This window comes from Triticum urartu, chromosome 7A (assembly GCF_056163025.1).
Source record: "Triticum urartu cultivar PI428250 chromosome 7A, HENAU_Tu73, whole genome shotgun sequence".
Taxonomy (NCBI): domain Eukaryota; kingdom Viridiplantae; phylum Streptophyta; class Magnoliopsida; order Poales; family Poaceae; genus Triticum; species Triticum urartu.
Genome location: NC_141879.1, coordinates 421,219,599 through 421,291,687, shown reverse-complemented (window position 1 = coordinate 421,291,687; position 72,089 = coordinate 421,219,599). Strand labels below are relative to the sequence as shown.

General features: G+C 44.8%; 1 protein-coding gene across 1 annotated transcript; it reads left to right on the top strand.

The window, feature by feature from the left end:
* The first annotated feature begins 43,333 nt into the window (after nucleotides 1-43,333).
* Nucleotides 43,334-53,767, top strand: LOC147959809 (uncharacterized). Its single transcript, XM_087532926.1, has 9 exons — nucleotides 43,334-43,417; nucleotides 50,987-51,184; nucleotides 51,386-51,403; nucleotides 51,500-51,649; nucleotides 51,711-51,746; nucleotides 51,870-52,105; nucleotides 52,179-52,629; nucleotides 52,986-53,262; nucleotides 53,346-53,767. Exons 1-9 carry the CDS (start codon nucleotides 43,334-43,336, stop codon nucleotides 53,765-53,767), a joined length of 1,872 nt encoding a protein of 623 aa, XP_087389052.1.
* Nucleotides 53,768-72,089: the final 18,322 nt, after the last annotated feature.

The window sequence follows — 72,089 nt, the reverse complement described above, 5'->3', positions numbered from 1 at the left end:
TGGTGAATGGGTATCCGGCTCCGACTCCGACAGCCACTCCGAGAGAAGTTATTACTCCGGCTCCGAAGATACTCAAGATGAAGGTGTTGCCGGTCTAGCACTTGTGTCAACCAACTCCTACGACATATTTGACTCACCAAATGAAGGTATTGGAAGATGCTTCATGGCCAAAGGTCCTAAGGTAACACACCCCGAGTATGTTGATTTCAATAGTGATGAAGATGACTTGTTAGGTGATGATTTGCTTGGTGACAACTCTAGTGATGAATATTATGATGAAAGACCAATTAATCATGCTAATCAAGATAAAACGAATGACAATGATAAGGAGAAAATTGAGGCCCTAACTAAAGAACTAAACACTCTTAAGTTAGCTCATGAAACCATCTTCGAAGATCATCGAGAACTTTTAAGAGCTCATGAGAAATTACGCTTTGAAAAGCTCAATCTTGAGCAAGAGCATGAGTTCTTAAAGGCAATCAATGATGATCTCTGCAAGAAAAGTTCTTCTTACATTGCCAAGCGTTTACTCTTATCCACTTACATGCCTCAAGTCAAGTCTAGTAACAAGAAAGATTCTTCCTCTAGTAGTAACAATGATCATGCTAAATCCAATATTGTTGCTTCTAGTAGTTCTCTTGATTCCACTAATGATTCTCTTAGCCAAGTTACACTTGAGCAAGAAAATAGCTTATTGAAGGGAATTATAGAGAAAGGAGTGTACAAAAGCCTTGCCGGGAGTAAGAAATTCGAGGAAATTGTGCGCAAGCAAGGAATGCACCGGAAGAATCAAGGTGTTGGTTTTGAACGAAAGTTCAATGCCAATGGAGTTGAGTGGGAAGAAGATCAATACCCCAAGACAAAGTTTGTTCCTCAACAAGAGAAGTACACTTCTTTCAAGGGGACACAAGCTCAAGATGATCTTCCACCACAAGACTACAAGCAAAAAGGCAAGGACAAGCTTCAAGAGGAAATTGATGCATTTGAAGAAGCTCCAAAGACCTTAGTCAAGTGGATTCCCAAGACTACTTCAAGTTCCACTTCATCAAGTACGACTACAACTCCAAGGATTCCCATCAAGATGATGTGGATCCAAAAGAAGAAGAACTAGAGAGTTCTTGAGGGTGACTCCGCCAATGTACTTCACTCTTATCATTTTGGCAAGAACAAGTGCAATCAACTTCCACATCTTGCACTAGTTCAAGGAGTCACAAACCCTCTTGTTGGTAAGACAAGGGACAAGGTAACCTAAAAGTTTTCATGGACATCATCTTTGTGTGCATCACTCTATGTCTATGGATATCCTTGCTTGTTCCTTGTGGGACTAACCCATGTAGGTATTGAAAGTGCAATTCACTCAAATGGATAGCTCCAAGAGATCTACATCAACATTGAGCATGCACATCTCCAATATCTACATGAAGTCATCATCGACAAAACCCAAGGTTAGTTCATCCCTCTTAGGGGGGGATATCACATCTAGGGGGAGATTTACTCTAAGACTTGAGCTAAAGCAACTCTAAAGATGTGAACAAATCAATGCTTTATGTAAAAGTGGTAACCCCACTTGAGCTTAAACGATGAGTATGACCTATGATCAAGAGTTCTCACTTGACTCCTAAGTCAATATACTCATATATAGATGACCTAGTCATCGCAAATTGCTTGATAGATGCTAGAATTGGTTGTGCATGCCTTGTCACATATTTCATTTGCCATCTTATTGTGTGAGCATGTTGGTTGCATATTTTACTCATTCGAGGACATCCACTTGTTGTTTTGATTGTTTGGTTTTATCTTCTTTTGCCAAGTAGATGGACAAGAATGCCTAAGAACCTCCTCTAGCTATCTATGCTGTTCTCGTCTCAAACTCTATTCATGCTGCATCACAAAATTTGATCAAGTCAGATTCGAACCACTCTGTGTGAGGAGCGCTCGGAGTCCCCGATTCGTCATAGACTTAAACTTCCAAAACCTCTTTATGATTCTCGGTCTGACCGATACTCCACCTTCGGTCCTACCGAGATCATTAAGTTGATCCAGGTTTTCGATCTCGGTGCAACCGATTTGAACATTTCGGTCACACCGAGTTTCAGTAACTGCTTGCAGTTATGAATCTCGGTGCCACCGAGTTATTCCACTCGGTCACACCGACAGGGTCGGGCTATATATAGTCACGGGCAAAATTTTGGAAATTTCTCCGAACCCCTTCGCCCGCGCGATAGCCTGCTCTGCCCTCGTGGTCTCCGGATCGTCTTCTCGCCGCCAGTAGCCTCCAGTAGCTGGTCTCCGTCGCCGTCAACGGGAATTCTGCCCCATCGTTGTCGCCGTAGCAAGTCCCCGCCGAACTAGGGTATGGACTTGATCTTTGTGCTATTCCCCAATCTGATTCCTAGCACATTGTGATCATATTGATTCTAGCCACGATTGAAACACTCCTATCCAGTCAAAACTCTCATAGATTAGGTTTGATTCGAAAATTCTAGGTTTAGGTTTCCGCCGAAACTATCTCGGACCCACCGAGTTGAAAAACTCGGTCCCACCGATTTGGCTTATGCCATTGCACAAGTGAGACTCGGTCTGACCGAGAATTACTTATCGGTGTGACCGATTTTTGGACTCAGTGAAACCCTAGCAGTCTCGGTGCCACCGAACTGTGACTCGGTCCTACCGAGTTCACTAGTTTAGGTTCCAAAATTGCTTCGGTGTCACCGAGTTTGAAAATCGGTAGATCCGAGATGATTTCAGTGGGAAACTAAAACTAAGTTTTTGGATCATTCTTTTGCAAAAATATCTGCATTTTGTGATGCTCATCCACTCTATCTCTTCTATAATCTATTCATAGGGTCAGCAGTCAGTTTGCAGCATGTCTGATCAAAGTGATAGCCAAAATATGTCAGAGCAGCAAGTGGTGATGAGTGAGGGCACTAGTCCCTCAAGTTCTTCTGATGAAGGCAGTAGGAGCACTCCTAGCAATTTGCCAAAGGCTGCCACGAGACAAAGGAAGAAGAGGACTTCAGATTCCGAAGATGAGGACTATGTGGCAGAGGAAGAGGCCACTTCCAAGAGAATTGAGCCAGCTCAAGGCACTAAGCCAGGCCTGAAAATCAAAAGGCCAGCAGGCAGGCAGCCAATGTCAAAGGCCAGGATGTCAACTGAGAAGCCCATAGAGCCAGTTGCAGCTGAGGGCAAGAAAAGAAAGGAAAGGGTGAAGAAGACTGTGGCTAGAGTGCTTGGCAAAGCTTCCATCATGGAAGAGGAGGAAGAAGAAGAGGCAGCTGCACCAGCGCCCAAGGCACCCAAGCTAATGGGAGATGCCATAAAATCAGGGGGAGCTGCTTCCAAGGCCAAGTCAGCTCCAAAGCCAAAGCCTAAGAGAAATACAAGGAGCATTCCTGCAGCTGAGAAGAACAAGGCCCCAGTGCCTGAGACTGTTGCTGAAGAAGAGGAAGAGAATGTCCTGAGAAAGCTAATGCCCAAGATCCCAGACCACAACGATGCTCATCCTGTGGCTGAGGATATGAAGCTCAGGAGAGATTCAGGGCTGAGGAAGTGGAGAGAAGCAGACCCATATGCTTCAAGGAGAAGGACTGCCGTGGACTACAGGTTTCACACCATGGAGCAGCAGGATTTTTATGAGACTGTTTTGCTAGATAAGAAGCCAATCGTCTGTGACATGAGATGGGTTGACTGGACCTACATGAGGGAGAAGGAGGAACACTACCCAGGAGTATATGACAACTTTAATGCTTGTGGAGTAGCTGACTTTGTTGGGCAGAAGCTCACAAAGTGGAACGAGGAACTGATCATGCAATTCTACTCCACGGCACACTTTTATCCAGATGGGAGGATCACATGGATGTCTGAGGGTACAAGGTACCAATCCACAGTTGCTGAGTGGGCACAGATCATTAATGCCCGAGAGGAGCAAGATGATGACTTGGATATCTATGCCAAGAAGAAGATGGACCATAAGTCCATGTCCAATATGTACAAGAAAATTCCCAATGAAGCTCTTGACACCTTCAAATTTGGGTCTGTGCATTACCTTCTGTCAGGACTGCCTACGATCAATTGGATAATAAGGCACACCTTATTGCCCAAGTCTGGAGATCACAAGATGATCAGAGGCCATGCTATCAACTTGCTACATGTGTTTGATGTGCCTCAGAAGTTCAAGGTGATGAGCCTCATAGTGGAAACAATCAAGAGGACTGCAGCAGATCAGAAGAGGAGCTGCGGATATGCCCCTCAAATTCAGGAGCTCATCAACTCCAAGATGGGCATGGGCATATATCTATTGGACAAGGAACACCTGCCCATCCATCCAGATTTCGAGGACAATCAAGTTGTCATGACTGAGAACGAGCCATCATCTGCCCAAGCATTTGCAAAGAAGGAGAAGGCGGGGAAGGAGAAAGCTGCCAAGATGCCAACTCAAGAGGAGGCATCTGAGTATTTCTTGAAGACCAAACAAGAGTAGCTTGGTTACTTGATTGCATCCACGCTGGGGATTGAGCAAAGTCTGGACACCCTCACTCAGAATCAGCAGAGCCTAGAGAGAATCATGGAATAGAAGTTCTATGACTTGGATGTCAAAGTAACGGAAGTTCAGTCTGCAGTGGAGCAGCTCCAGGAGGACATGCAGGAGAGGAGAGGCAGGACTACCACTCATGCCTTTTCCAGAGTGCCACGAGGCCCGAGGTCATTTGCCGTGCAAGTTGCTGACACCAGAGCCACCACTTCAGCACCAGCTACAGCCTCAGCTCCAGCGTCTACTTCAGCTCCAACTCCAGCGTCTACTTCAGCATCTACCGAAGCCTTCGTCCTTGGAGTGATTCGGACTCCACCACCACCAGAAGATCAAGCCTGAGCGTCGATTTAGCACTATGCATTTTCTAGGAACTTTTTGGTAACTTGTTGCCAAAGGGGAGAAGATGTATAGATCATAGGCTTCGAGAGAGAGAGTGTTGTTTTTCTCTCTTGCTTTATTTGGTGGTTTTTCAAACTTGTTTGCTTTTGAGTGCCTGAGATACTACGTCATTATTTGTGAGACATTGATGATCATGTGTTTGATCATAAGCTACACTTAATGCTTGCTTATTGCTATTATCCTATCTATCTTGTGTGATCATTCACTTTTCTTGGTGATGAGTGCATGTATTTCATTCTTATCATTTTGAGCGCTCCACCAAGATGTATGTGACATGGAGGAGTAACCCATGACTCTAACTCTTTGTGCATTTGCAGTCCAAAGCAAATTTTAAATATGCACAAATTTAGGGGGAGCTCTTACTTATCACATACTTCTCAAAGCGACGATATATTTCATGCTTATTATCATTTGTCGAAGCTTTGATCTATATGTTGTCATCAATTACCAAAAAAGGGGAGATTGAAAGTGCAACTTTCCCTAGGTGGTTTTGGTAATTCATAGCAACATATAGCTCATTGAGCTAATGCTATTCCAAGATGATTATTTCAGGAAAGCTCAATGATTGGCATGGCATGGATGTGAAAGTGGAACCCTCAAAATGCTAAGGACAAAGGATTGGCTCAAGCTCAAAAGCTCAAGACTCTTCATTTTATATTTTAGTGATCCAAGATCACATTGAGTCTTTAGGAAAAGCCAATACTATCAAGGAGGGATGAGGTGTTGCTTAATGAGCCTCTTGCTTCATGTGCTTAGTGATATGCTCCAAAACCCTCAACTACTTTCCCATATCCACATATGACCTAAACCCTAAGCCAAACTCGGTCCTACCGATTCTTCCTATCCGGCGCCACCGAGTTTCACTTGTCATTAGCCACTGCCAAACCCTAGCAATTCGGTCCTACCGATAGGGATCTCGGTCTCACCGAGATGGGGTTGCAAACTCTCTGTTTCCCTTTCGTAACTTTTCGGTCTCACCGAAAGAGCGAATCGGTCCCACTGAGATTGCAATGTAAACTCAGTGTTTCCCCATTGTAACTTTTCGGTCTCACCGAGTTCCACTCAGTCTCACCGAAAGAGCAAATCGGTCCCACCGAGTTTGCCTGACCAACTCTCTGGTTAGCTAATTACCAAATTCGGTCTCACCAAGTTTGTGTAATCGGTCTCACCGAGATTACGTTATGCCCAAACCCTAACCATATCGGTCCTACCGAGTTGCATGTCAGTCCCACCGAAAATCTCTAACGGTCACTAGGTTTACATTTTCGGTCCGACCGAGTTTATTGATTCGGTCCCACCGAGATTGGAAAACTGTGTAACGGTTGGATTTTGTGTGGAGGCTATATATACCCCTCCACCTTCTTCTCATTCGATGAGAGAGCCATCAGAACACACACACCATTCCAACTCATATGTTCTGAGAGAGAACCACCTACTGATGTGTTGAGACCAAGACATTCCATTCCTACCATATGAATCTTGATCTCTAGCCTTCCCAAGTTGCTTTCCACTCAAATCTTCTTTCCACCAAATCCAAATCCTATGAGAGAGAGTTGAGTGTTGGGGAGACTATCATTTGAAGCACAAGAGCAAGGAGTTCATTACCTACACACCATTTGTTACTTCTTGGAGAGTGGTGTCTCCTAGATTGGCTAGGTGTCACTTGGGAGCCTCCGACAAGATTGTGGAGTTGAACCAAGGAGTTTGTAAGGGCAAGGAGATCGCATACTTCGTGAAGATCTACCGCTAGTGAGGCAAGTCTTGTGTGGGCGATGGCCATGGTGGGATAGACAAGGTTGCTTCTTCGTGGACCCTTTGTGGGTGGTTGCTTCTTCATGGACCCTTCGTGGGTGGAGCCCTGTGTGGACTCGCGCAACCGTTACCCTTGGGTGGAGCCCTGTGTGGACTCGCGCAACCGTTACCCTTCGTGGGTTGAAGTCTCCATCAACGTGGATGTAGGATAGCACCACCTATCCGAACCACGGGAAAAACATCCGTGTCTCCAATTGCGTTTGAATTCTCCAAACCCTTCCCTTTACATTCTTGCAAGTTGCATGCTTTACTTTCCGCTGCCTATATACTCTTTGCATGCTTGCTTGAATTATGTGATGATTGCTTGACTTGTCCTAAATTAGCTAAAATCTGCCAAGAACTAAAATTGGGAAAAGGTTAAGTTTTTATTTGGTCAAGTAGTCTAATCACCCCCCTCTAGACATACTTTCGATCCTACACATCTACCCCCTTGTCCACCGCACCGGGTGGTCCACCGACAACGTCGGCCGCCGCAACCGACGTGCCTCACAGACACCGAGTTCCACCACATCAGGTGCGCTTCACCGACGCTGTCTCCCAGCTCACCGGGGCTACTCACCGAGCACATCGTCGCACCTCCGCCCCCCGAGGCCGTTGGGGCTTCACCAACGGTCTCGTCCACCGCATCGTAGCACTCCGCTGCCACTCAAGATCTACATCCGTGCGCGGCTAGCCAACACCAGCGCATCACCCTCAACGGCTCTGAAGTGACCCGCACTCTAGCTAGGCGAGCATGCCCAAACGCCGGCCCGAACTAGGTATCCACACATCACTCCCAGGTGCACTGTTCCGACAATGTTTGGATATCCTTTCACTGCTCTCTTAGCTTACACGCCTATGCAACTCTGACCTTAACTCTTATTTCTTCTGGAGATATCATCTGAAACAAGCAAATCCATATTTTAGCGAAGCATGACGGCACTACGGGATCTGGTACACATCCTGCACGCCCGTATAACCTTGTAAGTATCTGTCCTCTGGTACAACATCAAGGTCGATTCCTCTTATTTGATCAACCATTCGTCGTGTCAAAAATGCAGAGGGGGATGCAAGGAGCACAAGGCCTGCACATCCAAGCAAGTGGTAACATGGACTTGTACATGGAACATCCCAAGCGCAAGCAGAGCTCCAGTGAGCCTGTACAACGAGCTAGCGTAAGTCCCTGTATTTCATTTAATTCGTACTGGCATTCGTGTATGATTTGTGTGAAGTGGCTGATCCACGAATTCAAGTTACCAGGGGCGAACATTTAACTTAAAAAATATGAAGGCACTTGCACTTCGGAAATCAACATAACTTGAGAAATGTGAAGCTACATGCACTTTGAAAACCAGCTAATGATCCAAAGTAGTTCAGATTATAAACACTAAATGATGCAAGCACCAAAAAACACAAAATGCAACATGGTGTACAAGGACTACAAACATGGTCTATACCTGCTTGAATTATTCGTTCTCTCGCTGAAAATATCGAAGTGTAATTGCACGTATAACCAGTGCGCAAACTGCATATCAATATATCTATCCTGCACAAGTATGCCAATAGTTTCAAACAACAGATTAGAAAAGTATTTATGCTATGTTGTCATGATATGGGGACTTTCTGGTAGATGGCCTCGACGTTTCCTCAAGCTATGAAAATGCACTATAATTTTCTTGTCATCAATGCCTGCAAATCTCTGTCTCTCTCAACATAGTAGATCATCATTAGACACTAAGTCCTTCAATGAGCTTGCAAAATGCTTGCATTAGATCCCTCATTAGACACTATATGTTCATCACCAGGAGCATGTAAAATGTTTGCATCAAATCCTTCATTAGCAGTCTGTTCATTAGACACTTCAGGCTCAAGAACAACATGAGCTTGTATGTTTGCACCGGAAACTTGATTAGATACATCAGATTCAGTCAGTTCAATATTGATTGGGGGGAGTTATAAAATAAGTAGAAATTGGTTTCATTTTCTCATAGATTCCCTACATACAAGCAGTTTTACAACACCTTCAGGTTTAACTATTGGCCAGAAATTGAAGAGTTGAATTAGATATAATCAGGCATGTGATGTACCTGCTCGTTGCACATGCTACTCTTGCAAGCTGTGACTGTCCGTTTGCGCAAGCTCGATGCCATGCCCGTGCTGCTGCCGCTGCCTCCCACGCAGGCTACACCAAGGGTTGGATCTTCATCTTCTTGTCCTTCCGTTCGCTTGAAGGCCGGCGACCGCCCTCCAATGAGGGCGCGAGGAAGTGCTGTGTCGGTCTGTCCAGCGGCGGCTAGGTTAGGAGCGAACCAGACTGGAGGCTGGAGCGAATGAATTTGGATTTTTCCTGGTGTCGATCGATATGGGAGGCGCTCGTTTGGGCCGCGAGCCTACTATAGGGCCTGCCTTGCACTTATGTTATTGGCCCCTCCAAATTGAAACATTTTTCTTCATTTTTTACATTGCCTGCTCGTGCGTTGGGACGAACAAAACTAGCATGGGCCAACCTGGACGACTCAAACTAGGTGCACACTTTCCAGCCACCTGAGGCGGTCGCCCATACCAGCCCCTATGGTGGCGTCGCCCCTTTTTGCATGTATGATTGGATAGTGAAAAATATTCCAGTGGCGCTTTTGATTTACCCACAGAATGGTTGAATTGCTTGTTTCTATGAACTGAATTCGCCAATAATGTGAAGGATGCCGGTCTTTTCAACCTATTGTAGATTGCTTAGATCTTGATATGCCAAAAGTAATCGCATGAAATATACAGTAAAAGCCAGTGTGATGTGTTTGGCTACAACTAGTCTGACTACACGTCCTCATACAACATATCAAGGATGCACTATCTTACCAGATTAACCATTCGACTTACCCATGCAGTGTGGGAAGAAAGAAGTATTGGGACTGCGTATACAAGAAATTGATGCCATGGACTCCTTCGTACAACCTTGTAAGCGAAAAAGAAGTTGCAGTGTGCCTGTACAAAGAAATAGCGTAAGTTCAGTTACCCGCTTCTCGGAATTTTAGTTAGACACTTATTGCAAAATTGTTCAATTATGTTGCTTGGCTTAATTTAGTTTGCTACTGATTACATAATGGCACATCATGTTAATCATATTGTAGACTGTGCCTATCTATGTGTTTGATACTTACTATTAAGAATTACCTGTTTGCCTTAACTTAAATATCTACTTGTTTGTTTAACTGCTTTGCTGCTGCAACAGCGGGTTACAATGATGTTAATAACTACTTTTTAGCATCCAATTGAAACTCTTTAATTCCTTGTTTGTTTAACTGGTTTGCTGTTATAACTCCCAGTTGAGATGTTTTGCTAACTTCAACTTTTCTGAATCCAATCGGAACTTTAATGGCAAAACAGGTTAGCCCAAGATCAAAGAGCGAGGTCCCCATGGACGTTGCATCATCCCACAGCAGTGGCATCAGCCCAATCGTGCATTATGAATTGCCAACTGCTGATGCTCTAAAGGCTAAACTAGTGGTAGAAAGAGATTCTACTTCTGCACTTAGAGATGAAGTTGACATGTTGATGAAGCAAACAACACAATCACAAGCAGTACTCAAGACAACCATTAAATATTTGGTGGATTTCACAACGAAGCAAGCTGAGACTGACCAGATTGTTAAGGTCCTGAAGGAAAAAAGGAAATTAAATTCCTACTTGGTAAATCATAGGTGAAATGTTCTTTCCATAGTTGAATAACCTTTGTGTTGTCTGTTCATGCAATCAATCAAACCATTTGTTTTAGAGATCATGTAATAATTGTTTTTTGTTTTTTGTTTGTAATTTTATTTGAGCACAAGTCTGTATTAATTGATAAGACTCGGAGACATTTCATTTGGATTGCTGTGCCAGACCTACAAATATGCCAATCAGGCTAAATGTGCATTCAGCAATAGTAGTATAGATGGACCATAAGTGGCACGCATCGGAAAGGGCCAAGATGCTGGCTAAAAAAAGGATGCTATTGTAGCAAAAAAAAGTACAGCGGCCTGGCTTATGTATGTTAGTTGATATTATTGATCCATATACTCTATAAGTGTTTATATGTCTGTTAGTTCCGTACATTCTTGGTTGATTGACTCGGTATTTGAATCTTGATACATCGCTTGTGTACATATCTAAATGGGAGTACACATTATGCTGCGTGTGACATTTGAGTTGGACATGAAGTGTTCCAAATATTCGAATTCACCTTAAACTGGATTCTAGTTTCTGAATTTGAGTATCGGCATTTGTAAACCATATTCATATATGACAGTGGAATACATCTTTGTCGTCCTTTTGAAGATATATAAAAACACATAGAATGATTTATAAAGATTCATATAGGAATACAAAATGGATTTGAATTTAGTTGCCAGGGTAAACGTGGATGCTTATTGTCCCAAAATTCGTAAGAAACAGCAAAATGTCCACTCCCACATCGGCTGTCCGAAGCCAAGTGTTTGGGAGATGGAAATTACTGTCTACCCATTACACGGACAATCCATCGGCCCGATTTCCACTGCTCTAAATAGGGGTAGGTTAGTAACTTCAATTAGACGTGACACGACCGCCTCTGAGCCCATTCCAACGCGGTGGGCATCAAACATGGGCGGCAAAACTCATTTGATTCAAGCTCGTCCGAAAGACCTCTGTTTCTCCCTCCATTCCCCATTCATACACGGTGGGCAGCAAAACACCCTCTCCTTGTCTGAAATAGATGTAGGCTAATATTTTAAATAGAGGCAGATGTGTAACTTCCATTAGACGTGACACAACCGCCCTACCTGTCAGCCCCGTTCATACACCGTGGGCGCCAACCGTGGGCGGCAAAACACCCTCTCCTCGCCCAAAATAGTTACCGGCAAATATTTGGGAGATGCGAGATTACCGTCCTATCCCCAACCGACGAGACGTCCAAATTTGAAACGGGGGATAAGTTCGTAACTTTCCCATATTTCAAACAGGCGCATCCCAAAAACATGGCTCCCCGTACCTCTCCCTCCATTTTCCCATTCATACACCGTCCGCGCTAGAACACCCCATTCCCACACCAGCCTCCGTCCGCCACCCCATCCATCGCCGCTGTCCTCCACCACATCCATCGCCACCGTCCTCCACCATGCCGGAGTGCCTACCAAGACCGCGTCATCCACTGCTAGAGATGGACGTTTCTCATCCACGGCGACGGACCAATAGCCTTGCATCGCGTCCTCTCGCTTCATCGGCGTCATCGTCCTCTTTGCCAGGGCCACTCACACGACCTTCTCTTCCACCGCAACGGGACTTATCCCCCGACGCACCCGTCTACCATCGCAGATCTGCTTCAACGCCACCGACAGCCATCGCACCCCCGATGCCTACACGGCGCCGCAAGAGAGGTGGTACTTCATATCTCCTCAACTTTTTGATCTCAACCAGAAAATAGATCTTAACTTGGTCACTCTACTTTCTTTTCAGCTCTTAGAATTTAGTTCTTAGTTCGAAGTAAACAATGGATGCTAAATATCATTTCTCTGGTTTGCAGCTTCAAATCTGCCATGGCACAACCATAATACGATTTAATTGATCATGCTTAGGGTTTAATTGATCATGTTGGTTCCGTGGTGGTTTCTTTAATAGAAATAAGAGGGGAAACCCTCTTTTGCTAAAAAAACATATGCTTAGAGTTTCCCCCTTTTATGATCACTATACGATCAGAATACATGCTTCGTGTCATAATAGCACTGCTCCACCCATCAAGCTAAACAAGCTTAGTTGTTCAAATACGAATCTGATATTATTAAAACAGAGTTGTTTAATTGGTCAGCTGAATGTTCCTAAATTAGTTTAGAAAATGCATGTTCGCCGCTCGGGTGTGTATCTCTGTGTGTGGTATGGTCACCACGGTTGGGGATGTGAACTTTGCATATGCAGGGGTTTATAGGGAGACACTCTCCGAGTTCAAATCGCAATGCATTCCATAGATAATCTAACTACTTTTTATGTTTTCATGAATCTCGAGATTCTGAACAGCATCATAATGATTATGAGCTTGCGCGCATGAAAAGAATAAAGGAGAACAATGCCATGGCTGTCAAACTTGGCATTAAGGGACTGAAATCAAGTCTGGATGCAATGCAATGCAAACACTCTCCACCTACAGATTCATGCTCAGAATATGATCCTAATAGTGATTCTGAGCTAGAGGGAGACCTAAGTCAATGTAGCTCCCTAGTGGAGGAGTCAGCGGAAGATGCCCTATCTTATTCACCCATCAAGGTACTTGCTCTAACTTTCCAAGGTTACATTGCTCGCACATATCTTGCAACTGATGTTTTGCATTGCTTCTACTTTGTTGAACTGCCATTAGCTTAGTTTACACATCGTGTATGTGAATACGCCCTGCCTATCCATTTTCGGTACATATTCCATCTGTCATCATACCATATTTATCCATTCAAATGTTGTTCTTGTGTATCAGACGTTCAAAAGGAAGAGGGCGATTGCTGATCGTGGAGGAGCACAAGCAAAGTATTTGGAAAAGGTAGTGGCACCTGATAAATCAAATAGCCCATTAGGTGTAGTTGCAATATCACTTGACCCACAAAATACCCCAACTCTAGCAGACTCTAGCCCTACTACACTGGTCATTTCTGATGCCCCAACTCAGCAGACCCCAACTGCAACAAACAGTATGATTATGCCAGTTGACATAGCACCAGTTGTACGACGCAAAACCCCCATTCCAGCAAAGAGTACACCAAATCCAGTTGCCAAATCCATTTTCGAACCAGAGAGAGCCCCAATTGTAGCAAATAGGACCCCTGTTCCATTTCTTCCCAGTTTAGAAGACGAAGCTTATGTTGTTGTCAGGAACTTTGTGCGCATCTTTCCTTCATGGAAAGATTATACCGCAGACACATAACAATTTCCAGTCTTCCTCCGCAACTTACGCGTAAGTAATGTACTAATGTTATTCATGGTCATTACTGCATATGTTCTGCTGACAAAAGACACAAGATTTCATTCTTTTAAATAGGCGAGGCACAAACTGGATTGTGATGACGAGCAAGGGTTGGTTGCGCTTTTCAAGCACTCGTTGATGAAGTATCGTTCCTACCTGAGGCAAGCGCACTTCGATGGCAAGCCTCTGAATGAAATTTCTATAAAGTCTCTGGTGCTACATTTATCCGACGGTGACTGGAATAATCTTGTTACACATTGGTCTCGACTGCAGCGTAAGGTACTGTCTATGATATCACATCACAATTTGAACTACATTTCTGCATTTGCCTTAATGTCTCACTTGTACGAAAACTGTTAGCAGAAGAACATTCGTTCTCAAGGGACCACAGAATCTCGCAACTATACTGCACACTGCATTGCTCTTGTGAGTATCTCTTGCCCTGTATGACCATACTTACTTTCATAGCTGTTTGATTATGTAGCATCACTGCACATATTAGCCTCGTAATCGTCCATTTGGTGGACATTATAAGATCCATATGGACTCTTACATAAATTTAGAATCAACCCAATGCTTTTGAAGAGGTTTAGCTCTGCAGTCCTCTTGTAAGGACTGAACATGGTCTATCATTGTACTTACATTAAAAGCTACTCCCTCCGTCCCATAATATAAGAACGTTTTGTATAGTACACCAGTGTTCAAAACACTTGTATTATGGGAAGAGGGATTGGTTCATTTTGTAGCATTCTGCATCTTATCTCCCTTGCCCACCATTTACTAAAAAAGATCAGATCTATATTTAATCTTACCAACAGGTAGAATACACAGACAATGCCAGTGCAGAAGTGTAGCCCATTGCTCTTGTCAGTACATTTTGTCCTGTAACGCTTGTACTTCCAGGGATTGGTAGTTGATTATGTAGCATCAATCTGCATCTTATCTTCATTATCCTCTATCCCTTCCAGTATTATCATATCTATAATTACTCTCTACAAAATGTAGAGTACAGGCAATGCTTATGAAGAAGATTATGTGCTGAAATTCTTGAGTTATCCTTCCCTTGCCATGGAGAAGGGCATTATAAAGCCGGTGTTAACTGTTAATGTAAGTCAGTCCTTCTAAAGCCTTTATCCTCAACTGTTGTTTAATTTTCTCATACTCCCTATTGTTTACTGCTATTTAGTTTGCTGTTTCTACCAAAATGCATGTTCGTAAGAACCATAAGTTCTAAGTTTTACTTGTAAAAACAAATTCCTTATTCATACCATGCACATTACTTAATACTCCCTATATGTATGCTTGTTTTTGTGGATCTATAATCCAGTGTGTGGTGAAGCAGCCCACGTTTGCACCTTGTCATCTCCTGTTTTATCTTACTGATGTGGCTGATGATATGAACAACATGCCATGCACATTATCCAAAATAGATACAATGATTTTCTTTGCCCTTCATCTATGCTTGTTATGTTGACATGGTAATCCAGTAGTGTGGTGAAGCTCCCTGCATTATGAACAATGCCAAGTTATGCTATTGATATTTTGAATATACTCTTTATTTTCTAATTTGAAATTGGATAGAATTGACAGAACAATTATCATCTTTGTTTATACACGTGCAAAACCTGTCATCTCTCTGCTTTGTTTCAGGGTGATATGCCTGATGGCATGCTCAAGTCTGCTGAAGGCTGTGAGACAAACCCAACATATATTGCAGCAAAGAAGGTAAAACATCTTGAAGATAGCGAGACAACCCCAAAGTCTTGTCTTGATGCAGTGTTCAAGTTACTTGAGACTAACAGTCAGACAAGCTCACAGAATTCGTTGTCTGAATCAGTTCGACTTCTTCAGTCCCAAGTTCTAGCAAAAAGGCATTCTGCAACTCAACTTCAACTTGAAGTCCTATCTCTAAGAAAGATTGCGGAGAACACCAATGGGAACCTCATCGCTAAACAGCTACACCTGGAAGTTATGACCGACATGCTAGGTCGGTCTCACAGCCTTGCTCAGCAGCTTGCGCAGCAGTTCCCCCGCAAGGCTAACCTTTCTTGAACTGTCTTGGAAGTGGTCTTGGTTCAGTATTATTTTGTTACGCTGCAATGGTGCCCAGTTTTTGTAATCTGCTTCTTCGTTGCGCTTTATGATCACCGGTGGCGAACTTTGATGCCTAGTGGATGTAATATACCTTAAATCCTTTATTGTGTAGTGTAGGTTTATTCTTAGTTACTATGCCGTAATTTCTTTATTGTATAGAGTAGGTTTGTTCTTAATTCCTACTAGTTACGCAGCAGCCCGGAATGAACCCCGGCCCATGATTGTGTGAATCAAATCACGGGCTTTTAACAGGCCAAAATTTTCTGGGTCCTTGTTTGGCCCAATCAGATATCGGCTGCAAGCAGGCTGGATGCAAACCGAGCCGTAGTTAGGCCCAACTATATGAGGGGCTTTTAACAGGCCAAAATTAATATAGGGCCGAAATGTTAAACGGGCCCTTAACAGGCCAAAACTAATATCAGGCTGAATTACTAAGTGGGCCTTTAGCAAGTGGGCCCAAAAGCATAGTGTCCTGTTGACGGGCCAAATCTGATATGGGCCATAATTGAGCCCAAATCCTCTTAAAGGGCCGGACTTGATCTGGGCCGTAATTTGGCCCAGAACATGGTAGGCTTTTAACGGGCCGGATCTCATATGGGCCACTATTAGGCCCAGAGCGTGGCAGGCCATTAATGGACCGGATCAAATATGGGCCGGCATTTGGCCCAAAACATGGCAGCCAGTTAATGGGCAGGCCTACTAGGGTCCTCAAAATCTTGTGGGCCTACTGCTGGGCCGGCCCATTAATGTCGGCGAAATCTCATGGGCCTTTAGCTGGGCCGGCCCATTATGACCTGCAAGAATCTTGTGGGCCTTTACCTGGGCCAACCCATTATGGCACACAAAAATCTTGTGGGCCTTTACTTGGGCCGGCCCATTATGGCCCGCAAAATATTGTGGGCCTTTAGCTGGGCCAGCCCATTATGGTCCGCAAAATCTCGTGGGCCTTTAGCTGGGCCGGCCCATTATGGTCCACAAAATCTTGTGGGCCTTTAGTTGGGCTGGCCCATTTAAACTTGTTGGGCCGTGCCACATGTCGACGTATCATAGGCTCCTTCTGTTCAGTGAGTGGATGACATCTATCCCGACGATGAGCCGACACGTGTTTCCTCTAGCCAATGATGATTTTACACATGGAAAATCCCCATTGGTCGGGGCTGTTAACGGGTTATCGGATCCAAAACCCGACCCGATAGCTTAACGGCGTTCCGTTACGGTGGATGCCATGTGTCGGTCACCCTTGACGAAAGCACTTCTATGACGCGCGATTTATCGTCATGGAAGTGGACACTTCCGTGATGATAATTTTGGTAATGTCATGGAACAGTTCTATGACAGCACATGTATGACTATCTTGATTCTGTCATAAATTTGTCATGGATGTACATGCATGACAAAAAAGCGACCTACTGTGACAAACACGTATCATCACGGAAGTGTATTTTTTTGTAGTGCAAGTGCGGAAAGACTGGACGCTATGCCACAGACTGCCCTGAAGCGAAGAATGTAAACGGTAACGGGAGCGCTGGGAAGAATCCTAATCCATTCAACAAAGGACAAGTGAACCACGTTAATGTTGAGGAGGTTGAAGAGCAGTCAGACGCGGTTATTGGTAAGTTTTTGGTTAAGTCTTTTACCGCCCTTGTTCTTTTTGATACTGGTGCATCACATTCATACATATCAAGGGGATTCGTGGATAAGTTTAAACTACCAACCCAAACCCTTAGGACCCCTCTGTTAGTAAGTTCACCTGGAGCAGAGTATATGGCTAGTCAATGGTGCGACCAGGTACCCTTAACCATTGGTAGCCATGTTTTCCCGTCAGACCTAATAATTTTGGAGTCACAAGGATTGGATGTGATATTAGGCATGGACTGGATGTCAAAGTATGGAGGAAGCATTGACTGTGTTAGTAAATCAATTTATCTGACCACCTCGGAGGGAAAAAGGATCAAGTGTGTATCTAGACATGCGCCTTGGAGTAGCCAAGTAAATACCCTCACGGGAGTTGTTCAGGAGGAAGTGCATGTAGTGAAGCATTACCCAGATGTTTTTCCAGAGGAGTTACCAGGCATGGCACCTAGCGCCTGCCGTCCCCGCACCGCCGCCTACCCGCGCCGCCCCGCGCCACCCGCCGCCGCAGCCCGCATCGCTGGAGCTGCCCTGCCTCGCCGGAGGTATAACCCGCCGTTGCCGCCGTTCGATTTTATTTTAAAAACCGGTTTGGTTTTTTTAAGAAAACTCTAGGTTCGTTTTTTAGATCGGTTCACCAATTTTTCTCGGTTTAGTTTATTTAGCGGACGTTCGTCCGTACATTCTTTTTAACGAACGGTGTTCACTCGTTAGCCTATTCGTTCGTTAGCCTGTTCGTCAGTTTTCCTTTTTCTCAGATTTTCCGCGATTATTTTCGATCGTGATTTCTGATCTGATTTTCGTTTTAGTTTATCTTTTCGCTCGTTTATTGGAATCAGGAGATTCAAGCGCCTAGATCTTCGTCTCGAAACCCTCTTTCTATTTAACCAACTTGAACAAGATTTTGGTACTGTAAATTTGACTTTAGTCCAGATTAGTAAACGAATCTTGTTTCTTTCACAGTTTGAGTTTCGTTGCTCTATTTGATTTGATTTTTTTGCAAACTGGAGTTCTTAAGTTGAACTTTCTAGCTAGATATCTTATTTGAGTTTTACCCGTGTTTCTTTGCTTGATTGCTTATGTATGCTATTGTTTGTTTGCGATAGAACACCCGGAGTGCGAAGCGTGCTACTACGAGTCTCTAGGTTTTGCGGATCATCAGCAAGGCAAGTAACACTTTGATCATACCCTTTATCACCCAGTTTTTATGCATTAGTTACAATCCTCAAACATTGCATGGTTAGGACTTGATAACATGTGGGTTGGGAAGTAGTTGATGAGGTAGAACCTATTGCCCTGCTATTATCAAACCTTTGGGAGTTACTTCTACGTACTGCTCATATTGCTATGCTATGCTCGTAGACGTGGATTGGGTTTGAGTGAAACCATGACAGATGTGAGGTTATTAATGAATGGTTCAACTTAAGGTGGCAACTTTAATACACATATAGGTGGATTGCTTGTTGGGCACCTGGAGAACCCAGTGTTGTCCTAGGATATCCCAGAGTACCCATGTGATAATCCTACGGTCCGCCACCCAGGCTCAAAGGGAACTAAGATATTTCATGCTGGAAACTTCCATGTGCAGCCACAAGCTATTATGGGCTCTAGCATATTTGAGTAAGTTGCATGAAGCTCTTGAAGAGATAGACTAGCAGGTAGTGGGTTGTAGGTGGTATAATCTATCCGGAGTAGAGAGTTAATGTTTATGAAAGACTGTGTCTCGGTCATCCGTTTCTCAAACATCATGTAGTGTGAGAAATCCAACGGAGGAGAACGAGTCTTGTGGGGAAAAGTGCGCAAACCTCTGCAGAGTGTATAAACTAATCATGGTTAGCCATGTCCCCGGTTATGGACATCTTGAGTATCTAGTACTTGGATTATCAGATATATCTCATCACTCTAAATTAATATTGTTGGGTTGATAATTACTTCTAATTGGGATTGAGTTCGAGGAACCTTCTCAGTGATGTTTCAACTACAATGTTAGTTATATAAAATCTATTCCTTTGTTATAGGAAAAATTGGCTTTTCGCAAAAACTGTAACCATAGAGCTTTCCACCAGCCAAATATGCATATAGTGATAGCATTATTATGTTCTTGCTCTACTGTGTTACTTTGCCAGCATATTCCATGTGCTGACCCGTTTTCGGGCTACAACGTATTATGTTGCAGACTTTTCAGACGAGGAGTAAGGTTCGTTAGGTTGTTGTCATGCAGCTCAGCTATGCCGTTGGAGTTGATGGACTCACTTTATCTTCCAAGCCTTTTGCTGTTATCTTATTAGATGGCCTTAAGCCATATTTATTATAATAAGCTCTCTTTTGAGACATTCGATGTAATAAGTGTGTGATTGCCACTCTGTTATAAATCCTTCGAGTACTGTGTGTGTCAGCATTACCGATCTAGGGATGACACTGAAGCACAGAGACTTGACCGTTTGAGGTCGGGTCGCTACACACCTGCACACAAATAATAAATACTCTCAACCCGACGTATTAAAGGGGTTGTCAATCCCTTTCGGGTAACGGCACCAGAAATAGGCAAAACAGACGTGAATAAATTGTAGTAGATTGATAGATCAAATGCCAAATAAAATAAATAAGAATAAATTGCAGAAAAGTATTTTTGTATTTTTGGTTTAATAGATCTTAAAATAAAAGGCAAATAAAATAGATCACAAAGGCAAATAATATGAGAAAGAGACCCAGGGGCCGTAGGTTTCACTAGTGGCTTCTCTCGAGAAAAATAGCAAATGGTGGGTGAACAAATTACTATTGGGAAATTGATAGTACTTCAAATAATCATGATGGTATCCAGGCAATGATCATTATATAGGCATCAGGTCCAAGATTAGTAGACCGACTCCTGCCTGCATCTACTACTATTACTCCACACATCAACCGCTATCCAGCATGCATCTAGTGTATTAAGTTCATGGAGAAACGGAGTAACGCAATAAGAACAATGACATGATGTAGACAAGATCTATTTATGTAGAAATAGACCCCAGCGTTTTATTCTTAGTAGCAATGATACATATGTGTCGGTTCGCCTTCTGTCACTGGGATCAAGCACCGTAAGATCGAACCCACTATAAAGCACCTCTTCCCATTGCAAGATAAATAGATCAAGTTGGCCAGACAAAATCCAAATATCGGAGAAGAAATACGAGGCTGTAAGAAATCATGCATATATGATATCAAAGAAACTCAAATAAATTTCATGGATAAAAAGATAGATCTAATCTTAGACTAAAAGTTCATCCAATCCCAACAAACACACAGCAAAAAAGAGTTACATCATATAGATCTCCAAGAGACCATTGTATTGAGAATCAAATGAGAGAGAGGAAGCCATCTAGCTACTAACTATGGACCCAAAGGTCTACAAAGAACTACACACGCATCATCGGAGAGGCACCAATGGAAGCGGTGAACCCCTCCGTGATGGTGTCTAGATTGGATCTGGTGGTTCTAGACTATGCGGTGGCTGGAATTGATTTTCGTCGACTCCCCTAGGGTTTCCGGAATATTGGGGTATTTATAGAGTAAAGAGGCGGTCCGGGGGGCACCCAAGGTGGGCACAACCCACCAGGGCGCGCTTGGGCCTCCAGGTGCGCCCTAGTGCGTTGTGCTCCCCTCGGAGCAGCCTGATACATCTCCAACGTATCTATAATTTATGAAGTATTCATATTGTTTTATTATCATTCTTGGATGTTTTACAATCATTTTACAGCAACTTTATATCATTTTTTGGGACTAACCTATTAACCCAGTGCCCATTGCCAGTTGTTATTTTTTGCTTGTTTTTTTACATCATAGGAAATCAATATCAAATGGAGTCCAAACACCATGAAACTTTTTGTGGATTTTTTATGGACCAGAAGACCACCAATGGGCCAGAGCATCACTTGGGGGGTGCCCCGAGGGGGCACAACCCACCAAGGCGCACCTGGGAAACCCTCGGGGTTAGCCTAGATCAGAAGTTCCGCCGCCGCAATGCTCTGTAGCCACCGAAAACCAATCTAGACCCTGTTCTAGCACCCTGCCAGAGGATGGAATCATCTCCAGTGGCCATCTTCATCATCCGGGCGGCCACCACGATGAGGAGGGAGTAGTCCACCCTCGGGGCTAAGGGTTTGTACCAGTAGCTATGTGTTTAATCTCTCTCTCTCTCTCGTGTTCTTGAGATGTCACGATCTTGATGTATCACGGGCTTTGTTAATATAGTTAGATCATATGGTGTTTTCCCCTCTCTATCTTGTTGTGATGAATTGAGTTTTTCCCTTTGAGATTTCGTTGTTATCGGATTGAATACTTTTATGGATTTGAGAACACTTGATATATGTCTTGCAATTGAACACTCGTGGTGAAAATGGGGTATCGTATTGACTCACTTGATATTTGTTTTGGCACTCAACTCATGGATTCCCGAGGTGACATTAGGGTAATCTATGCATAGGGGTTGATGCATGTTCTTGTCTTTGTTTCTCTGGTAGAAATCTTGGGGCACTCTTTGAAGTTCTTTGTGTTGGATTGAGTATTATGAATATGAATTTGCTTTGGTGTTATATTAGTACGAACTCTAGGATAGCTCAAACAGAAAGAATAGCTTTGTGTTATTTTAGTACGAACTCTTGAATAGATCGAACGGAAAGAATAGCTTTGAGGTGGTTTCGTACCCTACAAACAATTTATTCTTATGTTCTTCGCTAGATAGGAACTTTGGAGTGATTCTTCATCGCACTTTGAGGGGTGGTTATATGATCCAGTTATATTAGGACTATTGGGAGATTGCACTAGTGAAAGTACGGACCCCAGGCCTCATTTTCAAGCATTGCAATACTATTTTTGTGCCCGTTACTATTTGCTACCTTGCTGCTTTTATTTATTCAGATTATAAAAATATATTTCTACCATCCATATTACACTTTTATCACCATCTCTTCGCCGAACTAGTGCGCCTATACAATTTGCCATTGTATTGGGTGTGTTGGGGACACAAGTATTTCTTTTATTTGGTTGCAGGGTCGTTTGAGAGAGACCATCTTCGTCCTACACCTCCCATGGATTGATAAACCTTAGGTCATCCACTTGTGGGAAAATTGCTAATGTCCTACAAAACTCTGCGCTTGGAGGCCCAACACGAGTCTACCAGAATAAATTTGTGTAGTAGACATCAAGCTCTTTTATAGCGCCATTACTGGGGAGGTTAGGTAAGTGGCACTCACACCCCGTCAACGAAGCTCTTTTCTGGCGCCGTTGCCGGGGAGGTGAGTGCATGTAGGTATATCTTTAGATCTTGCAATTGAATCTTTTAGTTTCTTTTTATCACTAGTATGGTCTACAAAAGAAAACTACATAAAAATGGAATTGAGGTTGCATCATATTATTGATCATCTTTATAATATCTTTCTTGAAAATGATGGTTCAGAAAATTGTGCTCAATTGGTAGAGGAAGAATTCAAGAAAATGTTTGGCATAAATGATGAGCATGATCGCAATGTTGTTAGTATAAATTCTTTGAATATCCATGATGCTAATGATATGCAAAGCCATAATCTTGGGGGTGCTATGTTTGATGAAGATGATATTTTTAGTCCCCCAAGATTTGATGTGCAAATTTGCTATAATGATTGCATGCCTCCTATTTATGATGATTATAATGATGAAAGTGGATTCAGAGAGGTCATGACTTTATTTAATGGTGAATCCACCATTTTGGATGAGGATTCAATTGACTATGATAACAAAGTTGCTATCTATGATGATTATGGTGATGACATGTTGGAAAATGCCAATGGTGCTCGGCCTACAGGAAGGCCGGAATCCCTGTCGTCTGGTCACCATCGAGATTCCCGTTGTCAGTGTATAGGGGCCGTATTCGATTTATTTTTGGCTTGTATTCAATCAGACCTGGCCCACCCACATGCAAAAGCAGCTAGGGCCTGCCTCACTTAGCTGACATGTACACACAAGGTTGGACTTTTTGGTACAGATGCTCCACGCGCCTGGAGAACTGCACCAGCATGCACGTCGTGGTCGTCTTGGGTCCATAGGAGAGCACACGGAGGCAAAAATGTGTTTGTGTATCATTCCTGACCAGTGAAGACACTTTGCAGTGTTCCAGTGTTATCAATTATGTTCCACTAATGATGTTTTGAGGGTTTTGTTGACCACATTTTTGACTGTCAGGCAGTTTATCGCTCGACAGTTTATGTTGAAAGATGTTGACATTTTTTGTTAACCTTATTTTGGAATATGCGTCACAGTCCGATTGAACGAACAATCGCAGTTACATGCGTGTTTATTTTGAACAATTTAATAATTTATTTAACCACACCCTAACACTGCCGCGTCTGGACGCTAATGGAAAAGAGTTCCTAATGAGGCTTGATTGCAGGAGGGAAGCTCTGTGCAGTGGTACAGCTACCATGCCCTGTGCAAGCTTCTTGTCAGCCACTGCCCCGGTTGACGCGGCGAGAAAGGAGCGTGATCAGTTCAAAGCAAAAGATTTGGGGGGCAGTGCTGCCATCACTTGTCACTTCGCAGGGTGACAACATGTGTGCTCCAAGAACACTGCTAGCAAGGAGACCAGCCGGTGTGGTTCGCACATAAAGAGCAAGAACGCCAGCAACGGCAAAAAAAGTCAGTAACCACGGCCCATTAATCATCAGATAAATTTACCATTTTTCATCATAATTAACCATTCTAATTTTCTGTTAGTTTTAATTAATTACGAGACATTGCTCCCGGTAAGTTTTTCACTCCATAAAAGAAGCTGCTTCCCACAGCCAACGTGCGGGGCCGCCATCCCTTGTAATGGACCATGGAACTGAACACCCCACACCGATCTGATGCAGGCAATGAATGATTGTACCATACGTCGTGCAAAATTGTGCAAGACAGAGTTGGCGTGCTCACCTCTACCACCGGGTTCAGAGTGCAATGGAGCATCGTATGGTAATCTACACCAGTTTCCTCGTCACTTCATCCATCAAAACAGCGCGGTCCTTTGGGTGTAGAAATTTGACCTTGGGTTCACATGCCGCACGTGCACAACCAATATCATCAGTTTTTTCAGGTAATAGCTGTTATAAATTGACGGAATTTGAGCACTAATTCTAAGACAAACAGATTATTACATTAATATATTACGGCAGCAACAATCCTATCTTTTTTGGCAGAGATACTAAGAAAATGATAAAGCGTGCTAGAAATCAAATCTACTATATTTAAAGGCAACAAGATGGAACTCTGAAGCACATTTTGATCCAGTAATTATGAATGCAAGACACAAGCAGGACAAGTTAAATAGAATCAACCAAACCATGCAAGCATCAAATAAAAGTTCTGATAGCTGAAGCAACAAATGAACATTTGGAGCATGCAACGTCTGTACTTGCAACACATTTTTGCAAGTATAAATTACATTGACGGTTTGGCTCAAATGGCCCGATTTTTTTAGTGCCGCAAGTATAGCGCCGATGTCCAACCACCCCACAATTTGTGCATTTTTTCGATTTCCTTGGAGCCTTTGGCAAATCGCCTTGCTGTGGGCAAGTTGTACACTTGTGTCCCGGCTCTCTGCAGATTGTGCAAAACCGCGACCTCTTCAGCTGTTGCTCGTACGGTGCCTTGTCTCTGCTTGTTGTCGGCCTTCCCCTCTGCCTCTCTTCTCATTCACACCTACACCTGAGCAACCTGATAACCTGCCCTTCCCCATTCTCTGCGTAAGCACAGACAGACAATTCAAGCGCTGTCATCCTGTCGGGGTTCATCTCCCTCTCATCAGGTGCTTTACCCAGCCTTACCCTGTAGCAGTGTCTCACAACAAAAAACACCAAAATTTAGTTTTTGCAAGATCGTGATCACTAAAAATAGATGCAGATAAACCAACATTTAAAAAAAAGGCAAAACGAATGTTGGCCAAATTATGATTGCCCATACATCTTTAAAATAAATAATGCAAACAATAATTTTTTTTGCGACGACGGCTGGATTTCAACTATACCATGCGATATATTTCTATTCAGAAGAAAGGGCTAACACACTCCGAACATATAACCATTAACACATTTAGAAAAACAATCTATCTCCATGGTATACCACCTATAATTACATCTTCCGGCTGAAGAACCAAACACATATAAATTACTTTACAATTCAAGCAACATGCTCAAACCCAACACAACCAGGAAGCAGATCCAGGCATAAATCATTTCCAAGACATATTTAGGATTGAAATTCCTTGAATCAAACAGCCGACCAAAGACGCCCAAAATATCATTCAGTTTTGTCAGCTAAGGAATTTTACCACTGTAGAAAAATCATATTTGTACAACTAACATCTCTAAACTGAAACCCTTCTATTCAGTTACTAGTGACAACTTTAGTCTGTAAACGACAAGCTAGGGAATAAATCACACATCGGTGATAACCCGCAAGTATAGGGGATCACAACAGTTTTCGAGGGTAGAGTATTCAACCCAAATTTATTGATTCGACACAAGGGGAGCCAAAGAATATTCTCAAGTATTAGCAGCTGAGTTGTCAATTCAACCACACCTGGATAACTTAATATCTTAATATCTGCAGCAAAGTATTTAGTAGCAAAGTAATATGATAGTAGTGGTAACGGTAGCAAAAGTAACGGTAGCAAAAGAAATATTTTTGGTATTTTAGAGTAATTGTAACAGTAGCGACGGAAAAGTAAATAACCGAAGAACAATATATGGAAAGCTCGTAGGCATTAGATCGGCGATGGAGAATTATGCCGGATGCGATCAATCATGTAACAATTATAACATAGGGTGACACAGAACTAGCTCCAATTCATCAATGTAATGTAGGCATGTATTCCGAACATAGTCATACGTGCTTATCAAAAAGAACTTGCATGACATCTTTTGTCCTACCCTCCCGTGGCAGCGAGGTCCTATTGGAAACTATGGGATATTAAGGCCTCCTTTTAATAGAGTACTAGACCAAAGCATTAACACATACTGAATACATGAACTCCTCAAACTATGGTCATCACCGGGAGTGGTCCCGATTATTGTCACTTCGGGGTTGCCGGATAATAACACATAGTAGGTGACTATAGACTTGCAAGATAGGATCAAGAACTCACATATCTTCATGAAAACATAATAGGTTCAGATCGGAAATCATGGCACTCGGGCCCTAGTGACAAGCATTAAGCATAGCAAAGTCATAGCAACATCAACCTCAGAACATAGTGGATACTAGGGATCAAACCCTAACAAAACTAACTCGATTACATGATAAATCTCATCAACCCATCACCGTCCAGCAAGCCTACGATGAAATTGGTGATGGAGGATGGTTGATGATGACGATGGCGATGGATTCCCCTCTCCGGAGCCCCGAACGGACTCCAGATCAGCCCTCCCGAGAGAGTTTAGGGCTTGGCGGCGGCTTCGTATCATAAAACGCGATGAATCCTTCTCTCTGATTTTTCTCCCCGAAAGTGAATATATGGAGTCAAGGTTGAGGTCGGTGGAGCGTCAGGGGGCCCACGAGGCAGGGTCGCGCCCCCACCCTCGTGGACAGGGTGTGGGCCCCCTGGCATGGATCTTTCTTCCAGTATTTTTAATATATTCCAAAATAATTCTCCGTTGATTTTCAGGTCATTCCAAGAACTTTTATTTCTACACAAAAATAACACCGTAGCAATTCTGCTGAAAACATCGTCATTTTGGGTTAGTTCCATTCAAATCATGCAAGTTAGAGTCCAAAACAAGGGAAAAAGTGTTTGGAAAAGTAGATACGTCGGAGACGTATCAACTCCCCCAAGCTTAAACCTTTGCTTGTCCTCAAGCAATTTAGTTGACAAACTGAAAGTGATAAAGAAAAACTTTTACAAACCTTGTTTGCTCTTGTTGTTGTAAATATGTAAAGCCAACATTCAAGTTTTCAGCAAAGATTATGAACTAACCATATTCACAATAACACTTAGGTCTCATGTTTACTCATATCAATGACATAATCAACTAGCGAGCAATAATAATAAATCTCGGATGACAACACTTTCTCAAAATAATCATAATATGATATGACAAGATGGTATCTCGTTATCCCTTTTTGAGACCGTAAAACATAAATGCAGAGCACCTTTAAAGATCAAGGACTAACTAGACATTTTAATTCATGGTAAAAGAGATCCAGTCAAGTCATACTCAATGTAAACTAACAGTAATGGATGAAAATGACAGTGGTGCTCTCCAACAGGTGCTTTTTAATAAGAGGATGATGACTCAACATAAAAGTAAATAGATAGGCCCTTCGCAGAGGGAAGCAGGGATTTGTAGAGGTGCAGAGTTCGGTTTTGAAATAGATATGAATAATATTTTGAGCGGTATACTTTCATTGTTAACATAACAACCGAGAGATCTCGATATCTTCCATGCTACACACATTATAGGCGGTTCCCAAGCAAAATGGTAAAGTTTATACCCCCCTCCACCAACAAGCATCAATCCATGGCTTGCTCGAAACAACGAGTGACTCCAACTAATAGCAATCCTGGGGGAGTTTTGTTTGTAGTTATTTTGATTTGATTTGCATAAAGCATGGGACTGGGCATCCCGGTGACCAGCCATGTTCTCATGAGTGAGGAGCGGAGTCCACTCCTCTTGAGAATAACCCGCCTAGCATGGAAGATACAGACAGCCCTAGTTGATACATGAGCTATTCAAGCATACAAAACAGAATGTTTATTTGAAGGTTTAGAGTTTGGCACATACAAATTTACTTGGAACGGCAGGTAGATGCCGTATATAGGTAGGTATGGTGGACTCATATGGAACAACTTTGGGGTTTATGGAATTGGATGCATAAGCAATATTCCCGCTTAGTACAAGTGAAGGCTAGAAAAAGACTGGGAAGCGACTAGCTAGAGAGCGACAACAGTCATGAACATGCATTAAAATTAATCAACACCGAATGCAAGCATGAGTAGGATATAATGCACCATGAACATAAATATCGAAGAGGCTATGTTGATTTGGTTCAACTACATGCGTGAACATGTGCCAAGTCAAGCCACTCGAATCATTCAAAAGAGGATACCACCCTATCATACCACATCACAACCATTTTAATAGCATGTTGGCACGCAAGGTAAACCATTATAAGCTCCTAGCTACTTAAGCATGGCATAAGCAACTATAATCTCTAATTGTCATTGCAGACATGTTTCTTTCATAATAGGCTGAATCAGGAACGATGAAATAATCATATTTACAAAAACAAGAGAGGTCGAGTTCATACCAGCTTTTCTCATCTCAATAAGTTCATCATATAATCATCATTACTGCCTTTCACTTGCACGACCGAATAGTGTGAATAATAATAATATTGCACATGCATTGGACTAAGCTGGAATCTGCAAGCGTTCAATTCAAGAGAGAAGACGAGGTAATATGGGCTCTTCATTAGATCAACAATAATGCATATGAGAGCCACTCAATCATTTTAATCATGGTCTTCTCCTCTCGACCCCAAAAGAAAAGAAAAGTAAAACTATTTACACAGGAAAGCTCCCAACAAGCAAAAGAAGAACATGAAATCTTTTTGGGTTTTCTTTTTAATTACTACTACAAGCAAGAAAGTAAACTAGCTAAAAGCTACAACTATTTTTTTTAGTTTTTCTTAAGGTTTATCAAACATACAAGAAGAAAGCATAAAAAGGGAAAATAAACTAGCATGGATGATACAGTGAAAAAGTATGACCACCGACAACTAGCATGAGTGTGTGAACATAAATGTAATGTCGGTGAGAAATACGTACTCCCCCAAGCTTAGGCTTTTGGCCTAAGTTGGTCTATGGCCACGGCTGGCCTGGCGGATATCCAAAGTAATAGTTGGGGTCGTACTGAGAAGAATCCCCCTGGTGCCACTGGTTGGCGATCTCTTCTAGATTCCACTGATAAACAGACTGTCGGTGAGGATCAAATTGTGGTTCCGGCTCTGGCTCTGTAGCTGGTGTGGGGTTTCGGTAGGCGTGAATGGCCTCCGGTAGAACAAGGTACTTGCCTGCAGATAAGTCAAACAAAGAAGGAGCAGGGAGAGTAATAGTCTCAGGGTGATTTTTATCAAATATCAGCTTGCACTTAAGCATCTTTTCCTTATTCTTAACGATAAAATCATGTGCTACCATACTCTTATAGTCTAGAAAAACAGGAGGCAGCAACTTCTCTTCCTTCTCATAATGCCTAATAGGTATGTTAAAGTGTGCAGCGAGGCGCGAGGCGAAGATGCCTCCAAGGACGGGGCCCTTAGTACGGTTAAGATTTAACCGCTTTGCAACAATAGCGCCCATACTAAATGTGTCATCACGGAACAAGGCATGGCACAAAATAACAATATCAGGGGTACTAAGGTTGCCACAGTTTCCGCGACCAATTAAGCATCTACTAGCAAATATTGCAAAGTAACGTAAAACAGAAAAATGTATGCTAGTAATTATTGCAGTGGAAACTTTCCTCGTTTCCCCTACAACAATTGTATCAATAAACCCTTCCACATCATCACGATGTGGTTCCTCTACACTTCCCTCAAAAGGGATCATACAAACCCGACAAAAATCACAAAGTGACATCTCCTTATGCTCATCATATAAATAAAATTCCACCGTGGTGAGCTCCTAGCATGGAAATGAAAGTTTTGCACAAAGATATTGGTGAGTAAGAGACACTGTTCGCGTTGGTCGTGGAGGAAGGCGGTGAGACCTGCATTCTCAGCCAATTCATATAAATCATCATAAATCCCGGCTGCTCTGAAGAAATCATCCCAAGGCCATTCACATGGACGAACATCCATGGTGCAAGGGAGATTATACTTGGGTTTCTTGTTCTCTTCACTCTGTTTATCCTTCGAGCTTCAGCTTGATGAGCCCGTGAAAAATCTCTTCATTATTTTCTGAAAATTTCTGAAATTTCTAGTAACTTCAAAATAAAAGTGAACCAAACTCAACAAAATTGATAGCAACTACTCCCACAAGTGCCTAGAGAATATATCATGCATTAAAACTACTTTTGACCATATAAATTTGACATGCAAGCTCAAGAACACGGTCACCTAAGGAGCAAAAATTTGCAATAAATAAAGCACTAGAACAAAAACTAATTGGACCATTGGATGAGTCACATACCAAGGAACAATCCCCCAAAGCAGTTTTGTGAATGGAGCTTTGAGCAAGGAGATCGAAAATGGTAGCAAGATGAGCTAGAACTCGTGCTTGAGCTGGTTAGTGATTTTTTTGGGAGGAAGAAGGAGTGTGTGGTAGATGGAATAAGTGGAGGGGAGCCACCATGGGCCCACGAGGCAGGGGGCACGCTTAGGGGGGTGGGCACGCCCTGGACCCTCGTGGCCAGGTGCTTGCTCCCCCTGATGAGTTCTCAGTGCCAGATATCTTCAAATATTCTAGAAAAAATCATATTTAATTTTCAAGGCATTTGGAGAACTTTTATTTTCGGGGTATTTTTTATTGCATTGATAATTCAAAAAACAGACAGAGAAATACTATTTTTGCTTTATTTAATATAAATAACAGAAAGTAAAAGGAGGGTACAGAGAGTTGTGTTTTCTAAATTCATCCATCTCATGCTCATCAAAAGGAATCCACTAACAAGGTTGATCAGGTCTTGTTAACAAACTCATTCCGAATAACATGGAACCGGAGAATTTTCGAATAACACTATGTTACCTCAACGGGGATATGGACGTCCCCAATAATAAGAATATCATATTTCTTCTCGACAGTAGGTAGAGGAAATTCAAAACCTCCAATAGTAATTGTTGAAATTTTTCCAATAGAATTGATACTTTGGACTTGAGGTTGTTTCCTCGGAAAGTGTACCATATGCTCATTACCATTAACATGAAAAGTGACATTGCCTTTGGTGCAATCAATAACAGCCCCTGCAGTATTCAAAAAGGGTCTTCCAAGAGTAATAGACATACTATCGTCCTCGGGAATATCAAGAATAACAAAGTCCGTTAAAATAGTAACATTTGCAATGTGACGCCCGGATAATCATTCTACAGTGATACTCTGCTAATGATGCCACGTTACCTCCATTACTGTTGCTAATCTATCATTAGATCAAAACCGGTCCAAAACTCAAATTCAAAATTTTGTAAATAATAAAAGTTTTCAAACATTAAAATAAAAATGTTCAGTTTGTACCAAATATTACATAGATAATTATGGTGTAGAAGACATAGGTTTATAAAATGCATAACTATTTTAAATTGAATTAAAATAGAAGAGAAAATAAATAAAAGAAAGAAATACAAAAACAGAAAACAAAACAAAAATTTAAATAAAAGCCTCCCCCTCCCGGTCGGGCCTTGGCCCAACTAGCCACCAGGCCAGCCAGGCCGGCCCACCCCTGCCTACTAACCCCCTCCCCACTCCCCAAACCCTAAATCGATCCCCACTCTCCCCACTTCCTCCCCGTCGCCGGACATCGTGGCCTCGTCCTTGACCTCCTCCCCGATGGCCCGCATCAAGACACGCCGCCCCGACCTCAACGCCGCCTCGACCACGACCCTCTTCCCCGTCTACGCGCGTCGTCCCCGTCCTCCTCCCCATCGGACCACACCGAGCCTCGCCGCTCCTCTCCCCTTCAACGCCGGTGAGGCCCCGAGCCTCCCCCTCTCATCACCCGGTCACCGCGCTGCCCTTCGTCTCGCTCGCCCCGCTCCGCAACGCGCTCGTGCCCGTCTCGCTTGTGCCCCCACTGCCGTGCCGCCGTTCCTCTGCTCTGCTCCACGCATAGCCGCCCCACCGGCGCTCGCTCGCGGGCCGCGCCGCAGCGCCCGCACGCACCCCCCTGCGCCGCGCTTGGCCGCCGCGTCCCCTGCGTCCTGCAGCCTCGCCTGCGCCACCTAGTCGCGTCGTCAGCCTCTGTCCCACCGCGTCATGGCCGTGCCGGCTCCGCTCTTTGCTGCCGTGGCTCACCCCCACTGCCGTGCCCCGCCTTGGCTCCCTGCCCTGTCGTGGCCTCGCCTCCACCTCACCGCGTCACCACCCTGCGCCCCCGTCACCTCCGGCCGCCCTGCTGGCTGCCAGCAGCCGCGCCCAAGCCGCCCATCCTCGCCGGCGCGGCCCTGCGTTCGGGCGACGCCGTGCTGTCGCCCGTTAGCACCCGCCCGTCGCCTGGTGGCCCGTGCCCGTTAAGGCCCCTCTGGGCCACAGACACGTGGGGCCCTACCCCAGAACATTTTATAAAAAAAGACTTAAATAAAAATAAATAATAATAATATAATTAGTTAATTAAGATAATTAATTAGTTTAATTAATCCTGTTAAGTAGTCTAATTAAGCTTAATTAATTAACCTAATCACTTTAATTAAATTAACTAATCATGTTTAATTAACTAAGTCAATGACTAGGTGGACCAACACGTCAGTTTGACCTAGTGAACGTCCTGTTGACTGCTGACATCATGCTGACGTCATTGTGACATCAGCAAACACTATTCTGGATAATGTTGAATTAAATTAATTAAATAAAATTTAAAAATGATTTAAAACTTTAGGAAATCATATAAAATAAACCGTAGCTGAGATGGAAAAACTTTGTACATGAAAGTTGATCAGAACGACGAGATGAATCCGAATACACAGTCCGTTCATCCGCCACACATCCCTAGCATAGCAAATACACAACTTTCCCCCTCCGGATCATCTGTCTGAAAACGCGAAACACCAGGGATACTTTCCCGGATGTTTCCCCCCTTCATCGTTATCACCTCCTACCGCGTTAGGTCGCCCCTAGCATCGCGTATTGCCATGTTATGCTTTGTGATGCTTTGATTGCTCTGTTATTTATTATGTTCCCCCTCCGTTACTTCTTTCCGGTAGACCCCGAGACCGCTGCCAGTACCCTAGTTCGACTATGGTGTTGACAACCCCTCTTTGCCAGAGAAACCAGGCAAGCCCCACCCCCCTTGATCACCAGATATCGCCTATTCTTCTCTATACTGCTTGCATTAGAGTAGTGTAGCATGTTACTGCTTTCAGTTAATCCTATACTGCTGCATAGCTTGTCCTTGCTACTACTGTTGTTACCTTTACCTGCTATCCTACTGCTTAGTATAGGATGCTAGAGTTCCATCAGTGACCCTACACTCTTGTCCGTCTGCCATGCTATACTACTGGGCCGTGATCACTTCGGGAGGTGATCACGGGTATATACTATGTACTTTATATACATGACACATGTGGTGACTAAAGTCGGGTCAGCTCGTTGAGTACCCGCAAGTGATTCTGATGAGGGGGCTGAAAGGACAGGTGACTCCATCCTGGTAGAGGTGGGCCTGGGTTCCTGACGGCCCCTGACTGTTACTTTGTGGCGGAGCGACAGGGCAAGTTGAGACCACCAAGGAGAGTGGTGGACCTGGCCCTGGTCGGCGTCCGTCGATACTTGAAAATAACACGCTTAACGAGTTCTTGGTATTTGATCTGAGTCTAGCCACTGGCCTATATGCACTAACCATCTACGCGGGGATAGTTATGGGCACTCGACGTTGTGGTATCAGCCGAAGCACTTCGTGACGTCAGCGACTGAGCGGCGCGCGCCGGATTGGAACGTAAGCCTGCTCTTGTATTAAGGGGGCTAGTTCTGCTTCCGGCCGCCCTCGCAACGTGCAGGTGTGCAATGGGCGATGGGCCCAGACCCCTGCGCCATAGGATTTAGACTGGCGTGCTGACCTCTCTATTGTGCCTAGGTAGGGCTGCGACGTTTTGATCTTCCGAGGCCGGGCATGACCCAGGAAAGTGTGTCCGGCCAAATGGGATCGAGCGTGTTGGGTTATCTGGTGCACCCCTGCAGGGAAGTTAAACTATTCGAATAGCCGTGATCTTCGGTAACAGGACGACTTGGAGTTGTACCTTGACCTTATGACAACTAGAACCGGATACTTAATAAAACACACCCTTCCAAGTGCCAGATACAATCGGTGATCGCTCTCTCACAGGGCGACGAGGGGAGCATCATCGGTTAGGATTATGCTATGCAATGTTACTTGGTGAACTTACCCTCTACTCTCTTCTCCTGCTGGAAGATGGAGGTTACCAGAAGCGTAGTCTTCGAAAGGACTGGCTATCTCCCTCTTATTCCGGCTTTCTGCAGTTCAGTCCACATATGATAGCCTTATTCCATTTTGATACCAATGCATACATATGTAGTGTAGCCCCTTGCTTGCGAGTAATTTGGATGAGTACTCACGGTTGCTTTGCTCCCCCTTTTCCCCCTTTCTATACTCGATTGCCGCGACCAGACGTTGGAGCCCAAGAGCCAGACGCCACCGTCGACGACTACTGCTACTCGGAAGGTGCCTACTACTACGTGTAGCCCGCTAGCGACGACCAGGAGTAGTTTAGGAGGATCCCAGGCAGGAGGCCTGCGCCTTTTTCAATCTGTATCCCAGTTTGTGCTAGCCTTCTTAAGGCAAACTTGTTTAACTTATGTATGTACTCAGATATTGTTGCTTCCGCTGACTCGTCTATGATCGAGCACTTGTATTCGAGCCCCCGAGGCCCCTGGCTTGTATTATGATGCTTGTATGACTTATTTTATTTTTAGATTTGTGTTGTGATATCTTCCCGTGAGTCCCTGATCTTGATCGTACACGTTTGCGTGTATGATTAGTGTACGATTGAATCGGGGGCGTCACAAGGTGGTATCAGAGCCGACTGCCTGTAGGAATCCCCCTTCGACACTCCTCGGCCGAAGTTGAGTCTAGTAATTACAAAACTTTTACTAACATGGCTGTGCAGCCCATGGGCCCACGTCGCCATTGGGTGGTAATAGGATCTTTTACTCCTCGATCTTTACTCCGGGATTCTGAACTCTCTTCTATACGGGTTAAATGATTTTCTAAAAACCTAACTTTAGGTTCTCAAAAACACTTTCTCCCGGAGAGCCCCTTCAGTCCAGATGATCGCCGGCTGCACTAGAGGATTTCGAAGTTACTCTCCGATGTCCTCTCGAGACTTTGTGTCTGTTGCTTTTGCAATTCCCTACCACCGGAATATCCCTATGGATAAATACCTACACTTGCCGTTCTTACTTTTATTCCCAGCTGATCTGGTTATTACAAGATACACCGAAATTCTCTCTATTGTTCCAAGAATACTTTGTGCCTACTGCCTTGCAGTTCTTTGCCACCTGAATACCCATACGGATAATTACTCGCACTTATCGAGTATCCGCTTATCCCCAGATGATTCATGTATTTCACAAAAGTCTTCGAAATACCATTCGATCGTCCAAAAATCCTGAGCAGCTTATTGCTCTTGAAATTCTTGCTTGCTTGCATTATGGTTAATTCCATATTTCTAGTAATCTCCGTTGACATCTTCTGTCACTTATAATTTTGAGTCCTTTGATTCAATATGTTGCGAATGCTCGCAAACCTCAATTAGATCCTTTGTTTTGTCCTTCTGGCTCAGACGTCATTTTGAACATGAGTTGGATCTCGACCAATTAAATTTTGCCATCGATTGTACCCCTAAGGCTATTCAACTTATCCATCCCTAACCAGAGCATTGCTTCTGATCTCTTGTCTTGGAATTGTTAATTCCTTTGCATTTGAACTTTGAGTTAGTCACTTGTTTCTATAATCTGATCTCCTTGCATTCCTTCTTCCTCTGGTTGAGTACTGATGCTCACATCAGATCCCTTATGGACCACCAGATCCTTTGTTGGATTTTATCCGACAGCGTCCTTCATATTATATAAGCTTGTGAGCTTTTCCTCGGATACATAATGCCTTTGGTAAATTGTATCCTCTACTTTCTCCAGCATGCTCTACTATCGAGCTTGTGATATTTATTCCTGAAATTGTGTTATATGCTCCTAAGATGCCCCGATGGGTTGAACCAACGCCTTCCCTAATCAGTGTGAATCCAAAAGTTTTCACGGGTCATACTTATCTAGTATTGCACTAGGTAAACCTTTCAACAACTAATGTCATTTTTGAAAAGTGAGTGGTGAATGGAAGGTTATACATTGAAGAAGTGGGAGTTGACCTTGAACTTTGTGTTCATGCCCATGGACACCATGTAGATCTTATCATTAAAACTTCTCTTAAATTAATTATACCTTTGGTATAAGTTCATCTTATATCGGGGATCTGACCTTTTGTAATCGTGGTTCCGACCATGTTCTCCTTTAAATACCATTTCTCATGCAAGTTTAAGCACTTTTCTTCTGCAGAGAAATGCCCCATTCCAACCTCTACTGTGATCTGTCGTCGAGTATTACCCCCTGGTATCTCGAGATTATCATGGAACTGCATAAATTCTTATGACTTCTTCATGAAGTGCTACATTCTCACTGATTCCAATTTTTCACGGACTCTGAGTTATTAAACACTGAAAGACACCGATAACCGACTCGAGTCCTCACTGTGATTAAACAATTCTTGGTAACCTTCATTACTTACGAGTTTGAACTCGATCACGTCATTCCTAGCCTACTTGGCTATATCCTTGTTGTGCCAATTGTAACCGTGCTACCCGATCCTTCTTCCCAGAGCATAAATTTCAACGGTGAGCTAATCTTACGTCGATCTTCCTCGTCATATCATTTGTCCTTGAACAACAAGCTTGATTTTGAGTTGGTGTCGTACCCATGGTTTTAATAACTTTTTGCTTCATCATTCCGTTGACTTGATGTCATCGCCGACCGGTTACATCTTCTTGAAACCTCTCGACAGATGTGTCGTGATCATCATCAACATTCTGAGGTCTTCCAAGATATCAATTGAATTCATGATGAGAAATAACATCCTTTCCCTCGATGATTGGTGCTATCATCGACCACTTTATTGCCTTCCCTCCAACACAAACTTGTTCGTGTTTTGTGTTATACCTTGAGTTCCTTGCTACCCAGCATTGTTCTTCTTTACCTTGGAGTATTACCACCTTTTATGTCAAGGATGTCATGGGAATCTCACCACCTCTGGAGAATTCTTGATACAAGAGATACTTATCACCATCACCATTCTTTTCCTGGTCACCGTGTTGTTTCTAACCACCGACAAATGGACTGTAATGTGTAATTCCAAAACTTCTAGCAACCCTATTGCTTGAAGTTAATGGTTGATAGCTTCATTCTAAGTCTTTTGGTTATTGAATCACCATTCTAACATTGATTGTGCTACCTAAGCCCATATTTCGGGTGCACTTTTCAACCAACATTTAATTGTGTATGTTTTCCTCGAGCATACCTCATTATATCATTTGATCTGACAAATGTTATCCCCTTGTTCACATAATCGTGGAAATCCATCTTTTCGAGATATCAATGAATTGTCACTGAGTTCATCAGCTACCTCCTCATCTTCTTCTTGGTTTAATGATGAACTCTTGTTTTGGAACTCGCTTCCATAGTTCATTTCCCTGAGAATCTTACATGGTCATCTCGTTAAAATTGTGTTGCACCTTTTTCTTCTCAGGCATCCTAATGTCTGAGGTATCTTGACACCAACCGGATCTGAACCTCGGTCAGATATGATGGTTGGAACATTTTTCAAGAGTCATAACATTGGTCCTTATATGACTCAGTAAGGTGATGTCATGCCTAGCACACCTCACCGGAGTAACTAATGTTTTAGTTGCCTTTTTAGCAAGGATAACCATTCTTCCATGAGAAAATGGAATGACTTTCTTTATAAATTGTTCCTGGTGAATCCTTTGTATATCCAAAGTCTGACCTTTGATTGAAGACCATGTCAATGCTATCTCAAAGCATGTCTGTGGTACTCTCTTCATCAACAAGAACATTTGAAGCCCAATGCTAAATGTTTCTTGCTCAATTATCCAAACAACGCTGTATGGATAATGTCATGAAATTTCTCTCCCCTTACCTAGAGGCTTTTCTACTTAATATCATGTCATGGTTATCATGCTCTGCTTGTCCCTGGGAAGGATATAACCCTGGAATATGTGTTTAAACACATTTTCCTTTCCATTGTTTTGTTTAATATGATAATCATACTATCCTTTCCCTTGTTTTGTTCAACCTATCCAGTAATCTGACTTAACTGAGCAGTGATAATTCCCTTCTTAGTTAAGCACTTCGTTGTACCACTCTGTCAGTAAGACCCTGTTTCTTTTGTTGATAGCATTCCGGTAATCACCGATGGACGAGAACTTTGCCTATTGGTCCGCCTCGTTCAACGAGCAGGAAAATGGTTCTCTACGTCCCTCGCCCTTGGTACCAATGGTTGTTGCCGACATAATCGATAGTCTATCCTCTGACATGCCTTGCTTACATGATCGTGCAAGACGTCATCGCCCTTCCTACTTTTAACCCACATGGTGGGCCCATAACCCATAGTTCCATGGGATCGAAACCTGACTCTCCAGTACACCCTGTAATCAAAGCTATTCCTTGCGCTTGACTTCGTATGTAATTCACGGGCCACCTACCTAGTGATCTATTTTGGTATCAGACGCAATACTTATTCCCATTGCTCTGAACCCCTTTCACACTTCGTTTTAGGCAACGAACGTTTGCCTATGCGTTTGAAACTTCTATTTTGCACCTTGTTACTTTGCTCTCGATAATTGCTTAAGTTTCAATTCGAGAGTTACTATCCGCCACCCTCCCTGATGTTCTCTACCAGATACGTGACCTTGTAGAGGTCAGTTCTTCTGGAGATACCCCTTATCATTTTTCGTAAGTATGATGGAGTTCCCGAAGAAAGGATGCCGACTTCATCATGATGACCTGAAGCAGAGAAATGAAGACATCAACGTAATGGATCGACCTCTCCAAGAAGAGCAACCAAGACCGAGAAGACTCGTTAGAATATCGTAACCAGACCTCTCCCCCTTGCTCTACCTTTTAAATCTTGGGACGAGATTTCTTGTAGTGGAGGAGAATTCTGACGCCCGGATAATCATGCTACAGTGATACTCTGCTAATGATGCCACGTTACCTCCGTTACTGTTGCTAATCTATCATTAGATGAAAACCGGTCCAAAATTCAAATTCAAAATTTGGTAAATAATAAAAGTTTTCAAACATTAAAATAAAAATGTTCAGTTCGTACTAAATATTACATAGATAATTATGGTGTAGAAGACACAGTTTTATAAAATGCATCAATATTTTAAATTGAATTAAAACCGAAGAGAAAATAAATAAAAGAAAGAAATACAAAAACAGAAAACAATACAAAAATTAAAATAAAAGCCTCCCCCTCCCGGTCGGGCCTTGGCCTAACTAGCCACCAGGCCAGCCAGGCCGTCCCACCCCTGCCTACTAACCCCCTCCCCACTCCCCGAACCCTAAATCGATCCCCACTCTCCCCACTCCCCCCCACAAACTGGATCGGGGGCGCTCGCCCTGCGTGCCCCGACCTTGCCGACTCGCCACTACTTCCCATCGCCGCCCTCCCCATCGCCGGACCTCGTGGCCTCGTCCTCGACCTCCTCCCCGATGGACCGCATCAAGACACGCTGCCCCGACCTCAACGCCGCCTCGACCACGAATGTCGGTGTCAAAACCGGCGGATCTCGGGTAGGGTGTCCCGAACTGTGTGTCTAGGCCGGATAGTAACAGGAGGCAGGGGACACGAAGTTTTACCCAGGTTCGGGCCCTCTCGATGGAGGTAAAACCCTACGTCCTGCTTGATTAATATTGATGATATGGGTATTACAAGAGTTGATCTACCACGAGATCAGAGAGGCTAAACCCTAGAAGCTAGCCTATGGTATGATTGTTGATGTGTATGTTGTCCTATGGACTAGAACCCTCCGGTTTATATAGACACCGGATAGGGTTAGGTTTACATAGAATCGGTTACAATGGTAGGAAATCTGAACATCTGTATCTTCAAGCTTGCCTTCCACGCCAAGGAAAGTCCCCTCCGGACGCGGGACGGAGTCTTCAATCTTGTATCTTCATAGTCCAGGAGTCCGGCTAAAGGTATAGTTCGGCTATCCGAACACCCCCTAATCCAGGACTCCCTCAGTAGCCCACGAACCAGGCTTCAATGACAATGAGTTCGGCACGCAGATTGTCTTCAGCATTGCAAGGCGGGTTCTCCTCCAAATTCCGTGTACCTGTTTGAATAAAGTCCGATTACTTGTAGATGTTGCGCTCCTTGGCTTCTACACCCAATAATGGCCGTTTTCCACGTGTCAAATGAATATGAAAAGTCTGAGTGTTTTTACGTTCACACCCCTAGCCATGTAAATGAGTTTCCCTTTTTAAGGGGACGAGGATTTAGATCCAATCCACACCTTCTCCCCTCCACGAGTGTTCATCAGAGCACATCCGACAAAGGTCCATTCAACCATGGCCAGCCGCCGCAACTCCTCCTCTCGCCCTCCTAGCCCTAAGCCTGGATATTGGGAGAGATGTTCTACTCCGCATAGCGAGCTAGTGACGCTTCAGACGAAGGGATTTCTCCCCACGGCCTATATGGTCCCGGTCCAAGCCGGTCTTGCCGTCTACAATGGCGGAGAGCAAGCAGAGAATGCCCCTAATCCATCCAAAGGAGAGCGGGTGTGCCTTGTTCCTTACTTAATAAGGGGGCTCGGATTTCCCATCCACCCGTTTCTCCGGGGGCTGCTGGAGTTCTACGGCCTCCAGCTACATCATCTCATGCATGCCTCAGTATTGCATATCGCGGGCTTTGTAGCCCTCTGCGAGCTGTTCTTGGGTATTGAAGCTCATTTCGGACTATGGAAGGAGCTATTTTGCCTCGTGCCCCGTTCCAAGAAAGGGTCAATGTATCAAGTGGGCGGAGCCGAAGTATGGCGCATCGCCGGGACCGGATATCTATCCGGAACCCCAAAGAAGGCGTCCGAAGACTGGCCCTTGGAATGGTTCTATATAGAAGACATCCCGCTGCCGGATCCTGTCCAAATCGGTCTCCCAGAGTTCAATAGTGCTCCTTTAAAGAAGCGCCTAAGCCGACGTCCACGGAGCCCTCAAAGGGAAAGTGACAGGGACATCGTTTATCTCATGGGCCGAATAAGATTGTTGGCCCATTCCGGACTAACCATGATCGGAGTTATGGCCGAATGCATCATGCGGGGGGTGCAACCGCTTCAGTACAGAAGCCACCCCATGTGGGATTTCAACGGGGAGGACGACGCCACCCGCTACGGCCGCAAACGGCCAGATTCAGTTGTCGCTCTATTAGAGATCTTGTCCACTTTGTACAAGGGTGAAGAGGAGGAATTTCTCCGCGTCAACCCACAGGGTGGATTCTCTATGCACAATCCCCCAAGCTGGGTAAGTGGTCGCATTTACATGCTCATCCGTTTAGTGTTCCCTTTGTTAAATACTTAGTGTGATGACTTCAACGCAGGAACTGCGCCAGGCCGTTAAGGACATAAGCAGCCCGCCTCCACAACCCGAGGACTCAGGACGGTCTCTCGACCCGGCCTCTCAAGAGGATCCGGACATATGTGTGGAGCTGATTGATGGAGTGTTCCACCAATTGAGCGAGGACAACGCCTTGGTGGCCATTACGGCCGATTACCCAGGGCTAATCCGAACACCCCAGGTACCTGAGACAAAAGTCCCTCTACCCCGGACAGGGGTCCGTCCACGCGTGTTTAATTTCCTGATTGCAACCGAACTTTGCAGGGGAGGTTTTTGAGGCAGAAGGTCGAACCTGCAGCGACAAACCAACAGGGGCCGCAGGGCCCCATGGGCAGAAAAGAGGTGCAGTCCAGACCGAGGCATCAGCGCGAAGGTATGGCGCGCCCCTTTATCCCAGTTGTTATACCTTCGAGGCACATTTGACACTCGTGCCCTTTTCAGGACAAAGAGACCTCGCCGGACTATATCCGGAGAGGCTGCTAATCGCGCCTCCACTAGCCAGGCTCCAAAGCCTGGTCCGGGGGCGGAAGCGAACGCAAGGCGTGTGCCAGACGTTCCTCCGACGGAGGATGCTGACGGGTTATCTGCCACCAACTCAGAGATGGAAAGTGCCATGAACCACAGGCGTCGCCGGATAATTCTTCGCGACACTTGCTTCTCCCAAGAGGCATTAGATGCCTTCAATTCGGGAGATGCACACCTCCGTGCCGCTCAAAATGGTCTAGCCAGAGCCATGGAGCAATATGTAATAGACATACGGGTAAGAAAATTTTGGTAAATATATATGTAGCAGTAGCCCCCGAGACTGAAAACAGTTAGAATAACTGGTTTAAGGATCATTTGAAATGCAGGTTCTTACAGAAAAGAATTCCCTACTGACCCAGGAGCTGGAAGAGTGCAAAGCCCAACTGGAGGCTGCACTAGCCGCAGCAGGGGAGCCTAAGGAGACCCCCTCTGGTAATATACTTTTCGAAAGATAAGTATGTGGCGAAGCACAACTTTTGTGCAAATCTGACAAATAAAATTGTAGATGGCGCCGGATTGAATCCGGAAAGGCAACACCTCGAACGCCAACTAAGGGCTGGTGAGAGGGTGCTGTTAAAGGTGATGGGGGAGAAGAACATTCTCCAAGATGCCAACACCCGGCTGGGTGTCGAGCTAAAAGATGTTCGTGCCCAGCTGTCAGACTCCGTGAAGGAGAATCAGCGGCTTCGGCGTGACATATTTAGTAAGTGCTTGAACGAACCTTTTAAAAGAAAGTTCGGCGGTGCCGTTGGTTAACAGAGCAATATCCGTAGGTATGTTAATAGGTCGTCCTGCAGAGGAGATGCCCGATTCTACGGGTGACCTTCTTCCCGAGCTCTTGCAATTGCTCGATCGAGTTCGGCAGGCGATGCGAGGCGTCGCCCAGGTCCTATGGCCATCCGTCTCCACACCCGAAGGTCTTGGAGAGCTTGCGGAGAAGCTGAGGGGAGCACGGCGGCGCTTCCAGTTGTGGAAGATATCAGCCTGCCGTCGAGGCGCTAGGGAGGCCTGGGCCATGGTGAAGACGCGGTATTCACAGGCCGACCCCAACCATATGGCCGAGGTTGGTCCTGTAGGGCCTGATGGGAAGGAGATCCCTGTGAGCTTAGTGTACGGCCAAGTAGAGTTGGCCGCAAAGTATTCCCAGCAGGACTATAAATTAGACAGCATGTTAGATGGTATTGAAGAGGAGTACAATCAGTCAAAATGACTATGTAATTTAATTGGCATTTATAATGCCTTCTAGCCGGTTTGTAGATCATTTGTCATGGCCGACCTTTTCGCTTCAGCCTCGGGACCTGATGGTCCGGAGTGTGTCTGAATTCCCATGCGGTTATATAGGAACTTGGGAATGCGTGGAGACCAGGCGTAGGGGTCATTATGGCATGAACAGACAAGTGCCAGACTAGTTATGTTATATTACATGGTTAGTAAGAAACATCTTCCAGGGAGAATAGTTCCGTTAGGGGTTCCTTTCCCTGGGAGGCATGCCCTAAAGTGCATGTCCATGCTGCAAAGAGAAACGCAGGAAAAACATCTGGGGGCATGTGGAAAAAATAACAAAGATCATATTTAGTTCACCGACCGAATATTCCCTTAAGAAAGCTAGCTTTCGGCTTCACCCAGTCTGAGGTACATGTCCGGCTGACCTGGCAGTAACAATCACAGAGGTGCTCCCTTTACCGCCTAGCCGAACAATCGGGAACGTAGGGGTAAGCACATGAGCCAGGCAACCTAGCTTGGCCAAAACTTAAGTCATATCGATGCATATAGTGGTGAATAAAAGGTACACGCGGAAGTTTGACACATGTGTTGGGCGTGAAGCCTGTAGAAATAAGCTTCTATTGAAAGAAGCCCCCAGGTTTGCTGAGCGCGGATAGCGCGTCACTTTGTGAGCCTCTAAAGGCTATAAGAGGGAAAGAGAGAGAGAAGGAGAGAAATGTAAGACAGAAGGTATATATAAAAAATGGACAGAGTAAGGAGACGAACACAGGATCTGGCGCTAGGCATAGAATCTTCGGAGGCGGGCTGCGTTCCATCGGTTCGGCTCGAGTCGGTTATCCGATGCACTTCGCAGGCGGTACGCACCACCAGTCAGGACTTGGTCGATGATGAAGGGACCTTCCCACTTGGGCTTGAGTTTGTCCTTTTTCTTGTTTGGCAGGCGTAGAACTAATTCGCCAACGTTGTAATTTTTGGCCCGTACTTCTCTGCTTTGGTATCTTCGAGCCTACTGTTGATAAAATGCGCAACGGGCTTTTGCCACGTCACGCTCCTCCTCTAGTGCGTCCAAACTGTCCTGCCGATCGAGCTCGGCTTCTCTTTCTTCGTACATGCGCACTCGAGGTGAGTCATGAATTATGTCGCAAGGCAAAACTGCCTCTGCGCCGTACACCATGAAGAATGGTGTATATCCGGTGGTGCGATTCGGTGTGGTCCGCAGCCCCCAGAGTACGGAGTCGAGCTCCTCTACCCAGTGTGTGTTAGATTCCTTGAGGGATCGTACTAATCTGGGTTTAATGCCGCTCATGATAAGACTGTTTGCACGTTCGACCTGGCCGTTAGTCTGTGGGTGATAGACAGAAGCGTAATCGAGCTTGATGCCCAAGTTTTTGCACCAGAGTTTTACCTCGTCGGCCGTAAAGTTCGTGCCATTATCAGTGATAATGCTGTGTGGGACGCCATAACAGTGTACAACCCCGGATATGAAGTCTATCACAGGCCCGGATTCAGCCGTCTTAATAGGCTTGGCTTCTATCCATTTGGTGAACTTATCCACCATGACGAGTAGGTATTTGTGCTTGTGGGTTCCGCCTTTAAGGGGTCCAACCATATCAAGCCCCCAGACCACAAAGGTCCAAGTGATGGGGATAGTTTGGCGGGCGGTGGGTGGCATATGGCTTTGGTTTGCAAAGAGCTGGCAACCGGTGCATCGCTGGACTAAGTCCTGAGCGTCTGCCCGGGCCGTCGGCCAATAAAAACCTGTACGGAAGGCCTTGCTTACCAGAGATCGGGCTGCAGCGTGATGACCGCCGAGTCCGGCATGGATTTCGGCCAGGAGATTCTGCCCCTCCTCTTCGGAGATGCACCTTTGAAGGACTCCGGTAGTGCTTTTCTTATAAAGCTCCCCCTCGTGGACTCTGTAGGCTTTGGATCGCCGCACTATGCAGCGTGCCTCATTCTGGTCCTCAGGGAGTACCTGCCTAGTAAGGTAGGCGAGGAATGGTTCCGTCCATGGGGCAATGACGGCCATTATTACGTGGGCTGAAGGTGTTACTTCAATGGCAGAGCCACCGATTGTGTCAGAATGCTCGGAGTCGGGCGATGCGGTTGGGTCCGGGCTGTTATTGTTCGACTCCCCTTCCCATGCCATGGATGGCTTAAAAAGCCTTTCCAAGAAGATGTTGGGGGGGGGGACTACATCGCGTTTTGCGCCGATGCGTGCCAGGACATCTGCCGCCTGATTATTTTCCCGGGCTATATGGTGAAATTCAAGCCCCTCGAACCGAGCTGACATTTTTAGGACGACGTTGCGGTAAGCTGCCATTTTCGGATCCTTTGCATCGAAGTCTCCGTTTATTTGGGATATTGCGAGGTTCGAGTCCCCGCGCACCTCTAGGCGTTGGATGCCCATGGATACTGCCATCCGGAGACCATGTAGAAGGGCCTCATATTCGGCTGCGTTGTTGGAGTCCGTGTATAGAATCTGTAGTACGTATTGAACTGTGTCTCCTGTGGGGGACGTTAGAACGACACCAGCCCCCAGTCCGGCCAACATTTTGGAGCCGTCGAAATGCATGATCCAATTTGAATATGTGCCGTACTCTTTAGGGAGTTCGGCCTCCGTCCATTCTGCGACGAAATCGGCCAAAACTTGTGACTTGATGGCTCGTCGTGGCTTATAAGTTATGTCAAACGGGAGGAGCTCGATGGCCCATTTCGCAATCCGGCCCGTTGCGTCACGGTTGTTGATAATGTCGTTAAGTGGTACTTCCGAGGCTACTGTTATCGAACACTCTTGAAAGTAGAGTCGTAGCTTCCGGGATGCCATGAATACCGCGTACGCAATCTTTTGATAATGCGGGTACCGTGATTTGCAGGGAGTGAGGACAGTGGACACATAATAGACAAACCTTTGAAGGGGGAATTTGTGTCCGTCCGCTTCTCGTTCGACGATGAGCACTGCGCTTACAACCTGATGTGTTGCTGTGATGTACAATAGCATTGGTTCGTCGGTGTTTGGCATGGCCAGGACTGGGTTTGTTGCCAGTATGGCTTTTATTTCGTCGAGTCCAGCCATGGTTGCGTCCGTCCATTTGAAGTGTTCGGTGCGCCAAAGGAGGCGGTAAAGGGGAAGGGCCTTTTCTCCCGCAGATAAAGCGGCTTAGAGCCGCCACACATCCGGTTAACTTTTGTATTTGTTTGAGGTCCTTTGGGATATCCAATTGCGACAGAGCTCGAATCTTGGCTGGATTTGCTTCAATTCCTCTATTGGATACAATGAAGCCCAAGAGCTTTCCGGCTAGGACGCCGAAAATGCATTTTTCCGGGTTGAGCTTGATGTCATATGTTCGGAGATTATCAAATGTGAGCCTCAAGTCGTCTACTAGAGATTCAACATGTCTTGTTTTGATGACCACATCATCTACGTATGCCTCCACTGTTTTACCGATCTGGCTTGCCAGACATGTCTGAATCATGCGCTGATATGTTGCGCCGGCGTTTTTGAGCCCAAAGGGCATCGTGTTGAAGCAGAATGGCCCATATGGTGTGATAAATGCCGTTGCGGCTTGGTCTGATTCTGCCATCTTGATTTGATGGTAGCCAGAATATGCGTCGAGGAAACACAACGAATCGTGTCCTGCGGTGGCATCGATAATTTGATCGATGCGGGGAAGAGGGAAGGGATCCTTTGGGAAAGCCTTGTTGAGGTCTTTAAAATCGACACACATGCGCCAGGATTTGTCCTTCTTTGGTACCATCACCAGGTTTGCTAGCCAGTCCGAATGTTTTATATCTTTGATGAATCCGGCCTCCAATAGCTTTGCTAGCTCCTCTCCCATAGCCTGTCTCTTAGGTTTGGAAAAACGCCGAAGAGCCTGTTCGACAGGTTTGAATCCTGTGTGGATATTTAAGCTGTGCTCGGCCAGCCTGCATGGGATTCCTGGCATGTCTGAAGGATGCCAGGCGAAAATGTCCCAATTCTCCCGTAGGAACTCTCGCAATGCGGCGTCGACATCAGGGTTTAATTGTGCCCCGATGGAAGCTGTTTTGTTGGGGTCCGTTGGATGGACTTGGAATTTGACTATTTCGTCCGCTGGTTTAAAGGAGGTGGACTTGGATCTTTTGTCGAGTACCACGTCGTCCCTATTCACGGTAGAGCGCAACGCAGTCAGTTCCTCGGCCGCTAGGGCTTCGGATAGTGCCTCGAGGGCTAGTGCGGCTGTCTTGTTTTCGGTGCGGAGTGCTACATCCGGATCACTAGCGAGAGTGATGATCCCGTTAGGCCCGGGCATCTTGAGCTTCATGTACCCGTAATGGGGTATTGCTTGGAAGATAGTGAATGCTTCCCGCCCTAGCAAAGCGTGATAACCACTGCTGAACGGGGCCACGTGGAACGTGAATTCTTTGGACCTGTAATTGTCTGGCGTGCCGAACACCACATCTAGTGTGATTTTTCCTGTACAGCGCGCTTCCCGACTGGGGATTATTCTTCTAAAGGTTGTGCTACTTCGCGTGATGCGGTTCCAGTCTATATCCATTTTTTAGAGAGTTTCCTCATAGATGAGGTTCAATCCACTGCCGCCGTCCATGAGTACCTTGGTGAGACGAAAGTCATCCACTATTGGACTGAGGACCAATGCGGCTGGTGCTCGGGCTGTTCGGAATTTAGGTTCATCACTGGCGTTGAAGGTAATGGCCGTGTCACTCCATGGGTTTATTGTTGCTACTTGGTAGACTTAGGCAAGGCTGCAGAGTGTCCTTTTTCGCATGTTATTTGATGCGAAGGTCTCGAAGACTGTTAATACCGTATTGGTGTCTCTGGGGTGGCTTTCTGTGGCCTCCGGGATTAGGAGGTTTTCGCCAATTTTGGCCACCTGCCGGAGTACCCAACATGCTCTAAGGCTGTGAGTTGGTGTGGCGTCCTCTGTACTATGAATTTTACAGGGTCCATTGAGCCATCCTTCCAGTACGGTTCCATGCCCTGTAGAGGGTTTTTGCCTTTTGGTGTTTGACCCGGGTGTCTGGCGATGATGCACCCTTTTATTTCGGACTGGGCTTGCATTAAGGGCCGGATTGTCCCAAAGTTTTGTTTCGGTTTTTCGGGCGCTTTCCATCGCACAGTACTTTCGTACTATGGACGTTAAGTCAACAAAGCGTGTAATATCACGACGACTTATGGCGTTGAGTATTCCCTTGTCCGTGCAATTATTGCAGAAGGATGAAATTGTGTCTTCCTCGCGGCAGCCCTTTATCCTGTGCATAACCAAGAGGAATCTGGCCCAGTAATGATGTACTGTTTCTTTGGGCTCTTGCCTGATTTGGGATAGATCGCTAATGTTCGGGTGGGTGGGTGGAATTGAATCCGAAGCTGTCGTTGAATTGTCACGGCAGATGTCCTTTTGCAAGGACTTAGTCGTGGAGCCATCGCAACTAGGAAGCTTAAAGGGGTTAATCGGGACAAGGACAGGCGAGGTTTATACTAGTTCAGCCCCTTACGGTGAAGGAAGGCCTACGTCTAGTTGGGTTGGAATTGCTTGAGGTTTTGATGACCAAGGAGCGAGATACGCTATGCCTGGCTCTCGATCAGTTGTTTCTCACCCTAAGCCGCTGGCGGGTCGTCCCCTTATATACATGGGTTGACGCCCTGCAGCCTACAGAGTCCCGACCGGCTCATAAACAGTGTCCGTCTCGGCGACTAGTTACTTCTACCTTACAGTACAAGTTATACCATCATGGCGGTTTATCTTTACCGGCCTCAGAGTCGCCTGTGGGCCTTTAAGCCTTTTAGTGAACCGCCATCTTCATGCCTTGGTCTTGGGCTTCTGATGAACCTCTATTTGCGTAACCCGACCTCTCCTGGATGGCGTACACAAATAGTCATATCCCCAACATTAGGCCCCAGATTGATTTGAACCGGTTCATGTCAATCTTGAAAACCTTATGAACTGGCCTTTAGTCTTCTGTCTTGCGTGAAAATTGTAACCCGCCGTGACGTCATCCTCTGGATTCGGGTTAAATCATCGTGACGTCATCTTCAATAAAACTTATATTTTAATTCATCATATCTTCAACGGATCTTTGCCTTTACTGACCCTCCCGAAAATCGAGGCGTCGGGGCCGCTGGATAATGATGTCTTGGTCTCCTCGTTTCTCGCGCCATCTCAGTTGGTCCTCCTTATAAATAGGCGCGACCTAGGTCTTTTTCATTTCCTCCGGTCGTCTTCTTCCTCGACTCCCTCTTCTGTCGCTCGAGCTCCACCGCCGCCACCGTCGGAAACCTCGTCTTCACCGACTTAGGCCGCTGCATCACCCTGTTTTTGACCAGAGAACAACGGCAACCCTCCGCAGTTCTTCCACATCGGTGAGTTCTCTTTTCCCCTTTTTCTCAGATCTGCATTAGTACTGTCTTGAGTTCGTCGACGTTCATCGCCGCCCAACGCAACCTCCATTAGTTCTTACCTCTAGTACCTTGTTCAGATCGTAAAAACCACATAGAACTGCCGCGGAGGATGTTGTGTGCTTATTCTGTATGAAAACAGATCTCATTTCCTTGTTTTGGAAGCCCTCCTTGAGTATATGAACTTCCCTGTACTATTCTAGGTCTAGAAATTTTTCCTTTCTAGAGCATCGTTTGATCTAAAATAATAATTGCAACTTGTGAAACCTGTTTGCTCCACACTTAGCCAAAAACTGTGTCTGTTGACTTTGTTTCAGCCATAGTAGTCCATGTAGCCGGTTTAAGATAATACCGGCTATCAGCACCACTTGCCTCTGGCGACTTAAGAAAACCTTAATCATCTTTAATACCTGCAGCTGTTAAACATTATAACATAGTTACCTGTATGTCATTAGGCCCCTTCTTAAGCCGCCATCTTAAATAACCCAATAATGTTTATTCTCCGGGTTATAATAACCCGGAAAAATTTCCTTTATCTTGTTGTAGGCTTCAATTTACCCAATGGCACCCAAAGCTGTTAAACCTCCGGTTACCTGCAACTGGGTCCCATCCATTGTTACAGAGAGCAAACTGTCCGAGTTTGTAAAGTCTGGCCATCTGCCCAAGAAGGATGTCATGTCTTATCGTGCTCCTGAACCGTCTGAAGAGAAACCTCAACCCAAGGAAGGGGAGGTGATCATTTTTACCGATCACATGAGCCGGGGATTTGCTCCTCCCGGTTCAAAATTCTTTAGAGACGTTTTGCACTTCTTTGACTTAAGACCTCAAGACATCAGGCCCAATTCCGTGTCAAATATCTGCAACTTCCAAGTTTTTTGTGAGGTCTACCTTGGAGAAGAACCCAGCCTACTTTTGTTTAGGGAATTGTTCTATTTGAACCGGCAGAATGAGCGGGCCAACGGGCCTAGTCTGGAGCTTGGTGGCATATAGATTCAAAGGCGGAGAGACTGCTTGTTCCCTTATGCTGAATTGCCGAGTCATCCAAAGGACTGGAACCAGACATGGTTCTACTGCCAAGATACTTCTCCGGCTGGTGAAAACCCGCTGCCCGGCTTCCGTGCATTGCGCCTTGAACCTACTCACCCGCTGCCGGATAAGTTGACTGCTATTGAACGTCTGCCACTCACCCCCAAGATCAAGAAGATTAAAGCTCTTTTAGGGAACGACTTAGATGGTATTGACCTGGTCCGAGTCTGGGTTGCTTGGAGAATAATTCCGTTAAGCCGCCGCCCCGGCTTAATGTGTAATTATTCAGGCGAGAAAGATGACCCTTAGCGTCATAGTCCTGACGACTTACCAAATGATGTAGTGGAAGCTACAACTCAGTCTTTGTTGAAAGAGGGCACAGTGAATAGTAACACTTTCGGCTTACTACCTTTTTGCCAGAAGAACCCGGCCCCTGCAGTAAGTTTCCAGCCGTCGGGTTATTTTTTACCATGTTATACTGTATTCTTACGCATAACCCTTTATAACCTTTTACAGGAAAATGATAACTTCTAGAAAATCCAATATGATCATGAGGCGGCCAAGAAAGCCAGGGCGGCCAAGAGGGCCGAAAGGAAAACCGCCAAGCCCACCACTTCAAGGAAAAGGAAGCCAAGCGCTTCTGAGTTGTTTCAGCTTGATGATACTGATGATAATGAGGAAGAGGTAACTTTTTAATTTCCCTTTCTCCTTTATCACTACTTTACTGATATTAACCTTCTTTCAGGGAGACACGGGCAACAGCCAACCCGTCGAGGAAGAGGTAATTATAATCTCCTCCGACTCCAAACTTCGGCCGCGTCAGAAAATTCGAAGAGTAACCCGGAAAGTAAGATTTTCACACCCTTTGGCTTACCAAGATCCTGACTTTCTTTTGAAGCAATAGCAATTTGAAAACCGGAGGCAGACCCGGACTAGCAAGGATGCAGAGCTATCCTCCGGCTTGCCTGACACAACCCGGAAGCGTCGGACTGAGGTTATCTCCAATTTATACCCTTTTTTACCTTTAGCGGGTCTAATCCGTCAACCTCTCAATTCCTCTGGCTCCAATTACCAGGATACCTCTCCTTCATCTGGCGAGTCCATGCAATCAAACATGCCGGCTTTTAAGACTGCCCCTGGGTAATATCAATTTGTTCACCTTATGTTTTTCTTTCTTCATGTTTCTTTACTTATTTCTCTGCTTTGCCCACAGCATGCAGGTTAAGCCCAGGAAGAAAACCAAGAAGGATAAACCGGCCCAAACCCCTGTGGTGACTGAACCGGAACAGGGTATAGCTGCTCCCGACTCTTCCACACATCAACCGCCGCCTGAGCCGGCTCAAGACATTGCAGCACCAACTTCTAACCCGCCTGATGAAGATATTTTTGATGGTTCTGTTAACCCGGAGGCACCTAGCCCAGTCAAAACGACTGACCCAGAAGTGGAATTTCTCCAGGCTCAATTCGTTGAGCCGGCTAGGCCCACCGTCCTTGCCAAATGCTCGGCTAAAGAGGAGTTGCTAGAACACCGTAAGGCCAAGATGGATATCACCGACTATACTCATTTGAGTATTGGAGAGATCGTCCCGGGCTATATCAACCAGGTGCAAAGCAGCCGTGACCTAGATATTGACATGGTGAAGAAAATACAGCAAAAATCTGAGGTATGACTTATGCTTCCTTACTTTCAATCATACTTACTGTACCAGCCCCCAAGTCTATTGCTTATGAATAAATATGCTGTAGACTTAAAAAAAATTGTTAGAGCTGCTTGCCCGGCTTAAAGAAAAATATTTAAACCGGATGTAACCCAATACCTTTAACTAGCGATACACATTAGCCCCCAAGTGCCAAGTATCTTTGCTTGCAAAGTATTTGGGACTTAATATCCAGGACCGACTTAAAAATTTAGAAAGCTTTGGTATACATTAGCCCCCAAGTGTCAACTATCTTTGCTTGCAAAGTGCTTGGGACTTAATATTATTTACCGTAATCTTGACTACTATCCGGTGCAATGCAGGCCATCATAAGTCAATTTGAATCAGAGATTGTTGACCTGAAGAACCGCGTGGCAGCCCAGGAGATTGAAACTCAAAAGGCTAACTCCAAATTTGAATTCAGCGTCTCTGAACAAGAGAAGCTGAAGAAAAATTTTGAGTTGGAGAAGAAAATTTGGACTGGCGAAAAGGCCGGATTGGTGACCCGGGCCGAGACAGCAGAGGCGTTGCTGGCAAATGCAACAGCCGAACTGACCGGCTTACAATGCCAGATATCTCAGATGGTCTCAGCGATCTTTGGTAAGTTATCTTAAGCAAGCATTAAATATTGTAAATATTCCTTCAATTGTTACCTGAGTTTTACCTTATACTTACCAATACAGGACCCAGGAGCACAAACCTCAAGCAGAATATGCTGATCAAATTGAAGGCGGTGTATACTCTAGTAGAGCAACTGTACATCGGGTCACAACGTGCCTTGGCCATTGTAGCCTTATCAAATGATGTGCCCCACCTCTTGCAACATGTGTTACAACGGCTTGCTGTACTTCCTCAGCGGATTCAAGAGTTGAGACGGGCCCAAGCAAGAGCCGGAGCAATAGCCGCTTTCAGCCGGGCCAAAGCCTGGTTACCAGAGCTAGACCCGGCCGACATCGCTCTTGGGTATCCAAGTTTAAAGGAGGATGGCACTCCATTTGATGAAAAGGATTTCACCTCCTGCGTGAGGGATATACGCCCTGTGGCCACTCAAATTGGAAACGACATTTACCTCACCAAGTGTCAGCCGGGTTATGACAAGGTGTAGGATCGAAAGTATGTCTAGAGGGGGGAGGGTGATTAGACTACTTGACCAAATAAAAACTTCACATTTTACCAATTTTAGTTCTTGGCAGATTTTAGCTAATTTAGGACAAGTCAAGCAATCATCACATAATTCAAGCAAGCATGCAAAGAGTATATAGGCAGCGGAAAGTAAAGCATGCAACTTGCAAGAACGTAAAGGGAAGGGTTTGGAGAATTTAAACGCAATTGGAGACACGGATGTTTTTCCCGTGGTTCGGATAGGTGGTGTTATCCTACATCGACGTTGATGGAGACTTCAACCCACGAAGGGTAACGGTTGCATGAGTCCACACAGGGCTCCACCCAAGGGTAACGGTTGCGCGAGTCCACACAGGGCTCCACCCATGAAGGGTCCACGAAGAAGCAACCACCCACAAAGGGTCCACGAAGAAGCAACCTTGTCTATCCCACCATGGCCATCGCCCACACATGACTTGCCTCACTAGCGGTAGATCTTCACGAAGTAGGCGATCTCCTTGCCCTTACAAACTCCTTGGTTCAACTCCACAATCTTGTCGGAGGCTCCCAAGTGACACCTAGCCAATCTAGGAGACACCACTCTCCAAGAAGTAACAAATGGTGTGTAGGTAATGAACTCCTTGCTCTTGTGCTTCAAATGATAGTCTCCCCAACACTCAACTCTCTCTCATAGGATTTGGATTTGGTGGAAAGAAGATTTGAGTGGAAAGCAACTTGGGAAGGCTAGAGATCAAGATTCATATGGTAGGAATGGAATGTCTTGGTCTCAACACATGAGTAGGTGGTTCTCTCTCAGAACATATGAGTTGGAATGGTGTGTGTGTTCTGATGGCTCTCTCATCGAATGAGAAGAAGGTGGAGGGGTATATATAGCCTCCACATAAAATCCAACCGTTACACAGTTTTCCAATCTCGGTGGGACCGAATCAATAAACTTGGTCGGACCGAAAATGTAAACCTAGTGACCGTTAGAGATTTTCGGTGGGACTGACATGCAACTCGGTAGGACCGATATGGTTAGGGTTTGGGCATAACGTAATCTCGGTGAGACCGATTACACAAACTCGGTGGGACCGAATTTGGTAATTAGCTAACCAGAGAGTTGGTCAGGCAAACTCGGTGGGACTGATTTGCTCTTTCGGTGAGACCGAGTGGAACTCGGTGAGACCGAAAAGTTATAAAGGGGAAACACTGAGTTTACATTGCAATCTCGGTGGGAACGATTCGCTCTTTCGGTGAGACCGAAAAGTTACGAAAGGGAAACAGAGAGTTTGCAACCCCATCTCGGTGAGACCGAGATCCCTATCGGTAGGACCGAATTGCTAGGGTTTGGCAGTGACTAATGACAAGTGAAACTCGGTGGCGCCGGATAGGAAGAATCGGTAGGACCGAGTTTGGCTTAGGGTTTAGGTCATATGTGGATATGGGAAAGTAGTTGAGGGTTTTGGAGCATATCACTAAGCACATGAAGCAAGAGGCTCATTAAGCAACACCTCATCCCTCCTTGATAGTATTGGCTTTTCCTAAAGACTCAATGTGATCTTGGATCACTAAAATATAAAATGAAGAGTCTTGAGCTTTTAAGCTTGAGCATATCCTTTGTCCTTAGCATTTTGAGGGTTCCACTTTCACATCCATGCCATGCCAATCATTGAGCTTTCCTGAAATAATCATCTTGGAATAGCATTAGCTCAATGAGCTATATGTTGTTATGAATTACCAAAACCACCTAGGGATAGTTGCACTTTCAATCTCCCCCTTTTTGGTAATTGATGACAACATATAGATCAAAGCTTCGACAAATGATAATAAGCATGAAATATATCATCGCTTTGAGAAGTATGTGATAAGTAAGAGCTCCCCCTAAATTTGTGCATATTTAAAATTTGCTTTGGACTGCAAATGCACAAAGAGTTAGAGTCATGGGTTACTCTTCCATGTCACATACATCTTGGTGGAGCGCTCAAAATGATAAGAATGAAATACATGCACTCATCACCAAGAAAAGTGAATGATCACACAAGATAGATAGGATAATAGTATTAAGCAAGCATTAAGTGTAGCTTATGATCGAACACATGATCATCAATGTCTCACAAATAATGACGTAGTATCTCAAGCACTCAAAAGAAAACAAGTTTGAAAAACCACCAAATAAAGCAAGAGAGAAAAGCAACACACTCTCTCTCGAAGCCTATGATCTATACATCTTCTCCCCCTTTGGCAACAAGTTACCAAAAAGTTCCTAGAAAATGCATAGTGCTAAATCGACGCTCAGGCTTGATCTTCAGGTGGTGGTGGAGTTCGGATCACTCCAAGGACGAAGGCTTCGGCAGATGCTGAAGTAGTCGCTGGAGTTGGAGCTGAAGTAGATGCTGGAGCTGAGGCTGTAGCTGGTGCTGAAGTGGTGGCTCTTGAGTCAGCAACTGGCAGGGCAGATGACCTCGGGCCTCGTGGCACTCTAGAAAAGGAATGAGTGGTAGTCCTGCATCTCCTCTCCTGCATGTCCTCCTGGAGCTGCTCCACTGCAGACTGAACTTCCGTTACTTTGACATCCAAGTCATAGAACTTCTGTTCCATGATTCTCTCTAGGCTCTGCTGATTCTGAGTGAGGGTGGCCAGACTTTGCTCAATCCTCAGCGTGGATGCAATCAAGTAACCAAGCTGCTCTTGTTTAGTCTTCAAGAAATACTCAGATGCCTCCTCTTGAGTTGGCATCTTGGCAGCTTTCTCCTTCCTCGCCTTCTCCATCTTTGCGTATGCTTAGGCAGATGATGGCTCGTTCTCAGTCATGACAACTTGATTGTCCTCGAAATCTGGACGGATGGGCAGGTGTTCCTTGTCCAATAGATATATGCCTGTGCCCATCTTGGAGTTGATGAGATCCTGAATTTGAGGGGCATATCCGCAGCTTCTCTTCTGATCTGCTGCAGTCCTCTTGATAGTTTCCACTATGAGGCTCATCACCTTGAACTTCTGAGGCACATCAAACACATGTAGCAAGTTGATAGCATGGCCTCTGATCATCTTGTGATCTCCAGACTTGGGCAGTAAGGTGTGCCTTAGTATCCAATTAATCGTAGGTAGTCCTGACAGAAGGTAATGCACAGACCCAAATTTGAAGGTGTCAAGAGCTTCATTGGGAATTTCCTTGTACATATTGGACATGGAGTTATGGTCCATCTTCTTCTTGGCATATATGTCCATGTCATCATCATGCTCCTTTGGGGCATTAATCAACTTCGCCCATTCCTCAACAGTGGATTGGTACCTCGTACCCTCAGACATCCATGTGATCCTCCCATCTGGATAAAAGTGTGCCGTGGAGTAGAACTGCATGATAAGCTCCTCGTTCCACTTTGTGAGCTTCTGCCCAACAAAGTCAGCTACTCCACAAGCTATGAAGCTGTCTTGCACTCCAGGATAGTGCTCCTCATTGTCCTTGATATATTCCCAGTCGACCCATCTCATATCACATACAATGGGCTAATTATCTAGCAACACAGTCTCATAGAAATCTTGCTGCTCCTTGGTGTGAAATCTGTAGTCCACTGCTGTCCTTCTCCTTGAAGCATATGGGTCTGCTTCTCTCCATTTCCTCAGCCCTGAATCTCTCCTGAGCTTCATGTCCTCAGCCATAGGATGAGCATCGTTGTGGTCTGGGATCTTGGGCTTTAGCTTTCTCAGGACATTCTCTTCCTCTTCTTCAGCAACAGTCTCAGGCACTGGGGCCTTGTTCTTCTCAGCTGCAGGAATGCTCCTTGTATTTCTCTTAGGCTTTGGCTTTGGAGCTGGCTTGGCCTTGGAAGCAGCCCCCCCTGATTTTATGGCATCTCCCATTAGCTTGGGTGCCTTGTGCGCTGGTGCAGCTACCTCTTCTTCCTCTTCTTCTTCCATCATGGAAGCTTTGCCAAGCACTCTAGCCACTGTCTTCTTCACCCTTTCCTTTCTTTTCTTGCCCTCAGCTGCAACTGGCTCTATGGGCTTCTTAGTTGACATTCTGGCCTTTGACATTGGCTGCCTGCCTGCTGGCCTTTTGATTTTCAGACCTGGCTTAGTGCCTTGAGCTGGCTCAACTCTCTTGGAAGTGGCCTCTTCCTCTGCCACATAGTCCTCATCTTCGGAATCTGAAGTCCTCTTCTTCCTTTGTCTCGTGGCAGCCTTTGGCAAGATGCTAGGAGTGCTCCTGCTGCCTTCATCAGATGAACTGGAGGGACTAGTGCCCTCACTCATCACCACTTGCTTCTCTGACATATTTGGCTATCACTTTGATCAGACATGCTGCAAACTGACTGCTGACCCTGTGAATAGATTATAGATGAGATAGAAAAGATGAGCATCACAAAATGCAGAGATTTTTGCAAAAGAATGATCCAAAAACTTAGTTTTAGTTTCCCACTGAAATCATCTCGGATCTACCGATTTTCAAACTCGGTGATACCGAAGCAGTTTTGGAACCTAAACTAGTGAACTCGGTAGGACGAGTCACAGTTCGGTGGCACCAAGACTGCTAGGGTTTCACTGAGTTCAAAAATCGGTCACACCGATAAGTAATTCTCGGTCAGACCGAGTCTCACTTGTGCAATGTCATAAGCCAAATCGGTGGGACCGAGTTTTTCAACTTGGTGGGTCCGAGATAGTCTCGGCGGAAACCTAAACCTAGAATTTTCGAATCAAACCTAATCTATGAGCGTTTTGACTGGATAGGAGTGTTTCAATCGTGGCTAGAATCAATATGATCACAATGTGCTAGGAATCAGATTGGGTAATAGCACAAAGATCAAGTCCATACCCTAGTTCGGCAGGGACTTGCAACGGCGGCAACGGCGGGGCAGAATTCCCGTTGACGACGACGGAGACCAGCGACTGGACGCTGCTGGCGGCGAGAAGACGATCCGGAGACCACGAGGGCAGAGCAGGCTATCACGCGGGCGAGGGGTTCGAAGAAATTTCCAAAATTTTGCCCGTGAATATATATAGCCCGACCCTGTCGGTGTGACCGAGTGGAACAACTCGGTGGCACCGAGATTCATAACTGTGTGCAGTTACTGAAACTCGGTGTGACCGAAATGTTCAAATCGGTTGCACCGAGATCGAAAACCTAGATCAACTTAATGATCTCGGTAGGACCGAAAGTGGAGTATCAGTCATACCAAGAATCATAAAGAGGTTTTGGAAGTTTAAGTCTATGACGAATCGGGGACTCCGAGCGCTCCTCACACAGAGTGGTTCGAATCTGACTTGATCAAATTTTGTGATGCAGCATGAATAGAGTTTGAGACGAGAAGAGCATAGATAGCTAGAGGAGGTTCTTAGGCATTCTTTTCCATCCACTTGGCAAAAGAAGATAAAACCAAACAATCAAAACAACAAGTGGATGTCCTCGAATGAGTAAAATATGCAACCAGCATGCTCACACAATAAGATGGCAAATGAAATATGTGGCAAGGCATGCACAACCAATTCTAGCATCTATCAAGCAATTTGCGATGACTAGGTCATCTATATATGAGTATATTGACTTAGGTGTCAAGTGAGAACACTTGATCATAGGTCATACTCATCGTTTAAGCTCAAGTGGGGTTACCACTTTTACAAAAAGCATTGTTTTTTTCACATCTTTAGAGTTACTTTAGCTCAAGTCTTAGAGTAAAGCTCCCCCTAGATGTGATATCCCCCCTGAGAGGGATGAACTAACCTTGGGTTTTGTCGATGATGACTTCATGTAGATATTGAAGATGTGGATGCTCAATGTTGATGTAGATCTCTTGGAGCAATCCATTTGAGTGAATTGCACTTTCAATACCTACATGGGTTAGTCCCACAAGGAACAAGCAAGGATATCCATAGACATAGAGTGATGCACACAAAAGATGATGTCCATGAGAACTTTTAGGTTACCTTGTCCCTTGTCTTACCAACAAGAGGGTTTGTGACTCCTTAAACTATTTTCTTGCTCAAGTGTAACTTGGCTAAGAGAATCATTAGTGGAATCAAGAGAGCTACTAGAAGTAACAATATTGGATTTAGCATGATCATTGTTACTACTAGAGGAAGAATCTTTCTTTTTCTTGTTACTAGACTTGACTTGAGGCATGTAAGTGGATAAGAGTAAACGCTTGGCAATGTAAGAAGAACTTTTCTTGCGGAGATCATCATTGATTGCCTTTAAGAACTCATGCTCTTGCTCAAGATTGAGCTTTTCAAAGTGTAATTTCTCATGAGCTCTTAAAAGTTCTCGATGATCTTCGAAGATGGTTTCATGAGCTAACTTAAGAGTGTTTAGTTCTTTAGTTAGGGCCTCAATCTTCTCCTTATCATTGTCATTCATTTTATCTTGATTAGCATGTTTAATTGACATTTCATCATAGTATTCATCACTAGAGTTGTCAACAAGCAAATCATAACCTAACAAGTCATCTTCATCACTATTGAAATCAACATACTCGGGGTGTGTTACCTTAGGACCTTTGGCCATGAAGCATCTTCCAATTCCTTCATTTGGTGAGTCAAATATGTCGTAGGAGTTGGTTGACACAAGTGCTAGACCGGCAACACCTTCATCTTGAGTATCTTCGGAGCCGGAGTAATAACTTCTCTCGGAGTGGCTGTCGGAGTCGGAGCCGGATACCCATTCACCAACATGAGCTTGATGTCTTCGTCTTGTGTAGCTCCTTGATGATTTTTCCTTCCTTTCCGAATCCTTGCTTCTCCGTGAGTATCTTCGTTCATAATGATCATCTCTACTCCTTATTTCTCTTGGTGGTGATCCTTTGCTTCTTCTTTTTGGAGAATCTTCTCTTCTCTTGTTGGGAGCCGTACACTCATTGGAATAGTGTCCGGGTCTTCCACAATTGTAGCAGTTTCGCTCTCGACTAGAAGATCTTTTGTCATTGTAGGACCTTGACTTGGAGTTTCTATCTTTGCTTCTACTCTTGTAGAACTTGTTGAAGTTCTTCACCATTAAGCTCAATTCTTCATTGAAGTCTTGTTTCTCACTTGATGATGTAGGGGCTTCACATGCGGCTTTATAGGCACCACTTGATTTGTTGTGAAGTTCCTCTTTATCCTTAAGTGACATCTCATGAGCAACAATTCTTCCAATCACCTCCGTTGGCTTGAGATCTTTGTAATTGGGCATCATTTGGATCAATGTGCACACGGTATCATATTTTCCATCCAAGGCTCTTAGAATCTTCTTGATGATGAATTTATCGGTCATCTCTTCACTTCCTAAGCCGGCAATCTCATTTGTGATGAGAGCAAGCCTAGAGTACATTTCGGGCACACCTTCACCATCCTTCATCTTGAACTTGTCAAGTTGGCTTTGAAGCACATCCAACTTGGATTCCTTGACGGAGTCGGTACCTTCGTGCATATCAATCAAAGTGTCCCAAATTTCCTTCGCATTCTCAAGGCGGCTGATTTTGTTGAATTCTTCGGGGCACAATCCGTTGAAGAGAATATCACAAGCTTGAGCACTGTATTGCAACATCTTCAACTCATCCGCGGTAGCTTCACGGTTCGGTTCTCTCCCATCAAAGAAGTCACCTTGCAAACCAACACACACAATAGCCCAAACGACGGGGTTATGTCCAAGAATATGCATTTTCATTTTATGCTTCCAACTAGCAAAATTAGTACCATCAAAGTAAGGACCTCTACGGTGATAATTTCCCTCGCTAGACGCCATACTCTCCTAGGTTGTGAAACCAAGGCTATGACCACCAAAAGCTATGGAGATAAAGCAAATGGAGACCAAAGCTCTGATACCACTTGTAGGATCGAAAGTATGTCTAGAGGGGGGTGATTAGACTACTTGACCAAATAAAAACTTAACCTTTTCCCAATTTTAGTTCTTGGCAGATTTTAGCTAATTTAGGACAAGTCAAGCAATCATCACATAATTCAAGCAAGCATGCAAAGAGTATATAGGCAGCGGAAAGTAAAGCATGCAACTTGCAAGAATGTAAAGGGAAGGGTTTGGAGAATTCAAACGCAATTGGAGACACGGATGTTTTTCCCGTGGTTCGGATAGGTGGTGCTATCCTACATCGACGTTGATGGAGACTTCAACCCACGAAGGGTAACGGTTGCGTGAGTCCACACAGGGCTCCACCCAAGGGTAACGGTTGCGCGAGTCCACACAGGGCTCCACCAATGAAGGGTCCACGAAGAAGCAACCACCCACAAAGGGTCCACGAAGAAGCAACCTTGTCTATCCCACCATGGCCATCGCCCACACAGGACTTGCCTCACTAGCGGTAGATCTTCACGAAGTAGGCGATCTCCTTGCCCTTACAAACTCCTTGGTTCAACTCCACAATCTTGTCGGAGGCTCCCAAGTGATACCTAGCCAATCCAGGAGACACCACTCTCCAAGAAGTAACAAATGGTGTGTAGGTAATGAACTCCTTGCTCTTGTGCTTCAACTGATAGTCTCCCCAACACTCAACTCTCTCTCATAGGATTTGGATTTGGTGGAAAGAAGATTTGAGTGCAAAGCAACTTGGGAAGGCTAGAGATCAAGATTCATATGGTAGGAATGGAATGTCTTGGTCTCAACACATGAGTAGGTGGTTCTCTCTCAGAACATATGAGTTGGAATGGTGTGTGTGTTCTGATGGCTCTCTCATCGAATGAGAAGAAGGTGGAGGGGTATATATAGCCTCCACACAAAATCCAACCATTACACAGTTTTCCAATCTCGGTGGGACCGAATCAATAAACTCGGTCGGACCGAAAATGTAAACCTAGTGACCGTTAGTGATTTTCGGTGGGACTGGTATGCAACTCGGTAGGACCGATACTGTTATGGTTTGGGCATAACGTAATCTCGGTGAGACCGATTACACAAACTCGGTGAGACCGAATTTGGTAATTAGCTAACCAGAGAGTTGGTCAGGCAAACTCGGTGGGACCGATTTGCTCTTTCGGTGAGACCGAGTGGAACTCGGTGAGACCGAAAAGTTACAAAGTGGAAACACTGATTTTACATTGCAATCTCGGTGGGACCGATTCGCTCTTTCGGTGGGACAGAAAAGTTACGAAAGGGAAACAGAGAGTTTGCAACCCCATCTTGGTGAGACCGAGATCCCTATCGGTAGGACCGAATTGCAAGTGAAACTCGGTGGCTAATGACAAGTGAAACTCGGTGGCGCCGGATAGGAAGAATCGGTAGGACCGAGTTTGGCTTAGGGTTTAGGTCATATGTGGATATGGGAAAGTAGTTGAGGGTTTTGGAGCATATCACTAAGCACATGAAGCAAGAGGCTCATTAAGCAACACCTCATCCCTCCTTGATAGTATTGGCTTTTCCTAAAGACTCAATGTGATCTTGGATCACTAAAATATAAAATGAAGAGTCTTGAGCTTTTGATCTTGAGCCAATCCTTTGTCCTTAGCATTTTGAGGGTTCCATTTTCACATCCATGCCATGCCAATCATTGAGCTTTCCTGAAATAATCATCTTGGAATAGTATTAGCTCAATGAGCTATATGTTGTTATGAATTACCAAAACCACCTAGGGATAGTTGCACTTTCAATCTCCCCGTTTTTGGTGATTGATGACAACATATAGATCAAAGCTTCGACAAATGATAATAAGCATGAAATATATCGTCGCTTTGAGAAGTATGTGATAATTAAGAGCTCCCCCTAAATTTGTGCATATTTAAAATTTGCTTTGGACTGCAAATGCACAAAGAGTTAGAGTCATGGGTTACTCTTCCATGTCACATACATCTTGGTGGAGCGCTTAAAATGATAAGAATGAAATACATGCACTCATCACCAAGAAAAGTGAATGATCACACAAGATAGATAAGATGATAATATTAAGCAAACATTAAGTGTACCTTATGATCAAACACATGATAATGACATAGTATCTCAGGCACTCAAAAGCAAACAAGTTTGAAAAACCACCAAGTAAAGCAAGAGAGAAAAACAACACTCTCTCTCTCTCGAAGCCTATGATCTATACATCTTCTCCCCCTTTGGCAACAAGTTACCAAAAAGTTCCTAGAAAATGCATAGCACTAGATCGATGCTCAGGCTTGATCTTCAGGTGGTGGTGGAGTCCGGACCACTCCAAGGACGAAGGCTTCGGTAGATGCTGAAGTAGTCGCTGGAGTTGGAGCTGAAGTAGACGCTGGAGCTGAGGCTGTAGCTGGTGCTGAAGTGGTGGCTCTTGAGTCAGCAACTGGCAGGGCAGATGACCTCGGGCCTCGTGGCACTCTAGAAAAGGAATGAGTGGTAGTCCTGCCTCTCCTCTCCTGCATGTCCTCCTGGAGCTGCTCCACTGCAGACTGAACTTCCGTTACTTTGACATCCAAGTCATAGAACTTCTGTTCCATGATCCTCTCTAGGCTCTGCTGATTCTGAGTGAGGGTGGCCAGACTTTGCTCAATCCTCAGCGTGGATGCAATCAACTAACCAAGCTGCTCTTGTTTGGTCTTCAAGAAGTACTCAGATGCCTCCTCTTGAGTAGGCATCTTGGCAGCTTTCTCCTTCCTCGCCTTCTCCTTCTTTGCAAATGCTTGGGCAGATGATGGCTCGTTCTCAGTCATGACAACTTGATTGTCCTCGAAATCTGGACGGATGGGCAGGTGTTCCTTGTCCAACAGATATATGCCCGTGCCCATCTTGGAGTTGATGAGCTCCTGAATTTGAGGGGCATATCCACAGCTCCTCTTCTGATCTGCTGCAGTCCTCTTAATTGTTTCCACTATGAGGCTCATCACCTTGAACTTCTAAGGCACATCAAACACATGTAGCAAGTTGATAGCATGGCCTCTGATCATCTTGTGATCTCCAGACTTGGGCAGTAAGGTGTGCCTTAGTATCCAATTAATCGTAGGCAGTCCTGACAGAAGGTAATGCACAGACCCAAATTTGAAGGTGTCAAGAGCTTCATTGGGAATTTCCTTGTACATATTGGACATGGAGTTATGGTCCATCTTCTTCTTGGCATATGTCCATGTCATCATCATGCTCCTCTGGGGCATTAATCAACTTCGCCCATTCCTCAACAGTGGATTGGTACCTCGTACCCTCAGACATCCATGTGATCCTCCCATCTGGATAAAAGTGTGCCGTGGAGTAGAACCGCATGATAAGTTCCTCATTCCACTTTGTGAGCTTCTGCCCAACAAAGTCAGCTACTCCACAAGCATGAAAGCTATCATATACTCCTGGGTAGTGTTCCTCCTTCTCCCTCATGTAGGTCCAGTCAACCCATCTCATGTCACAGACAATTGGATTCTTATCTAGCAAAACAGTCTCATAGAAATCCTGCTGCTCCTTGGTGTGAAACCTGTAGTCCACGGCAGTCCTTCTCCTTGAAGCATACGGGTCTGCTTCTCTCCATTTCCTCAGCCCTGAATCTCTCCTGAGCTTCATATCCTCAGCCACAGGATGAGCATCGTTGTGGTCTGGGATCTTGGGCTTTAGCTTTCTCAGGACATTCTCCTCCTCATCCTCAACAACAGTCTCAGGCACTGGGGCCTTGTTCTTCTCAGCTGCAGGAATGTTCCTTGTATTTCTTTTAGGTTTTGGCTTGGAGGCAGCTTTGGGCTTAGATGTAGTAGCCCCCGACCTTATGGCATCACCCATCAGCTTGGGTGCCTTGGGTGCTGGTGCAGCTACCTCTTCTTCCTCTTCTTCTTCCATGATGGAAGCTTTTCGAAGCACTCTAGCCACAGTCTTCTTCACCCTCTCCTTCCTTTTCTTGCCCTCAGCTGCAACTGGCTCTTGGGGAGTGGGCTTCTCAGTTGAGGCTCTTGCCTTTGACATGGGCTGCCTGCCTGCTGGCCTTTTGATTTTCAGACCTGGCATAGTTCCTTGAGCTGGCTCAATTCTCTTGGAAGTGGCCTCTTCCTCTGCCACATAGTCCTCATCTTCGGAATCTGAAGTCCTCTTCTTCCTTTGTCTCGTGGCAGCCTTTGGCAAATTGCTAGGAGTGCTCCTGCTGCCTTCATCAGATGAACTGGAGGGACTAGTGCCCTCACTCATCACCACTTGCTGCTCTGACATATTTTGGCTATCACTTTGATCAGACATGCTGCAAACTGACTGCTGACCCTGTGAATAGATTATAGATGAGATAGAAAAGATGAGCATCACAAAATGCAGAGTTTTTTTTGCAAAAGAATGATCCAAAAACTTAGTTTTAGTTTCCCACTGAAATCATCTCGGATCTACCGATTTTCAAACTTGGTGATACCGAAGCAGTTTTGGAACCTAAACTAGTGAACTCGGTAGGACCGAGTCACAGTTCGGTGGCACCGAGACTGTAGGGTTTCACTGAGTTCAAAAATTGGTCGCACCGATAAGTAATTCTCGGTCAGACCGAGTCTTACTTGTGCAATGGCAAGAGCCAAATCGGTGGGACCGAGTTTTTCAACTCGGTGGGTCCGAGATGGTTTCGGCGGAAACCTAAACCTAGAATTTTCGAATCAAACCTAATCTACGGTCGTTTTGACTGGATAGAAGTTTCTCAAACGTGGCAAGAATCAATATGATCACAATGTGCTAGGAATCAGATTGAGGAATAGCACAAAGATCAAGTCCATACCCTAGTTCAGCGGGGACTTGCTACGGCGGCAACGGCGGGGCAGAATTCCCGTTGACGGCGACGGAGACCAGCGACTGGAGGCTACTGGTGGCGAGAAGACGATCCGGAGACCACGAGGGCAGAGCAGGCTATCGCGCTGGCGAAGGGGTTCGGAGAAATTTCCAAATTTTGCCCGTGACTATATATAGCCCGACCCTGTCGGTGTGACCGAGTGGAACAACTCGGTGGCACCGAGATTCATAACTGTGTGCAGTTACTGAAACTCGGTGTGACCGAAAGGTTCAAATCGGTTGCACCAAGATCGAAAACCTAGATCAACTTAATGATCTCGGTAGGACCGAAAGTAGAGTATCGATCAGACCGAGAATCATAAAGAGGTTTTGGAAGTTTAAGTCTATGACGAATCGGGGACTCCGAGCGCTCCTCACACAGAGTGGTTCGAATCTGACTTGATCAAATTTTGTGATGCAGCATGAATAGAATTTGAGACGAGAAGAGCATAGATAGCTAGAGGAGGTTCTTAGGCATTCTTGTCCATCCACTTGGCAAAAGAAGATAAAAACAAACAATCAAAACAACAAGTGGATGTCCTCGAATGAGTAAATTATGCAACCAGCATGCTCACACAATAAGATGGCAAATGAAATATGTGGCAAGGCATGCACAACCAATTCTAGCATCTATCAAGCAATTTGCGATGACTAGGTCATCTATATATGAGTATATTGACTTAGGTGTCAAGTGAGAACACTTGATCATAGGTCATACTCATCGTTTAAGCTCAAGTGGGGTTACCACTTTTACATAAAGCATTGTTTTGTTCACATCTTTAGAGTTACTTTAGCTCAAGTCTTAGAGTAAAGCTCCCCCTAGATGTGATATCCACCTAAGAGGGATGAACTAACCTTGGGTTTTGTCGATGATGACTTCATGTAGATATTGAAGATGTGGATGCTCAATGTTGATGTAGATCTCTTGGAGCTATCCATTTGAGTGAATTGCACTTTCAATACCTACATGGGTTAGTCCCACAAGGAACAAGCAAGGATATCCATAGACATAGAGTGATGCACACAAAATATGATGTCCATGAAAACTTTTAGGTTACCTTGTCCCTTGTCTTACCAACAAGAGGGTTTGTGACTCCTTGAACTAGTGCAAGATGTGGAAGTTGATTGCACTTGTTCTTGCCAAAATGATAAGAGTGAAGTACGTTGGCGGAGTCACCCTCAAGAACTCTCTAGTTCTTCTTATTTTGGATCCACATCATCTTGATGGGAATCCTTGGAGTTGTAGTCGTACTTGATGAAGTGGAACTTGAAGTAGTCTTGGGAATCCACTTGACTAAGGTCTTTGGAGCTTCTTCAAATGCATCGATTTCCTCTTGAAGCTTGTCCTTCCCTTTTTGCTTGTAGTCTTGTGGTGGAAGATCATCTTGAGCTTGTGTCCCCTTGAAAGAAGTATACTTCTCTTGTTGAGGGACAAACTTTGTCTTGAGGTATTGATCATCTTCCCACTCAACTCCATTGGCATTGAACTTTCGTTCAAAACCAACACCTTGATTCTTCCGGTGCATTCCTTGCTTGCGCACAATTTCTTCAAATTGCTTACTCCCGGCAAGGCTTTTGTACACTCCTTTCTCTATAATTCCCTTCAATAAGCTATTTTCTTGCTCAAGTGTAACTTGGCTAAGAGAATCATTAGTGGAATCAAGAGAACTACTAGAAGCAACAATATTGGATTTAGCATGATCATTGTTACTACTAGAGGAAGAATCTTTCTTGTTAGACTTGACTTGAGGCATGTAAGTGGATAAGAGTAAACGCTTGGCAATGTAAGAAGAACTTTTCTTGCGGAGATCATCATTGATTGCTTTTAAGAACTCATGCTCTTGCTCAAGATTGAGCTTTTCAAAGCGTAATTTCTCATGAGCTCTTAAAAGTTCTCGATGATCTTCGAAGATAGTGTCATGAGCTAACTTAAGAGTTTTTAGTTCTTTAGTTAGAGACTCAATCTTCTCCTTATCATTGTCATTCATTTTATCTTGATTAGCATGATTAATTTGTCTTTCATCATAGTATTCATCACTAGAGTTGTCAACAAGCAAATCATCACCTAACAAGTCATCTTCATCACTATTGAAATCAACATACTCGGGGTGTGTTACCTTAGGACATTTGGCCATGAAGCATCTTCCAATTCCCTCATTTGGTGAGTCAAATATGTCGTAGGAGTTGGTTGACACAAGTGCTAGACCGGCAACACCTTCATCTTGAGTATCTTCGGAGCCGGAGTAATAACTTCTCTCAGAGTGGCTGTCGGAGTCGGAGCCGGATACCCATTCACCAACATGAGCTTGATGTCTTCGTCCTGTGTAGCTCCTTGATGATTTTTCCTTCCTTTCCGAATCCTTGCTTCTCCGTGAGTATCTTCATTCATAACGATCATCTCTGCTCCTTCTCTCTCTTGGTGGTGATTCTTTGCTTCTTCTTTTTGGAGAATCTTCTCTTCTTTTGTAGGGAGCCGTACACTCATTGGAATAGTGTCCGGGTCTTCCACAATTGTAGCAGTTTCGCTCTCGACTAGAAGATCTTTTGTCATTGTAGGACCTTGACTTGAAGCTTCTATCTTTGCTTCTACTCTTGTAGAACTTGTTGAAGTTCTTCACCATTAAGCTAAATTCTTCATTGAAGTCTTGTTTCTCACTTGATGATGTAGGGGCTTCACACGAGGCTTTATAGGCACCACTTGATTTGTTGTGAAGTTCCTCTTTATCCTTAAGTGACATCTCATGAGCAACAATTCTTCCAATCACTTCCGTTGGCTTGAGATCTTTGTAATTGGGCATCATTTGGATCAATGTGCACACGGTATCATATTTTCCATCCAAGGCTCTTAGAATCTTCTTGATGATGAATTTATCGGTCATCTCTTCACTTCCTAAGCCGGCAATCTCATTTGTGATGAGAGCAAGCCTAGAGTACATTTCGGGCACACCTTCACCATCCTTCATCTTGAACTTGTCAAGTTGGCTTTGAAGCACATCCAACTTGGATTCCTTGACGGAGTCGGTACCTTCATGCATATCAATCAAAGTGTCCCAAATTTCCTTTGCATTCTCAAGACGGCTGATTTTGTTGAATTCTTCGGGGCACAATCCGTTGAAGAGAATATCACAAGCTTGAGCATTGTATTGCAACATCTTCAACTCATCCGCGGTAGCTTCACGGTTCGGTTCTCTCCCATCAAAGAAGTCACCTTGCAAACCAACACACACAATAGCCCAAATGGCAGGGTTATGTCCAAGAATATGCATTTTCATTTTATGCTTCCAACTAGCAAAATTAGTACCATCAAAGTAAGGACCTCTACGGTGATAATTTCCCTCGCTAGACGCCACACTCTCCTAGGTTGTGAAACCAAGGCTATGACCACCAAAAGCTATGGAGATCAAGCAAATGGAGACCAAAGCTCTGATACCACTTGTAGGATCGAAAGTATGTCTAGAGGGGGGTGATTAGACTACTTGACCAAATAAAAACTTAACCTTTTCCCAATTTTAGTTCTTGGCAGATTTTAGCTAACTTAGGACAAGTCAAGCAATCATCACATAATTCAAGCAAGCATGCAAAGAGTATATAGGCAGCGGAAAGTAAAGCATGCAACTTGCAAGAATGTAAAGGGAAGGGTTTGGAGAATTCAAACGCTATTAGAGACACGGATGTTTTTCCCGTGGTTCGGATAGGTGGTGCTATCCTACATCCACGTTGATGGAGACTTCAACCCACGAAGGGTAACGGTTGCGCGAGTCCACACAGGGCTCCACCCAAGGGTAACGGTTGCGCGAGTCCACACAGGGCTCCACCCATGAAGGGTCCACGAAGAAGCAACCACCCACAAAGGGTCCACGAAGAAGCAACCTTGTCTATCCCACCATGGCCATCGCCCACACAGGACTTGCCTCACTAGCGGTAGATCTTCACGAAGTAGGCGATCTCCTTGCCCTTACAAACTCCTTGGTTCAACTCCACAAAGTGAGACCGAAAAGTTACAAAGGGGAAGCACTGAGTTTACATTGCAATCTCGGTGGGACCGATTCGCTCTTTCGGTGAGACCAAAAAGTTACGAACGGGAAACAGAGAGTTTGCAACCCCATCTCGGTGAGACCGAGATCCCTATCGGTAGGACCGAATTGCTAGGGTTTGGCAGTGACTAATGACAAGTGAAACTCGGTGGCGCCGGATAGGAAGAATCGGTAGGACCGAGTTTGGCTTAGGGTTTAGGTCATATGTGGATATGGGAAAGTAGTTGAGGGTTTTGGAGCATATCACTAAGCACATGAAGCAAGAGGCTCATTAAGCAACACCTCATCCCTCCTTGATAGTATTGGCTTTTCCTAAAGACTCAATGTGATCTTGGATCACTAAAATATAAAATGAAGAGTATTGAGCTTTTGAGCTTGAGCCAATCCTTTGTCCTGAGCATTTTGAGGGTTCCACTTTCACATCCATGCCATGCCAATCATTAAGCTTTCCTGAAATAATCATCTTGGAATAGCATTAGCTCAATGAGCTATATGTTGTTATGAATTACCAAAACCACCTAGGGATAGTTGCACTTTCACAAGGAGAATCAGAGAATCCCCACGCCGCATTATGACGATGTCAGCTTGATCCCTCCAATCCGTAAGCACACCTTTGCCCCTGAAGTCGACCCAGCCGGTTTAATAGATGATGAAGCTCAGTTTGAGGCCTTGAGTGGCATTGACAGGGCCTCATCATCCTTCCAGGACAAAGCAGCCGGTGGAGAGGTGGAGAAGGATAACCAGGAAGCTTCAAGTCAACCCCAAGAGTAGATTGCCAGGCGCCACCTGCTTATGTCATTGTAGAAAAACAATGCCGCATCATTCAGACTCGGGGAGTCTTGTAACAGAGTAGAAAATACTTTGAGTTTTGCTATGCCTTTGCGCACGCTTATGGCCCTTAATACTTGCATAAGCCGCCGTCACTATGCACTTTGTAGTTTATATGAATCTGTTATGTCCTTTGCAGAAATGTCTTGCATTGCCCTGCATGCTTACGGCTACTTTTCAGGCTTATATAAGCCAACCCTGAGGGTAAGTTTAACTCCTGAAAATTGGCACATAAAGGTTCACCTGGTACTTAACAACCTGATGTAACCAATATTAATCCTGGAGTATTGATGCTCCAAAGTACAGAAGGTAACTCCTCCACCCAACAACCCGGCGTCCGCTGCAAGGGGACCAAGAGCCGGGGCTTGATACCCCTCAAGATTTCTTGATTAGCTTGTTCTACTTGACCATTGGATTGAGGGTGAGCCACAGCTGAAACGTCAAGCCGGATATGCTCTTGTTAACAGAACTCTTCCATAGCTCCTTTGGAGAGGTTAGTGCCATTATCAGTTATAATGCTGTGTGGAAAACCAAAGCGAAAAATCACCTTTTTCATAAACTGGACCGCCGTGGTTGCATCACACTTACTGACTGGCTCCGCCTCCACCCACTTTGTGAACTTGTCAACCGCCACCAAGAGGTGCGTCTTTTTATCCTTAGACCTTTTGAAAGGCACGACCATATCAAGCCCCCAGACTGCAAATGGCCAAGTAATTGGAATCATCCTCAATTCTTGAGCCGGCACATGGGCTCGTCGTGAGAATTTCTGACATCCGTCTCATTTACTGACCAGGTCTTCTGCATCAGCATGAGCC

Bases quoted from the DNA above. Each gene is read 5' to 3' on its own strand.
- LOC147959809 (XM_087532926.1), top strand. From the start codon at position 43,334: ATGGTGAAGACGCGGTATTCACAGGCCGACCCCAACCATATGGCCGAG. The intron at 43,418-50,986 runs GTGAGCTTAGTG...AGTCATCCAAAG, and splicing joins CTGATGGGAAGGAGATCCCT to GACTGGAACCAGACATGGTT. The intron at 51,747-51,869 runs GTAATTATAATC...TTGAAGCAATAG, and splicing joins GCCAACCCGTCGAGGAAGAG to CAATTTGAAAACCGGAGGCA.